General features: G+C 33.6%; 7 protein-coding genes across 9 annotated transcripts; 6 read left to right on the top strand and 1 right to left on the bottom strand.

The window, feature by feature from the left end:
- Positions 1 to 10,003: 10,003 nt before the first annotated feature.
- On the top strand, positions 10,004 to 11,394 carry LOC105171160 (NAC domain-containing protein 90). The gene is made up of 3 exons (XM_011092185.3): positions 10,004 to 10,320; positions 10,403 to 10,692; positions 10,838 to 11,394. The coding sequence occupies exons 1-3, from the start codon at positions 10,164 to 10,166 to the stop codon at positions 10,949 to 10,951; spliced, it is 561 nt and encodes a 186-aa protein (XP_011090487.1). The 5' UTR covers positions 10,004 to 10,163; the 3' UTR covers positions 10,952 to 11,394.
- Positions 11,395 to 13,738: 2,344 nt separating this feature from the next.
- LOC105171033 (mitochondrial fission protein ELM1) lies at positions 13,739 to 21,591 on the top strand. Its single transcript, XM_088885397.1, has 10 exons — positions 13,739 to 14,137; positions 14,644 to 14,882; positions 17,232 to 17,328; positions 18,450 to 18,599; positions 18,701 to 18,827; positions 19,615 to 19,727; positions 19,834 to 19,897; positions 19,978 to 20,071; positions 20,148 to 20,256; positions 21,140 to 21,591. The coding sequence occupies exons 1-10, from the start codon at positions 13,946 to 13,948 to the stop codon at positions 21,239 to 21,241; spliced, it is 1,287 nt and encodes a 428-aa protein (XP_088741523.1). The 5' UTR covers positions 13,739 to 13,945; the 3' UTR covers positions 21,242 to 21,591.
- Positions 21,592 to 22,003: 412 nt separating this feature from the next.
- On the top strand, positions 22,004 to 23,330 carry LOC105171159 (casparian strip membrane protein 3). Its single transcript, XM_020696919.2, has 3 exons — positions 22,004 to 22,402; positions 22,622 to 22,745; positions 22,932 to 23,330. Exons 1-3 carry the CDS (start codon positions 22,077 to 22,079, stop codon positions 23,145 to 23,147), a joined length of 666 nt encoding a protein of 221 aa, XP_020552578.2. The 5' UTR covers positions 22,004 to 22,076; the 3' UTR covers positions 23,148 to 23,330.
- A 1,873-nt stretch (positions 23,331 to 25,203) lies between these two features.
- Positions 25,204 to 31,862, top strand: LOC105171032 (mRNA-decapping enzyme-like protein). Its single transcript, XM_011092027.3, has 8 exons — positions 25,204 to 25,525; positions 25,672 to 25,712; positions 25,860 to 25,909; positions 26,494 to 26,638; positions 27,863 to 27,919; positions 28,616 to 28,742; positions 29,450 to 29,917; positions 31,511 to 31,862. Exons 1-8 carry the CDS (start codon positions 25,367 to 25,369, stop codon positions 31,565 to 31,567), a joined length of 1,104 nt encoding a protein of 367 aa, XP_011090329.1. The 5' UTR covers positions 25,204 to 25,366; the 3' UTR covers positions 31,568 to 31,862.
- Positions 31,863 to 32,853: 991 nt separating this feature from the next.
- LOC105171030 (uncharacterized) lies at positions 32,854 to 41,383 on the bottom strand. 2 transcript variants are annotated; one of them, XM_011092025.3, is made up of 14 exons: positions 40,967 to 41,380; positions 39,170 to 39,339; positions 38,704 to 38,807; positions 37,770 to 37,836; positions 37,460 to 37,552; positions 37,221 to 37,385; positions 36,985 to 37,125; positions 36,836 to 36,913; positions 35,504 to 35,616; positions 35,349 to 35,409; positions 35,079 to 35,246; positions 34,574 to 34,675; positions 33,985 to 34,074; positions 32,854 to 33,335 (listed from the first exon to the last, which is right to left on the bottom strand). In XM_011092025.3, the coding sequence occupies exons 1-14, from the start codon at positions 41,259 to 41,261 to the stop codon at positions 33,273 to 33,275; spliced, it is 1,710 nt and encodes a 569-aa protein (XP_011090327.1). In that variant the 5' UTR covers positions 41,262 to 41,380; the 3' UTR covers positions 32,854 to 33,272. The 2 variants fall into 2 exon arrangements, with proteins under 2 accessions (XP_011090327.1, XP_088740791.1); XM_088884665.1 differs by lacking the exons at positions 32,854 to 33,335; positions 33,985 to 34,074 and adding an exon at positions 34,082 to 34,231 and having other exon boundaries at positions 40,967 to 41,383.
- A 4,718-nt stretch (positions 41,384 to 46,101) lies between these two features.
- On the top strand, positions 46,102 to 50,308 carry LOC105171029 (uncharacterized). Of its 2 annotated transcripts, XM_011092024.3 has the most exons (10): positions 46,102 to 46,338; positions 46,445 to 46,516; positions 46,625 to 46,717; positions 47,461 to 47,542; positions 47,643 to 47,699; positions 48,304 to 48,368; positions 48,447 to 48,542; positions 48,691 to 48,777; positions 48,865 to 48,945; positions 49,052 to 50,308. In XM_011092024.3, the coding sequence occupies exons 1-10, from the start codon at positions 46,240 to 46,242 to the stop codon at positions 49,811 to 49,813; spliced, it is 1,494 nt and encodes a 497-aa protein (XP_011090326.1). In that variant the 5' UTR covers positions 46,102 to 46,239; the 3' UTR covers positions 49,814 to 50,308. The 2 variants fall into 2 exon arrangements, with proteins under 2 accessions (XP_011090326.1, XP_020552223.1); XM_020696564.2 differs by lacking the exons at positions 46,102 to 46,338; positions 46,445 to 46,516; positions 46,625 to 46,717 and adding an exon at positions 47,219 to 47,290.
- Positions 50,309 to 53,872: 3,564 nt separating this feature from the next.
- Positions 53,873 to 55,170, top strand: LOC110012617 (F-box protein At2g27310). The gene has a single exon (XM_020696983.2). It carries the CDS (start codon positions 53,997 to 53,999, stop codon positions 54,990 to 54,992), a length of 996 nt encoding a protein of 331 aa, XP_020552642.1. The 5' UTR covers positions 53,873 to 53,996; the 3' UTR covers positions 54,993 to 55,170.
- The last annotated feature ends 3,817 nt before the right edge of the window (positions 55,171 to 58,987 follow it).

Genomic DNA, 58,987 nt, shown 5'->3' with positions numbered 1-58,987 from the left:
CAGCCCAGACTGGAGTATAGTGCATAGTCCATACAATTCTTGAAGATTAGAGTAATTGCACCTACCACTTGTATGAATTAGTTTTAATTCTCATCAAATGAATGAGACTTACATGCTTATCTAGATTTAGAGCAACTGGATGTGCGCATATACGGTCAAAAATTCTCAAGAATTTGTAATTTTGATTTCTCATCAAGTGAGTGAAACCTCCTCCATTTTCTTGATTGCTTTTGCCAAAGGGTTCTGAAGATTTGTAACATAATCTCTCTTCTGGGAAGGGAGTTGGTGGGCTGGGGAGGCAGAGTGTCAGAATAACGATAATATATGCAACTGATGATTTGCAGTTAGTGTCTAGATAAATTTGTATATATGGGATAACGGATTAAAGGGGAAAAAAAAAGAGAAAAGAAAAACAAACATTTTGGTTCATGGTACACGAACAACACAATAGGTTGACTGTGACCGGATTATTGCTCTGGAATTTGACAAAGGGATGGGGAAACTCTGTTTAGGTTCTGGAAAAACTTCATACTGCAAGCATAGCGCACTTGCAGCTTGTTGCAAGAGTTTGTATTATTGGAGGAAATTGCTAAAGATCTGATGAAGTATCAGAAACTAAAATGAAATGTCTTGTTTTAAGTCATCTGCATTGGTTGGACAATAATTTGATTGTGTTGGAAGCCATATACAATGAGACTGCTCCGTGTGTTCATTGTTTGGACTTGAGAAATTACCAACGTCTGTCTTAGTATCATCAGGGGAGTAAGGATTGAATCTGTTTTCTGGCTCGTGATTGTATTCAGGTCTTTTCATTTCTTAGGCATTAATTTGATGATACGTTTTTTATAGTTGGAAGATTTGTTTTTCGATGCTGAATGATTTCATGCCACTCACTTGTGAGCAATCTTCTATTACACAATAGTTGCGCCATCATATATTTCATTTAATACGAGTGTATGTAGCACACTTGATGCGAATACGAAGAAAGATAGGGACTTACTTCATACTTATATAATGATATCATTTTTAGTTATATATATGTCGTATTATAATTATCTTTTTAAACCTAAATAAATGGATGTGAGAGTTATTATCAATCTTAATGCAAATGGAGATAAAAAGTACGAAATAATGGAGATGAAAGAGGACCGGAAGAAAATAAGGATGAGGGCAGGGAAAACAAATATGACGAAATGAGTTTGATTAAAATGATACTTTTTTTTGTTAATATATAATTGAAGGTGAGATAAAAGTGAATGTTGCTGGTTGGCGCGATATATAAAATGTGTTGTTCAAGAAAAAAAAATCACAATAATTATAAATGATGCAATACTTGTTCTTTTATTTATAATAGTAACATATGTTTGAAATATGATTTTTTTTTTTTTTAACGAAGAATCGCATATACAATAAAAAAGATATTTGACAGGATGAGATAGGAAAAAGATCCCATAAGCAAGCAAGCAATCATCCCTGCCACTCTGCCGCCTCAGGTAGTGAATGACTCATGGTTCTGTCAGTATTCAAAACAAACTATCAGGAACAAAAGTGTGTGTTGGAGAAAGTAGTTGTTAGCTAGTTGTTGCAATTTTCCTCCACTGCATTAATCTTAATATTCATCCAAAAATGGGAAATATTTGGCAAATTGCTTTCAAATATTAATTAGTTGGGTAGGATTTAATTTTCTGTTACATTTTATATGTACACATTACGGGTATCAAGGACACATTGGAAGAAGCAATATGAATTGTTAGTATGAAAACTGTCTGAATAATTTAGCTTTATACAGTTGTCAATTGGGAATTCAATTTTGTCCCACTAGTGTAGTAAGTACATTTCCCTTCTGGTAAATCCGCTTTTAACCTTTTTATAACATAAGTTGGGATCGAATTGATTCAAATGGTAACTTGATTAGAACAACACTAAACACAGTCAAAATGGATTGTAAGACAAGCCGTACTCACGCAATTGCCACGATATCAGATATTTCATAAAACGGACAACTCCAATTATCACATCTAAAGAGGGGTTGATACACTGATCACTCTTTATTCTTCCTTAGGCAAACGATTGCCTAAGTGTAGAGGTTTCACATTCATTAATATCGGCACCTCTATTTTAAGTAAAAAAAAATTTTAAAATGAAAATTGAAATGAATTGTGAGTATGATTTTTGGTTAATTCTGAGATACGGTGATTTATTGTGTAACTTGGAGCTTTCGCCCATAAATTGATCTTAGTAAATCAACTTGAACATATCTGGACCAGAAGGATATGAGGTGGGCTTTAATTATAACTCTTATGCCTAAGTCAGACTATTGGTACAACAAGGATTGAATAATAATAAATATAATAACAGAATCTATAAGACATTTAAGACCTTTTTGCAGAGATCGGGTGGGATACGACAGCAGCCAATTGTGGAAGTTCAGAATGAAGTTACGTAACCTACTTAGACCCCTGTTTAGAAAAGTAGGATAAGAGAAATAAAGAAACGGAATGAGGGTGGTTTGGATATCTCCGAATTCCTTGAGATGTCTTATTTAACAAAATATGATTGGTCTAATTGTACACTACATTACCTGTGTTCCACACGAGCAGAAACAGAATCTACCACATAAACATGAAAGTAGTCTGGTTAAGGAAAAGTAGTTATATGTTGGCTTTATCCAACAAGCTCCAGTTGGAAACCTTATCCTCGTTGACGTGCCTTTGTGGTGACACATCATTAAGATGTAGAATAGTGTTGACGTATGGTTGAGCTGGTTGGACCACTATCAAGCTAAATTGAGCTCGAAGTAGCTTTAGTTTCGCCAATTGGTTAGAGTAGGGGTGGCAGATGAGTCGAGCCTCGATTTTGAGCTCGATTCAAGCACGAAAAATTCGAGCTCGAGCTCAATTGTTTTTGTTCCTGGCTTGCAAGTTTTTTCTATTTTTTATTTATTTATATATATATTGAATTTTTTATATATTTAATTTTATATATAATATTTGATCAATTTTATAATCAAATTGACCATATATTATAATTATTAATCAATATCATACATTTTATTTTGAATAATAATATACTATGGTACTTTTATTTATACATTTAATCTTTATACAAAAATAAATTTAATCAACAACTTAGTAAATAATAATATTTTTTGTAATTAAAATTATTATTTAATATGACATATATAAATTTTATGTTATATTTTAATACATATTTGTATTACGTTATACTTTTTTTAAATTGACAAGTAATTCACTTATGATTTTTTATCTATTTTTGAGCTTTATATTTATATTAGGATACATACGATGCATTATGCAACCTATTTTATTATTTATAAATTTATGTCAAAATTTAGTGATTTCTATGAATTAATCTAAAAACAATGATAATGTTAATAATAGTGATGGCTGAATAATTTTATTTATTTTTAATTATTATTTTATTATATATATAATGAGATCAAAAATATTTAATCAACAATTATGATATCTTAAAATTTGGGCACCTGATTCACACCAAATTTAAATATATATAAGACCGTGTCCATTAGTCATATCGGACAGTTTGATTTAAAATCACATGGCCTAATTCTACGATACACCGACTTGAATGATTATTCTTATGATCCGAGTACGATATCTTAATATCCGTATATCCTACAAGTTTAAAACTTTACCAAGTGTATTTTTCTGTAAGTTTGATCATATCTAACAGTCTTATCTGAATTTTGATGGTCTGATTAACCTATGTTGTTCAACAATATAAGATGATAATTACATCAATGTAATACTAGCATTTATAAATATATAAATTTACTGCAGATTGTGAACTTATATAAATCTCAACTATAAAATATTTTTATGTATTTCAATTGCATTATTTTTTATAATTGATACTTTTCTATAACTCTAAACTGTTCAGTATGATTTTTTTTTTGTACATTATACTAATTATATTACTACTAAACTAAGCAGTAGCTTATATTTATAACAATAAATTAGAATTTCATATTATATTTTGGTATATTTATAATATAGTATACATTATACAATCTATTTTATTACTTATAAATTTATGTAAAAAATTGGTGATTCCCATTATTTAATTTAATAATAATATAGTATGCATTATACAATCTATTTTATTACTTATAAATTTATATAAAAATTGGTGATTCCCATAATTTAATATAATAATAATAATAAATAAATAAAACAAAAAATCAGATTGAGCTCGAGCTCGACTAGTTACCACCCCTAGGTTAGAGTGATCCTGGACTAGTTGGGGTTGGTGTTTTGCAGCCTACATATGTTGCCTTAATTGAGCCTAAATTTTTAGGCTGATCAGGCTAGACGATTCCAATGGACCTTAAAAGTCCTATATATATATATATATATATATATATTTGCAAAAGAAAGATATTCTTGTTTTGATTTAAACTATAATTTGCGGTCGAAATCTAAGTCCTATGACTTACTTTTAGGTCCTTCATCTCCATCTCAAATTGTGATGATAAACCCCAAATGTCTACCTCAACAAACCACTATTAAAATACATTGACTATGTGTTTTAGTTATAGTCCTTCAACATTTAAATTAATAAAAATCTGATGCAAAAAATAATAAATGGTCAAAACACTGTAAGTCTTCATATAATCTATTGATGAATGAGAGTCCAAATTACACAAGACCACCTTAATCATTTGAGGCTGTGCTTCCAAATCAAAATGATTGTTCAAGTACGCGGAATCAGACAAGTTCCATTCATGTTTTTCAGTGTTGAGTGTGTGTCTAAGCCGCGTGGACGTAGGGGGCTTTTCTTTGAGGTAGATATGTCTTTAATGCTAAATCTTTGGAGAGATATGTTTAATTAAACCGCGTGTGGACCATCTTTGAAATATTTTCTCAAACATATCTTATCAGAGATGAATAAAAAAAAAAAAAATTTCAGTGTGTAAAAGATCGAGTACAGTATCACCCCTATGGCTTAAACGTTATGATTACATGCATATGTAATTTTGATATCGTTTTATACAGTATATAGCTTTACAGGAAATTTTACACCCGAATTAGACTAATGAGGTTTGAACTCAACAAATATCAAGTATAATATACTCGTCATATGATTGCTTGCTCTTTACACATACTATGCGATTAGTTCTCACTCAAATCCGTAACAAAGATTGGGTCGGGTTAATTCTACTAGGGGGTACTTCAGTTAAAGGTATTCGACTGTTGTAAACTATTTCTCCCATCATAATTCGTTACATGATTAACTTTCAATTTTACCCTTCAATAATAGAATTAATATTCAGTTCAATTTATTTTAAATACTTTTAACTAAAATTAACGATAAGATACCGTAATAAAGTACGATTGAAACATAAAGAACTATCACAACATACTTTAGATATGATGGATCAAAAAATAAATGTGAAGAAGCAAGAAAAAAAATTGAGAATTTTTGAAATAAACTCTTTGATTTTCCTCCTTTCCTGACTTTGAATAACCCCAGTTAGCATTGACCATTATGGTCCACGTTCAATATGATGTTGTGCAATTAATAAATATAAATATAATACTTGCATGGTTGTCCGAAATTTCTTTGGCCGCTACCTATTGACTATTTAATTTTGACTAGTAAAATAAATTAGATAATTCATGGGGTTGGCCAGCATTATACCTATTAAATATTTTGAAAATAGACAAAATTTCCATTTCTTATTAAAAGAAATATGATTCTTTTTTTTTTTGTAGTTAATTATTATCGATAAAATTAAAATATCGTGATAAATACTATTAACAAACGATTGTGTCGTTGTTTTTGCAAACGTTATCAGAATATTTACTATAGTTAAAAATTATGTCAAATATTTTTATGCATTTGGGTGATTCCATAATAGAACAGATTTTAATCATTCAACTCTTACTTTGAATTGTATATGTTTTGTGAAAAATTGAAAGATTTTAAATTTTTTTCTGTTATTTTTATCGATGAATTTAGAGTTAAGAATTTTAAATCTATAATAATATATACATTTCATCAAAATAATAATAATAATACATTCACTATATCTATTTGAAAATTTACATTATCGAAAGATTTGAAATCGTTTCATTCTCATTTTCAATAACATTGAAATGGGTTTCTAAAATCATTAGAAATTATTTCTTCAAATTTTTTGCTTATATTCAAATCTGTTCATTTAAATAGAGTTTTTTTTTTTTTTTGGAGTAAATTGATAATTATAATTATTAATATCAAATATTTTATATGTAATAATTATTAATAATTGTAATATTTATATACTAATTATTAATTTTATATAATTAATAATTAAAATATAATTTATACATCATCCCTTGCATCATGTAGCTACGAACACCTCCTTCACTTACAGTCCCATCTGTCAACTTCACTTAGACGTCCGTATCATCATCCGACAAAAGCGGGCAACACACACCAACAAACACTCCCCACTTTTTTAACTCGAAACCAGAATATATATATATATATATATATATATATGTAGTCGTGACATATTATTATTTTGTGCATATAATAAATAATATTATATATTTTAAAATATATTATAAATAAAAATAAAATATATAAATCAGTATATTATATTAATAAAAAAAATTATAATTTATCAATTACTATAAATTTTAAAAAATTGAATAAGTTAATTATTTTATCATGAAGGGTATTTTTTACTTTATAAAAAATTAATGCAGCGCTGTCGTTAAGCACCATTTGTGATTGTGAGTGTGGAAGGACTCTTCCTTTTATATTAACATACTAGTCGTCATGACACGTCGTCCCTGCATACATATAATCAATAATATTTTACAGTTTACAATATATTATGAAGAAGAAAAATTATATATAAACCAACATATCGTATTTCTAAAAAAAAAAAGGAAAGAAACAAAACAACAAAGAAAAAAAAATCAACTTAGGGGTATTATTGACACAATAATAAAATTGATGTTGTGGGTATCATAAACGTCATTTATGAGATAAAAATATATTTTTTTATATAATACATATATATATATATATTTCACTATTTTCGTCTCATTAATTATAATTAATTAACCATCGCACTATGAGAATCAACCGTAACACACATCCACTAATAAAGAAAAAAGGACACACTACAGTAAAGTCTAAATTGTAATATGATTGGTTGCTCTTTACGCTTACTATACGACTAGCTCTCCCTCAAACCCAGAATAAAGATCGGGTCGAGTTAATTCTACTAGGGGGTACTTCAGTTAAAGGTATTTGGCTGTTGTAAAATATTTCTTCCATCATAATTCATTACATCATTACTTTTCAATTTTACCTTTCAATAATAGAATTAATATTCAGTTCAATTTATTTTAAATATTATTAATTAAAATTAATGATAAAGGACCGTAATAAGTTAGGATTGAAACATAAAGAACTATCACAACATACTTTAAATATGATGGATTAAAAAATGGATAAAAAAAAAATGTGAACAACTAAGAAAAATAATTTACAATTTTTGTTCCCAAATTATTCTCGAGACAAGTCAAAATATACTCAATATTTGTCATAATTCAAAAATATTTTATTTAGGCGTTTTTAACTGTTTTAGCATAAATACATATATATATATACACACACACACATATACATAAATATATATAAAAATGACATGATTTGACAATGAATAGTAATTTTTGTTTCCCATAACACAATATTAAACATATATTACTTATTTTAAATTATCTCCAATAACAAATCCAAACATACATATCATCTTCAACAGACACTTATTTATCTTTATTTTTTTTATTTATCTTCATAAAACACAATAAAATACTAAAAGAACGAATCCAAACATTCCGTTTGATTTTCCTCCTTTCCTGACTTGAGTAACCCTAGTTGGCATTGACCATTATGGTCCACGTTCAATATGATGTTGTGAAATTAATAAATATAATTATAATACTTGCATGGTTGTCCCCAAAGCAAACTTTCTTTGTCCGCTACCTATTGACTATTTAATTTTGACTAATAAAATAAATTAGATAATTCATGGGGTTGGCCAACATTATACCTATTAAATATTTTGAAAAACAGACAAAATTTCCATTTCTTATTAAAAGAAATATGATTTTTTTTCTGTGGTTAATTATTATCGATAAAATTAAAACATCATGATGGATACTATTAACAAATGGTTGTGCCCTTGTTTTTGCAAGTAAAGTCAAAATATTTACTATAGTTAAAAATTATGGCAAATATTTTGGTCATAGGTAAAATGATAGTGTATGTTGATTAACCGCAGCCAAGATCTAAATTTTTGCATCAATTTTATTTGACCATGGTAAGTAGTATTAATTTATTATAATTTTATAATTAAATCAGGAGTAGTTTATACATAATCAATTCTTTTGTAGTGTGTCTCGTCTCCAATTAGAGCATTGTATTGGGATTGATGGACAACAGAGATTTCAAATTCTTAATAACAAATTATTTCTGTCCATTTCGGTGATTCCATGATAGAAAAGATTTTAATGATTCAAGTACTCTCACTTTGAGCTGTATATGTTATGTGAAAAATTAAAAGATCTTAAGTTTCTTTTTGTTGTTTTTGATCGATAAATTTGGAGTTAAGAATTTCAAATCCATAATAATAGATGCATTCGACCACAATACAAGTAATAATACATTCACTATATCTATTTGGAAATTTATATTACCGAAAGATTTGAAATCGTTTCATTCTCATTTTCAGCTAATTTTCCGTAACATTGTGATGGGTTTCTAAAATTATTAGAAATTATTTCGACAAAATTTTTGCGTAAATTCAAATTCGTTCATTTAAATAGAGTTTTTTTTTTGGAGTAAATTGATAATTATAATTATTAATATCAAATATTTTATATGTAATAATTATAATATTTATATACTAATTATTAATTTTATATAATTAATAATTAAAATATAATTTAGACATCATCCCTTGCATCATGTAGCTACACGCACCTCCTTCACTTACAGTCACATCTGTCCCTAAACCTCCTTATCATCATTGGAGAAAAGTGGGCAACACACACCAACACACACTCCCCACTTTTTCAACTCGAAACCAGAATATATATATATATATATATATATATATGAATGGTCGTGGCATATTATTATTAAGTATGTATTATAAATAAAAATAAAATATATAAATTAATATATTATATTAATAAAAAAAATTATAATTCATCAATTATTATAAATTTTAAAAAATTGAGTAAGTTAATTATTTTATCATGAATGACATTTTTTTATTTTATAAAAAATTAGTGCAGCGGTGTCATTAAACACTCTTTGTGAGTGTGGAGGGACTCTTCTTTTTATATTAGCATATTAGTTATCATGACACGATGTCCCTGGGTACATATAATAAATAATATTTTACAGTTTAAAATATATTATGAATAAAAAAATTATATATAAATCAACACATCATATTTCTAAAAATAAAAAAAGGAAGAAAGAAAATCAACTTAGGGTATTATTGACACAATAATAAAATTGATATTGTGGGTGTCATAAACGTCGTTTATGAGATAAAAATATTTTGTCTTTTTATATAATATTGATATATATATATATTATTCTTTTCTTTTCTTCTCATTAATTATAATTAAGTAACCATCGCACTATGAGAAATGAATCGTACGCCAGATGTACGCACACACATCCACTAATAAAGAAAGAAAGGATACACTACAGTACAGTCTAAAGTGTAATATGATTAATGTATAATTTAAAAAGATATAATTATTATATTTATTTTATAATTAGTTTGACTCAATAAAATAATTTAAAAAGACACAACATACAAGTTTAAACCGCGTGGAAGTTTCGTAGAAAACTCTGTTACCATAACAAATTTTCTCATTTGACTCGGAAATTCCCACTTTGTTCCATCTCTATAAAACCACACACTCTTTTCCTACAACCTTAATAGACACACACACACTGACACTACAACTACTACTACGTCTACTTATCCATATTCCTACGTACATATATACGTATATTCTACATACAGTACTTTTAACTCACACAGAAAAACAAGAGGAAATTACAGCACGCACACACACACACGTACATACGTAGATATGGAAGAAATGCCACCAGGTTATCGTTTTTACCCTACAGAAGAAGAACTGATTTCCTTCTACCTCCACCACAAGCTTCAAGACACTAACATTGTAAATATCAATCGCGTTATCCCTCTCCTCGACGTTTACCGCTTCGAGCCATGCCGACTTCCCTGTATAATATATAACCACCTTTTCATGGCTATGGGTTTTCGATACTCAAGTCAGTATAATTATACACGTATGTGTGTGTGCAGGGCATTGTGGAGAGCTTTGCCATGGGGACCCGGAGCAGTGGTTTTTCTTCGTGCCGAGGCAGGAAAGAGAAGTGCGCGGGGGGAAGCCGAGTAGGATGACAGCGTCCGGCTACTGGAAGGCCACGGGCTCGCCGAGCTACGTTCACTCGTCGGACGGAAGAGTGATCGGGGTGAAGAAAAGCATGGTGTTCTACAAAGGGAGAGCTCCCGATGGTACAAAAACTAAATGGAAGATGAATGAGTATAGAGCCATATTGAGAGATGATGATATGCCCACTTCTATACCAAAGGTATGTACATAACACCAAAATGACATCGTCTCACTTCATCTCTATTTTCGTGTTATATATTACATTACACATGTTTTTTTTTTAAATTGTACATCAATTATATGATAAATTGTACGGTAAATAATAATTATGATTTATTTTGCAGCTTAGACATGAGGTGAGTCTATGCAGAGTTTACGTGGGGTCCGGGAGTTCTCGGGTGTTTGATCGACGGCCCACTGAAGACGTCCTAGTCCGGCTGCCGGATCATGAGGATTAATTAATTACTCAAGAAAACGATGATAAATTTGTTTTTATTTATTTCTTTTTTACTAATTATTTGAAAACACAACATAATCAGTAAATGGAGGAAGGAGAGGTATAGGAAACATCATTCCTATGATAGCTGTTGCGTAGTAGGTATAAGTTTGTGGGAAATTCTAATTTAAATCGAATTCAACTGGTTGACGGATAAGAAAAAGTGATTAATTATTTGTCAAGTGTTTCACATTTATTCTGTGAATGATTTGATTCAATCGAATTTAATTTGAGTAAGAATTCTTTCTTAAAATTTGTTAGGATAATTGTCTGTAAAATCAGTTGTCCACGTGTTGATGTAGGAATTTAGTTGTAAAGTGTAAAGTGAGATTGGCTTTGTTTTTCAAGTCATAAAAAGACTTGTTGCGCCTTCAATGTTTAAGTCAATTGTGAGATTATTGGTCATGATTCACATGTTGCTTCAATTGCTGTATATATCTATCCATTCATCTCTTAACGTATATCAGCAGTCAGCACACTCAATGTGTGTACAAAGCTAAAAAAAATAATAATAATAATAATAATAATATATGTTTGATTATTAATAATGTGTTTGTAATAGAAAAGGTATTAAGTGAAATATTTTTTATTATAATTGATTAATTAAGAAATAAGATTACTCAAACTAATATTTTTTTAAAAAAAAGATGAAAATTTGGTAGAATTGTTATTACCACCTTCTAACTGAAATTACGTTTATAGGCCTATGTGATATATTTGAGAAAAGAAAGAATATTAGGGTGTATTTATATCAATAGATTTAGATTTGAAGGGAGGAATTGAAAAAAAAAAGTCATTTAAAAAAAATTTAAAATCAATCAATATTTAATAAAACATATATAGTTCAAGTTTACACGGGAACAATCCAATGGTTCGAGAACAAGATTTTCTTATAAGAGGTTCCGTGTTCGAACCTTGAGTGTTTACATGTGTTTGGTGCTTGAGTGTTAAAAATAAAAAAATATAATATAGTTCAAAATTAGAATAGAAGAATTTGAAATCTTTTAAATTTAGAATAATCTAAAATTTTAAATCTTTCAATTCAAATGCAATATCAAGGTATTTCTGCACTTCTACTTAATGTGTGCCAAGTTAGTTTCTTCCGTAAACACACATCCCACTTAATTAGCACAAGCGGACTGAGGCACACTCGTTGCTTATGCAAGGGAGTGAGGAAAATATGTAATTTTATTCCAACTTTTTGTGGCGGTGACAATTTTGGTCCAGGATCATTCCAAAATAGAGAATTGAGACAATGATTATTAAAAAATAGTATTTTAAGGACTAGAAGCCCTAATTCTGGTGACTTGGCGCGTGACTCTCTAATTTTGGGGATTTCTCCAAATTTTAGTGATTTGGCATATGTGGATGAAAATTTTTAACTTGTGCTTATGTGGTAAGGGTGATGTGTTTAAAAAAACCATGCCACCCTTGCCAGTCGGAACAGAGGAGGACAATCGGCGAGTGGGAGGAGTCGAGGTAGGGGTGGAAGACGAAGACATTGATTATGGGAGAGGACTGGTCGGAGACAGAAATAAATCGTGGAAAAATGCTCATCATGAGGCGATGAAGTGGCGGTGGTGGTCCACCGGAATGGACAGGGTTTGACGATGGCAATTGGCAAAGAGGAAAGCGGGATAATAGCACGGAATCGCGAATGAGGAAATGAACTGGGAAAATAGAAATTTCGTAACCAAAATAGATGGGTATAGTGAAAGAATCGGCTATTATAACATATAGGCTCAAAATGGTCGTCGTGAGCTGGGGAGTATTTTGGTGGTGGTGTGATAGAAAACAAAGTTAAGATGGCGGCGAATTGATGGCGAGAAGAAAGAGGATCTAAGGATTAGGAGATCTTTTCTAAACATTAAATCATAAAAATAATGTTGGCTATAAAGTCCAAATTAGTTTGCCTTCTTCTCATTTGGCAAAAAAATTTACTTTAGGTCCTGTAATTATAGGACAATTATACTTTTCATCCTTTATTTTTTTTAAAGAATACATTTAGTCTTGTAATTTTAAAACTTTTGATAAATTTAATTCTTTTTGTATTTTAGTAAAACAGATTTAGTCCTTTATGTTCAACAAGTGTGACACTTTTAGTCCTATTATGCCAGCGAGTGAGATATGTAATCAGAGGAAATGAGCGTATTCACGCATTACTTAACAAAAACAATTAGATATTTCATTTTCCCCAAACCCCCCATTAAAGCCTCTCCTAATTTCCCCCCTTGCATTTTCCCAAAACCACGCCCTAATTTTCCAAATCCCTCAAACGAATATTGAAAAAAAATAGAAACACAAAATTTTCAAACCTATTGAAAAAGAAAGCTTGATGTTGGCAAAATATTGCGGAGTAGAGACAAAAATGCATGGCTTGGACCAGATGGATACTGTGAGTATTTTTAAATAAAAAGCTTTTTTGCAAAGTCTGAATAAAAAATGCAAAACTTCTAAATTTTTGAATAAAAGATATCGATTAATGTGTATTTATGTACTTTTTTCCATTATTTTGTGGGTCAATCAAAAATAAATATTTGATTTTCATTTAGTTTTTTTATCAACAAATTAAATAAACTTTGCCTAAAGAGTGGATTTATTTGTTAGAAGTGAGTAAACCTTAAGAGTGTTAGTTGTAATTATTTAAATTATAGGAGGTTTAAATGTAATTTCACCAAATTTTAGGAGGGGATGGAATTATTTAAAAAAAAAAAAGGAAAACAAAAAAGGAGTTGATGAGGGGTTTGAAGTTGAAGTGCGACACAAGGAAATTCAAGTCGGAACCGCTTTTGGCAGCACAGCACAGCACACCATCGCATTCCATGTTACGTTTTTTTTTTCACCACTTAGTTTTTCTTTCTCCCAACTGAATCGAGTTGCAAACCCAATCTAAAACCTCACTAGGGTTTTTGATTTACTTCCCTCGGAGTTGTAGTCTGTTAAATCTTATGCGTAGATGAAGCCAATTAGGCTTCCGGAACCCCCAGGCAGCCCGCCATCCATGGGCGGAGTGCCCGATATTTTTGAGGGCGGGGTTTACGGTGTCATCCGGCGAGCGGTCGTAATCGGCAACGGTTTTCCAGCCTCGGAGAACCAGAGCATCGGATTGGTTCGCGCCCTTGGTTTATCTGAAAAACAGACTCTCTATGTGAGTCTACACTTTTGTTTCTGCAGTTTTTCGTGTTTTCCTATTGTTTCTGTGGTGGGTTTAGTTATCAAGTGGTGAAAGTTGGGAAAAAAATCGGTTTGCAGTCATAATTCATCGTTTTTAGGCCCTAGTTATGCCCTAATGTACGCATGAATCTGATTGGATTTGTTTGTCGTATTTCTTTTGGTTGACTTTCGTGATAATACAGTTTCCAGGGTAAAACTAAACTATTTTCGAATTGTTGTATGGTTAGTTGTTCCTTCTTTCTTGATGGGAGAAATAGAATAGAATAGTATGGCTTCAACCCCTTCTCCGCTCTCTGGCATGAAATCTGTGATCTATGAGCTACTAACATACAAACTATTGTTTCAAAAGCATGTCTCAAACTGTGTCAATTGAAGTGGTCACTATCTGATATAGGGCGTTTCATGCCTAATTTTCTGGAAGCTTAATGAGAATTCAGTAATTTGATTTTGTCCCATCTGTCTGCTTCTTATGTTGTTCAGCGGGTCACAAGGCCAACAGGAGGAATCAATGAGTGGCTACACTGGCTCCCAGTTTCTATCCATAAGAAGTTGTACTATATTATTAGCCAAATTTATGGTTATTCACAAATTTTGATTGCTGGAAGAGGAAAGAAACTGGTTCCTTTGCCTAGGGAAAATGGTACCAGCATAGGCTTGTCATCAGTTTTGGAAGCTGATGTCAAGAATATTGTCAGAGTGGCTAAAGAAACTTTCGAGAAGTAAGTTTCTCCCTCTATCTCTTTTATGCATGCAGCCATGCACAAAATAAATACAACTCCTACTTAGACTCTTGACTGATATTGTCTGCCAAGTTGGTTTTATGTCAAGAATTGCCTTTTGCTCGTGAGGATAGGGTGAAATGTCTGTCTTTGATATTCGATGAATCTAATTTACTAGGCTTGTGATCTAATGTTTTGAAGAACTGTGACATGAATTACTTAAATACTTATATGCCTGCTGTTCATACTAATTATTTGGAAAACTAATGGTTCTGCAACCAGCATATTATTTAAGTAGATTGCAGTAATAAGAATTTAAGGCCCTAGGGATTTATGCTACAAACAGGAATAACCTGAAGTCTGATTGCACTTGCTTTTTAGCTTATTGGATGAAGATCCAAATATTTAAAATGTCATGTAGCACCTATAAAATTGCTCAATTATATTGAAGTAGATACTGCTGCTTTTTGTGAAACTTCCCCATGTATGAGGATGGATGCTTTACATAAGTGGTTTCTTCTTTTGAATACACTGTGAAAAAGTATTATTTATGATTGGCATACCCTGAAGCAATATTTATGGATCAGTCAAGATGACGGAGAATTTGGTGGAAACTCCTGTTGCTCTTCAAATTCGAAAACAAAGTAGGATTCAGCTGTGCATACATACGTGGGCTCTTTTGAACTTAGAATTAAATTTAGTATTTTTCAAGTACCATGGACTAGGAACTGTCTTTAGTGAAAATACAATCACTACAATGGCTTAGTAGTAGGGGAGGATGAGGGAATCCATAGTAGTTAATGGCGCGTGCCTTGTAACGATTATATAAGGAATCTTCACTAGAAGATCCATTATTCATAGAACTAGAATTGCGATAACTAGAAAAAGAACTTTCTAGTTCACTCAGAAAAGAATGATCGTTGTCAATCTCAAAAATATGATTTTCAAAATCAAAATAGATAGAATAATAGTCTCCATTACTATCCCTAACTAAAAAAGTATCATCAGAGCTGAAATTCCGAATGTCTTTGACGCCAAATAAATGATCGACATTACTGTAACTAGAATTGTCACGACCCCTCCAACTATGAATGTTTTTAGCCCCCTACCTTTTCTATTCGAGATTGCCAGGCGCGCCTTTATGAAGACAGGTCTGGGCAGCCTGGCTGCTTGCTGGGCGGCCTCGGCCCATCAATAATGAAAAAAAATAAATAAATAAGGGAATTGCAGCAGAAATAAATATTCTGCATGCATGAGTAACCTGTTCATTCCTGTCTCTTCTTTCTTCGGTTCTCTTCTTAATATTAGACTGATACTGTTTTTCTTTAATTATGTAATTGTTTGTAGACTAGTAGTCTATGATTGTGTTATTTACTTCTTTAATTAAACATAAATATGAATTAAAATTACCTGTTTTTCATATGTTTTAATGATCTAAGTATGCTATGAAATTTCAGTTTCAGACTTTCAGTAATTCAACTATAAGGTTGTATGTATTGTTTAGTTTATGAAGTTTTGTTATGTTGAATTTGTTGTTTTATACGTCTTATTTAACTCCTTATACATTAATCTAGTCAAAATAATACTAATTATATAAATATATAGATTATGTCTTATATTTGCGCCATCCTTCGAAAAGGTGCGCGCCGTGCCGTGCGCCATGCGCACATGGCTCCAGGAGCCCTTGATGCCATTGTGCGCCGTGCGCCACTGACTACTATGGGGAATCTTTTGAATGAAATAAAGTGGAAAGCCACCATGGTGCGCCACTGACTACTATGGGGAATCTTTTGAATGAAATAAAGTGGAAAGCCACCATGAAAATGAAGTGAACTTTGAGTGTTAACTTTAGATGGCAATGACAATTTATTTTTCTATGCTGTTAAACTTCTTATGTTTTCTGCTTCGATCAAGTGAATGGTCACATTCTCCCCTTGACTGCAATAGTAGTGATTACGGGAATTGATATTTATCATGTACAAAAATGTCGATGTTGAAGGGAAAGTGAACGCATTATTTTGTTTAGAAGATTCCATCGAACCATTACATTTGGAACATACTCCGTTATCATAAAGACTGAGATTGTTTGAACATATATACATACATATATATAAATCCATCGAACCATTACATTTGGAACATACTCCATTATCATAAAGAGTGAGATTGTTTGAACATATATACATACATATATATATATAATTTTTGGGTGTGTGGGTGGGGGGAGGGGGGAGGCCAACTGTTTCTTATCTTATGTGTCAGTGTGTTCTTGGGAATGGAATGTTTGTCTTGTATGTGTATGTCTTGATCATTTTGATACATGAGAATAACATTTTCCCCTCTTTACAGGGATGGTCCACTACTTGTGGTTGCATCTGGCAGAGATACCATTTCAATTGCGAGCTCTATAAAGAGACTGGCGTCTGAAAATGTGTTCGTTGTCCAGGTTTGTGTATTACCATTTTACTCACAAGCTAAAGTAAAGAATATTTGATCTAGTCTAATGCTACTTATTTTTGAAAGACTAAAGGAAATTCTCATCTCAATGCTGATGTAGGATTAACAAGATTGTTGCATTTGGAAGTTTACATTTACTACAATGTCGTCAAGTGCAGCTTGTGATTTTCTATTTATAGCATTAAAGCCTTAGGTAGTAATAATGCAGTCATCAAATACTTTATAAACCTCTCCTTTGAGTTGTCTCTCTAATATATTGGCTTAAACTTAGATGCTTGATATAGGAGTCAAGTAGAAGTTAATAACGATAACTATCATCTGGAATATCATTTCTTGCTATTCTGTAGTTCTACAGCGTGCCACTTGATCATAATTTCTCAGTTTTTGTTTTGTGTGACTTCAACTTTAATTGGGTCATGAATTAATTTGTCCCTTTTTATTGATGTCCTCGTGCAACTTAGTTTGTTGAGCTCTATTATCTGTTCATTGGCTTATAAAATAATTGAATTCTTTAATGCATTTAGGATAGCATATTTTTCGCCTGTACAGGTTATGATGGCCGTTATAGCATTCTAGGTCTTTGTCGAATATTCCTGAGTTCAATATGCATGATTTTCATCAAGTGACATAGATAGTTATCAATTATAAATTGTGAATATGTTACACTTGAAATTTGTATTACCTCAATTATTACATTTATGACTTAAACTATATGTTTAATGGAGATGCTAGCCAGTATTAGCTTACACCCACTTACTCGCTGTATTTAGTTGTATAACTGATGTATGTTTTGATCATGAAAATGTTACATTTATGGGCTTAGGAAAAGACTGTCTTAAAGTAGATGCTGAGTATTGATAGTTAACTTTTGTGATGCTACATACTTTTGCCTTGATTTCTGCAGCTGCTGGTTTTTAGTTTTCCCTCTTTCTTATAATAGAATTTATTTTAAGAAAAACCAGTATCGCACAGCTATTGCAGACTGTACATCTAGTGTGCTCTTTAGAGGTTTCCTAATCAGGAGAGAACTATTTGCAGCTATGCATTATTCAAATTATCTTTTATTTTATGCAAAAAGGATTCCTGACACTATCATGCCTTCTCTTTCAGATTCAGCATCCAAGGTCTCATTTGGACAGGTTTGATATGGTAATAGCCCCACAGCATGATTATTACCCATTGACCCCTCATGCACAGGAGCAGGTTCCTCGCATTCTGCGTAAATGGATTACACCACATGAACCTCCTAATGAGCGCGTTGTATGTACCTTAACCATACATTATTCTACTTTTCAAGCTTAGGATTCTTGTTGCTAACTCCTTTCTGCGCATTGCCTTGGATGCTTGTTGCCACTGCGCAGGTCCTTACAGTAGGAGCACTTCATCAAGTAGATTCTGCTTCACTTCGTAGTGCTGCTAATGCCTGGCATGATGAGTTTGCACCATTACCAAAGCCTCTGCTTGTAGTCAACATTGGAGGGCCTACAAGTAATTTCTCCTTTTAATCTTTGATAAATGATTGTATTTGAATTTGGTTCAAATAAAATTCTGGATTATCAATTTGTAAACTATTTCCATTTGATATCTTTTGTGGAATTCTATTGCAAGTTCACTTGAAAATTTACTATGTCTATTATTTAACGTTGTTAGTCTTTGTTTAACTAATGGCATATTTAATACATAGGATATGTAAATGGGGCACGCTATGGTGTCACAAGTGATTTCTGGCCTAGAGGAAAAAGTTGGAGTGAACGAATATAGATTGTGCACTCTGTTCACTAACAATAAAAGGCCAAACACCAATGCTCTTTAGCCACTCTATTGATTCATGCAAAGTGTCACAAAATTTTGGTGTTATGCTTTTTCCCTTGTGCTTTTGAGAATGAAGTTTGAGATCATGTATTCAAAATAGATTCAGAGTTTCGATGCACACTAGGACCGATGCGCAATATGCAACCTTTTCCATCCCCTTTTCACACAATTGTATGTGGGAAATATAATGGGTTCCCTGTGTATGTGGATGGATTCGCCATTATTTCAGTTCGTTGCAAATTTGGATGACCCATGCCATACTTTCTTTACATACTTATTAAGTCATGATGACATGAAGTGAGGGTGCTCAAACTAAACAAGCATTTGCTTCTCTTGAGGACTTGCTCTCTTGCTTCTATCTATTTTTTTGAGGAAAAAGTTCATTGTCTAGGTTTTATTTTCTGCCAGAAGGGAAATGTTGGTATATGGCTTTTCATATTCTTACTGTCCTATACACTGATAGGGTACTGCAGATATGGCACAGACCTCGCAAAACAGCTAAGCACTTCTCTGCACAATGTTCTCACAAGCTGTGGAAGTGTGAGGATATCTTTCTCAAGGAGGACACCTGAAAAGGTAAGAAAAACCCCTGGTTCAAACTTTTAGCTTATTTGAGTTCAGCTGATATAGTTTGTTTAACCTTGCTATTCTGTTTATTTTCCCCTGGGATTTTGGTTGACAGGTGTCTAATATAATACTAAAAGAACTTGGAACTCATCCCAAAATATACATATGGGATGGTGAAGGTACTTCATATGCACTGAATATGATGGAAGATTCTTCACTAAATCTTGAGACATACTAATTCTTACATTGTCGTTATCAGAACCGAATCCACATATGGGACATCTAGCTTGGGCAGATGCTTTTGTAGTCACTGCCGATTCAGTTAGTATGTTGAGTGAGGCTTGCAGCACAGGGTATGCTTGATGTCAGTTGTTAATGATTTCAGAGGCACACATGCAGAATGTCTTACTGACTCTTTGGCGATTGCAGGAAACCTGTTTATGTTGTTGGAGCCGAAAGGTGTACGTGGAAGTTTATGGAGTTCCACAAGAAGCTAAGGGAAAGAGGCCTGGTTCGACCATTTACTGGGCTTGAGGATGTAAGTGAAATAGATCAAATAGTCAGTCAGTTGATACAGTTGCTGCTTCTATGGGATGTTATTTTTATGTACATGACAAACCCCAGGACCCAACAACAACCAACAGGGGAAAACACACACACGCAATAACAACAAGACATGCCAAACAAGAAACCAGAAAATATAGTGGAAGCAAGTGAAAATAGTATTTTGTCCTGGAAGCTAATTAAATGTGAGAGTCAAGTTGGCATCACAGAGAGGTGCTTATGCCAGAGGGAATATCAAAATTGAGAAAGAGTATAATTTTCTGCTTATATGCAGGCAGAATGATATTGAAGCTTTCTCTCATTAGTGCTTGATTTTCACTGGAATTCATTAATCTTATTTTCGTTTGCATAACCTGTGTGTCTTCTACCACGCATAGTAAGAAACTTAACTATTAACTTTATCAAATGCACAAGTTAAAATAGCTGTGGTTCTTGAGGAGATCTGAACCACTCAATATTGTTAGTGTTGGTTTAGATTTTCCATGTTTCTTTATTGTTCAACGAATGAACAATTGTAGGAATATGGTAAAACATTGAAAAGGCCAGTGATTTTCTGATTAGGGTATAAAATACTATGATTACTGCACCTGTTTATATTTCTGATTAGGATCTGTAATACTCTTATTGCTGCACCTGTGTAAAAGTCTCAAATTGACCATCATTTCTTGGATGTCACTTGTCAAATTATTAGTAGTTTTATGTAGTTCATCTTGTCAGTGTGAAATGGAATGGCAAGTAAAATGAAGTTGCACATTGTTTATGTTTTAGTCTTTGTCTTCCTGCACCTGTTGCTTCAGGCAATCTAACTTATATTCTGGTTATCTGCTGATTTTCCCTTCCATTTTTCTTGAATCCAGATGTCAGAAAGTTGGAGTTATCCTCCCCTAAATGATACTGCAGAGGCAGCAAGCCGGGTGCATAAAGCCCTTGCCGAGCGTGGATGGAGATTAAGACCATAGGACCATCAATTTGTACTGTTGTGACGACATAAGTCTTCTCATCAACTTTGTGTCTAGTCAACATATGTTTTTTCCAAGTTACAGCACGCCCTTTCCTATTTTCTATCAAATAGCAAAAGAATCACAGATACAAATACACAAACATGCTTGTCAAGCCCGAGCAGCTGCTGCAATTCTTTACTCCTTTGGGGTTCTGATACTTGTAAAATAAATGTCGCCTTTGTTATCCCGGTCTGTAAATTATCAAGATGAGTGATACCTTGAGAGAATTATGAGTTGGCTTTGAAAATGAATAATGTAAAATCAAATTAATTCAATGGTCACCAAGCATTGCCCTTGATTTTGTCAAATATTGGTGCATTTGAAGAAAGTTGCTACTTATCAGTCGACAAAATCTTGCCTATATTTCTGAGAATGCTCAATACACCCTTGATTGAATACAGTGGCTTTAATTGCCTAAACTTGTACATATCTCCTCTTTTCTCATCAATAACAGACGGGCAACATTCGGATTAGAACAACTAAAGAAATTTACAGAGCAATTTCTCCAATTAACAACTACGTTCTTGCATAAGATCAGCTAGAGGACCTCTATTTGATGGAAATTTGGATACATCACGTTGTAATAAAGTATGAAATCCCATGTAATCAAGATGGAGCAAGTTAGCAACTACTCCTCCACTCATCTAACAAAATCCATCATCAAAACTAATCCATCAACTGCCCCTCAGCTCCTCTATAAATTCCAATCCACCATTCTTGTTCTTCATCACAACATTCAAATACTTTCTCCCTCCAAATTAAGGAAAGAAAGAAAAAAGAACTCAAAATCCATATGGATTCAACAAAGAGCAGTGGTGAAACAGCCATCAACGTCCCTGAAGAGCCCAGTTCAACGAAAGCCAAAAGCGAAGAGCCCAGTTCAACGAAAGCCAAAAGCGGCCGCGTGGCTTATACCGCCACCACTAAGGCAACTCCACTCCCTCAGCCTCAGGGGAGGTGGAAGAGAGGCGTATCCATCTTCGACTTTATTCTTAGAATCTGCGCTCTTGTTGCTGCTTTGGCTGCCACAGCCACCATGGGAACCACTGATCAAACTCTTCCTTTCTTCACTCAATTCTTCCAGTTTCAAGCCAGCTACGATGACCTCCCTACTTTCACGTACCACTCTCTCTACATACTTTTATTCTTGTTGTCGATTCCCTGCGCACACACACATTGAATGATGCATGGATAGTGCAACTTACATGATAGAAATAGACATATATACATCATATTATTAATCTCAAGTTCAAAATTCCATGCTATGAATTAGTTCCCATCTCAAAAACAAATTAAACATTGATCTATACCATTTTTCATGGCTGAAAAAACTTGCAGATTCTTTGTGGTGGCCAATGCTATTGCCAGTGGCTACTTAGTCCTATCACTACCTTTCTCCATCGTCGCCATTGTCCGCCCACATGCCGTCGGACTCAAGCTTCTCCTCCTCATCCTCGACGCAGTAAGCCCTCGACCAACATACTACTAACTGCCATATCAAATCACATTTGATACATGTACATAAGTCATCTTTTATTATTATTTAATTGATTGAATTGAAATATTGACATAATCATGTAATTACTATCTCCAATAAAAAAAAAAAACTTATCATCCAATTACCCATCTATCCTTTCGGCTGACGCAGGTAATGATGGCTTTCACAACGGCGGCAGCAGCGGCAGCAGCCGCCATTGTATACTTAGCACACAACGGGAATTCTAACACCAACTGGCTGGCCATTTGCCAGCAGTTCACCGACTTCTGCCAGCGGGTCAGCGGCGCAGTCGTGGCTTCCTTCATTGCGGCGGCCATCTTCATATTCTTGATTGTGCTCTCCGCCGTGGCCCTTCGCCGGAATTAGTCATGCACTTCATAAATTTGCATTTATATATAAAGAAAATGTGGTTATGAATTTACTATAAAGAGTGTGGTTGCAGTTTGACGTTTTAGTGCTACATTTTCAACTTTTGGTGGAAGGTTTATGATGTAATTTGGATTGTTTTCATGGTTTGAATTAAATTTTCAGTATATGGATCTTTGTGTATGTTGTCTATTTAGTACGGACGGTCGAAGCATACTCAATGACATGCATATTTTAGATTTTTATTATATTTTATTTAATTAAATGAAAAAAAAAAGATAATTGTATAAACAATAGGATTAAAATCAATGTTTTCTTGCACTTGTAAAATAGTAGGATTGATAATATTATTGGATGTTTTTATCTCAAACAATTTGATAAACTATTATTTTGAATACAAGTAATCTAATTTAAAGTATGATGTCAAAATATTATTAAAAAAATAACATGATATGTTTCAATAAAATTTTATAATTTTATTTTGGGATAATTATACTCTTATCTCCTAAAATTTAGTGTAATTACACGTAAGTTTTTTATACTTTAAAAAATTATATATAGTACCCCTTAGATTTATTTCCATCTCACAAAAATTGAGGTATCAAATAATACACTGTGGGTCGACTCAAATCTTTTGTTACTAAATTACTATTATAACAGTGAATATAACCCCTTAACATATATTATCATGTGAAGATGTATAATGTAATTTGACCGTAAAAAGGTAATTAACATGGATTTTTATCGTCTTTTTGTTAATATTAATAAATTCGATAAATTTTGACTGACGGAGACTTAGTTGTTAGACGAATGTAAATCTTAGAAGTATTAGATGTAATTTTTTAAATTATAAAAAATCTATATATAATTATACCAAATTTCAAGGGAGAAGACTGTGATTATACTTTTTTGTTTTTGTATCTTAGCCAGTTGAATAATGAGATATGCTTGTTTCTTGGATATAACATCATCCATTTGCCTTAGTATATATATATATATATATGTAATTTACTTTTATGTGATATTGTAAATTAACTATTTATCCTTAAAAAAAAAAACAGCAATGTGTTCCTCTTTTTTAAAACAATGAAGCAAAAATACATCTCATGCGATTCCGTATGTTTTATGTGTTTTTATTTTTTGTTTAATTTAGTTATAAAATAATATTTATAATTTTATTTACAAATTATTAAATCTGATTTGAATTTAAAGTTGAATTACTTTGACTAGCATATCAGCAGCCTGGACTTTAGTTAATTCATAGATTTAAGATGAATATTTATATAATATATTTGTGTAAATTTTAAATAAAAATATATATGTAATATATTTATAAAATACATAATAAAAAATATTATACATTATATATAGTATTATATATTTATCTAGAAAATAATATTTTATTTTTAAAAATAATGCACAATTATAGGAAGAGTGATTATAAAGGTATAATTTACTTCATTTTGAAATGATGAAAGGTATTTAATAGGGATACACTTATCTCCCATAATATTTGGTGTAATTACATGTAAATTATATATAGTTTGAAAAATTATTTTTAAAACACTCGAGATTTGCTTCTATCTAATAAATAAGTTTTTCGTTAGTCAAAGTCCACCAAATTTATTGATATTAACAAAAAAAGAATCAGATAAAAAGTCACATTTACCTCCAATTGATTTATTGCTTATTTATAACAGGTCAAATAAATAATTTTATCAAATTACTTATATATTTTTATACGTTAATGCCTGTGAGCAGGTATATTTTTGTCGTTATAAGGATAATTTAGTTTGAAAAAAAATATTTGACAGGCAACAAATCAATAATAAGTCAATTAATGATCAATATAATTTTTTATTTAATTTTTTGTTAATATAATAAATTTAATAAATTTTGACTAACGTATAAATTTATTTATTAGACGAATTCAAATTTGATCCGAGTATACCAAAATTATTACTTTAAAACTTATTAAAAGAAAAAGAGAAGTACTGCTACCCACCCGCCTACCCTCAACCCCATCCGCTGGTATATATGTGTACATATATATATATATGTATGTTCACACACACACACACACATAGATGAACTTGGACTATTGAAATCAGAGGCAGGAGCGACTGTTTTTTCTTCTACTCAAAATTCGTAGGTGTTTCTCTCTCCCCATACACACACTACTTGGTGAGGAAGTGAGAGGGAGAAAGTGCCTTAAAACGATGTCGCACAACGGGAAATTGATGCCCAATCTGGATGAGAAGAGCACCAAGTTACTCAATTTGACGGTGCTACAGAGAATCGATCCCTTTGTTGAGGAAATTCTCATCACCGCCGCACACGTCACCTTCTACGAATTTAACATCGATACTAGCCAATGGGTATGTTCTCAAATATACATAAGACGTGTATGTATATGTATGTAAGTATATGAGAGTATTTGTGTGTGTCTTTACTCTAGCAGAAATGGATTGATGGGATTTGATTCATTTCTCCCGGATTGAGATTCGTTAAATTTTGGTTGCAGAGTCGGAAGGATGTGGAGGGCTCTCTTTTTGTCGTGAAAAGGTGGGGTTTTGCGAACTTCTGCTTTTTCCCTATTTTCTATTGAGATTGGATTTTAGTGTTGTTTTGTAGTCGGGGGTGGAGGATATTTGTCTGATTTCTGCGATTTCTTTCACTCTGGTTTAAAGAATCTGGGTCTTGCTGTTTCAGGAATACTCAACCGCGGTTTCAGTTTATAGTAATGAATCGTCGGAATACTGGTTAGTCACTCAATTTTGTTGCACTTTCGGCCAATGGGGTGGGGATCAGGGCATTGCTGAGATATGCTCGCTTCTGGTTTGGGAAAAGAATCGATGTGTTACTGAGTAATGATGCTTTGGTGAAGTTATGCTTGAACACTTACAGTTGAAGTAGGATGACAAAGTGGAAGTGAATTTATTGGCCTTATCCAATTATCTTATCTGTAATACTATTGTCCTCTAAGTTCTTGTTCAGAGAGTGCAAGCAATGGTCTGAATCTTCTGTACCAATCATCTTTGCTAAGGGAATTTTGGTGGTAAAATTTTGTTTCTAAACCATGAAAAAGTGACTTACTGGATTATGTTGATAGAAAAATGAAATGATGCAAAAGTCTTAACTTATTGTTTCCAGATTAGTGCGGCTTTCAAATAAAGAATCTTGTGGGTGTGATCTAAATTTATTGAACTACCCTCTTTTCCTTATAAATTCCCAGTTTATGATTCCAAAGACCATATGTAGTTCAGATGAGTAATCTTGTAGGTATATAGTTGATTTGCACTACGCTCCATCTATATTAAAAGGTTTTGATCCTTTCTGTAAGCAGATAATCTAGTGGAGAATCTCTTGGGAGATTTTGAGTATGAAGTGCAGGTTCCATATTTATTATACCGAAATGCTTCTCAAGAGGTGAATGGAATATGGTTCTACAATCCACGTGAGTGCGAAGAGGTTGCAAATCTATTTAGTAGGTTAGTGTATTATAGTTAAAGGCTTGATAATCTTCTTCTTTTGATGATTTAATGTGTTTTCATATGAAGCAAGCCTGTTTAAGAAGCAAAACACAAATGAATGAGGGTAAGGCGACGCATGAATGATCTTGTCAGCCTAGATTTGTCATAAGCTATATCGATGACAAGGAATGTCTAATGGAAGTCATTGTGGCTGATTAATCTGTCCAGTGACTGTTTATTATTTTTAATGTAATTTAAATGATTGTTAAGCATTGCATGTGGCCATTGACAGTCACTATTTGATAGTGATTCAGATGGCATTTGAAAATTTTGGATGTTGAAAGTACAATACCATTACAGGTGATGGGGATCAGAAAAGTTAATGACCTGGGTGGAATAATGCAGTATATAAAATGAGAGTTAGGCTCAGAATGCTGGTCTATTGTTTGTTTTGTTTTCATTCTGAATTTTCATTTCAGTATTTTCAAGTGAGTTTTTTGTTTTTTTATTGGTTTTTCTGAGAAATGAAACTATATTTGGGTTAGTGTGTTTTGTGATAGCTTTTCTTACGAAAAGACGTAATAAAATGACAATGTATTTGAACTAGGATGTTTTGTGATATATTTTGTACGAAAAGATGTGACAGAATTAAAATATTTTTGGATTGTGGTGTCTTATGATAGTTCCTTGTGTACAGAAGGACATGATACAAAGAAAACATATTCGTATCAGAATGTTTTTTCGATAGTTTTTTCCGAGAAGACGTGATATTTTGTAATAGTATTTTTGTATGAAAAGGCATAGTAGAATGGATTTTTTTGGAATTTATGGTCAAATCCCACTGAGAATGGCCCAACCAAACATGATCTCACAATTACAAATAGTACAGAAATGAAAATGAGCCTTTGAAAATGAAACCAAACAAGGCCATGAGATGTGTTTGCATGAACATGTTTCCGATGCCCCGTGAAACTTTGTGTTGGGAAAAAGAACTTTGCCAGAGATTCCGACCATTTTGTCCCTTGAACTGGGAAGAGTGCCCTAGATTGAAATGCTAAGATAGCAAAAGGCTAGGGAGAATAAATGAACAATCTCTTCAGTTTAATGTGGTTTGTCTTTAATGGAGTTTCATACAGTGTTTCTCGTCTTCTCACACGAGTCTATATTCTTTGGTATGTGCGTTGTAGTTTAAAACCGCCTATCTTTTTCATTGCTCTAATGCTGTGGTTTTGTTTGTTCTAGGATACTTAATGCATATTCCAAGGTGCCAACAAAGTCAAAAGTATCTCCAACAAAAAGGTAGTTGTTGTGACTCCCATGGGTGCTGGCTCAACAATTAGGGAAAATTCATGTGGGGTAGCCATCATACTCAACTAGGCATTAATGTTCAGACATAAATTGCATGCATCATCTGTGCCTTTATTTATGTGTACCTGGTGCTGATTATGTATGTTCTCTAGAGTTTCAAAAAGAAGTTTACATGTTGAATCCATCATGATTTCTGGAACTCGAACAATATAAAGATCTGAACGGGTCATGCATACAACTCACTGGAGCTTCTAGTTTTTTGTTGTGATATTTGTTTTTATGAAATTGAGAAGTTCTCACATGTAATTAACTTTTGATTTTGCAATTTTAGGAGTAGAAAAGGATTAGAATATTAACCTCTTGGTGAACTATACTTGTTGGTACTGGTTACTCCCAATAATGACCCCTCTTGCAACTTCATCAGTGCTCTCATTGGTCATACACCACAACCCCATGTCTGTTGTGGAAACATATGGCTATTGCAAAGGATATGGTTTTCTCGTAATAATGTTAGTCTTGACACATGGAGATAATCTTCCGCCAACTCTATCCTTACCTCTTTTACTCTTTGTACACACTTTTTGTAGCGAGAGATGGGTTTGATTCATTGTTGTTTCAAGTTCTTTCTTTTAAGAGATAATATGAGTTGCTCCTATCCAACAACACTTTTTTATTATTTTGTTTCAGTGACTTTGAAGAACTGGAAGCAGTTCCAACACTGGCAGTAATGGATGGTCCGCTAGAGCCATCATCTTCTACTACCTCCAGTATAGCGGATGTACCGGATGATCGATCTTTTGTGAACTTCTTCAGTGTATGCTTTCTTTCCTGTTCCACATTTTCTGCTTTGGTCGACTTCTTAACAATAGCGCGTATGAGATTGTTGCAGTGCTGGTTGTCAAGGAAGAAACTTAGGCCGTTAAGGTTATCATTTGGTATTCATTCTTTTGTCAGGCATCTCCCCACGTTAGTTATTAGATTGTCTGATGATACTGGAGATCTTACAAATGTTGCCTATAAAAGATGCAAGATGCAATTTACATGTTTTTGTGCTTACTGGATTAACTGAGCAGTTAAGAGTTGAGTGCCTAGGGTGACAAATATTAATATTTTAATTGTCTAGATACCCTTGCAAATTGAGAAAGTTTGTTAGTCACCATAAGAGATGGATGATTGGAAATGGTTAAAAAGATTTGATTTTCACCATTTTTCCATTTTTCCCCCTTATGAATAGTTTCAGATGACCTCAAAGGGGTAGATTTTGGTTTTCTTGGATCGGTGGTGGCATGTAAAGAGTCAAGAATACCGGAAAAGCTTCTGTATTTTTTGTATATCAAGTAGAAATTCTTAAAGAATGGAAGCCCATTGGAAATAAATTTCTTGTTAGCATCTTTGGTTTTGCAAATTTAACTTCCATCTCTCTTTGATTTCCAACACGTTTCCTTCTGAGCACAGCAGAAATGTCTATATCACTTGTAATTGCTTCTATGATGAACTTGATTATAGAAAATTAAAATGCAGACTGCCATGAATATTGGAAGTGCTCCGAATGTAGCGATTGCTGGGCAGCCATACCATTCATCTGCAACTGCGGTTTCTGCTCATCCACAGAGTGCGCTGCCCACTTTACCATCTGCCCAAGCACCAGCCACTTTATCTACTTCTACCCCTATCATGTCTATTCTCGACAACCCTGAAGCTAATGCTGCTACAAAGCGCTCAACGGATCTGGTAAAGCCGTCATCCTTTTTTGGTCCACACCCTTCCTCTTCCCCGCTGATTATACCTGCTATAACTTCATCCGTTCCCACTGCCCCTCCGCTGAATCCTCCTGGGAATGTACAACGACCATATGGTGCACCTTTGCTTCAGCCGTTTCCACCACCAACACCCCCACCATCACTGACTCCAACTTCTGTTCCTACACCAAATTATGGGCCTGTTATAAGCAGAGAAAAAGTCAGGGAAGCGCTTCAAATGCTTGTTCAGGTATGCACTTTGCCTGCCTGTCCTTTTGTTTACTTTCCAGGTTTTCAGATATGACTTGCGAATCTTCAGGACAGTTAATGAGTACCTCATTTCTTTCACGCGATATCTTTTGTTATTATTGCTGTTGGGTGGTTAAAAGTCTTGTTTATCACGCCATCTATTATTATGGCATGCCTGTATGACATGCTCTTCTGGCATGGTATCTGCTCAAGAATTCAGAGGTATCCTCTTCTATCTGTTTCAAAATTCCTATCAAGATATTAGAGTCTCAAGAAAAGGCCTGAAAATAAGTCAAATTAAGTTCTGAGGTAATGAAACTGTTCAAGTCACAGAACAATGAAAGTGATCATAGTATGAGGTCATGCATGCAATTTTTTACCGCTTGAAGGCCTGAAAAGAGTAAGAAACCACAACTTCCTGATGTACTCTTACCTTAGGGACATTGTTATTAGCATTTCAAGAGAAACCTTGATTGGGTATTGAAAGTTTTAATCTATCTTCATTTCAGAAGAAGGTACAGTCTCTTCAAAAGCTTCTATTATCATAATTAAGTCAGATTAGCTATGAGCCTTGCATACATACCTACCTGCACCTTAATTGGTTTTCTGCCACTAATCATAGAGTTATCAGAAGCATATAACTAGTTGGAAACTTTTTAATTATCTCATCTACAGCATTTCAGGTGTAAACCATGTATCGAGTTGGGTTCGTTACCTTCAGATATGATAGTTAACATATGATAAACCTATATAAGGGTGACTACAAATGTTTTATTTGTATCTAGATATGGAGATCTATATAAATATTTACATATTGGCTTCAGGTGTTTCCCTTCTTACATAAGTAATTCATAGTAATGTTTGCAGATGTTGTATCTCCAAGTATGTCTTTTTTTTGTTTGCTCAAGTTGATGGAGAGACCTCTTTCATATGTATCTCACTCGTCCATTGTAGCTATATTTGGATATTCTTTTTCCTGAAAACAGACTGTTGGTATGAGCATGAACAGAGCTGTAGACTAAGAGATGGTTGAGAAAGGAATATAAGTGTTAGTTGCTGGAATTTTAAATAAGTTAGATAATAGATATATTGTGTGAAAATCAGTTGGAAGCTCAGCTACCAAGACTTGTGGACATACTCTCAAAATTGTTAGAACACAAGAGATGGTTGATTTTGAAGGAAGTTCTGGATTGCCTGCTTCATGAGGATTTTTAGCTTACTGGCCACTTTTTGAAGAATTTTCACTTCCTTTTGGAAAAGCAATGATTCACCCATCTGACTGATATATTACTTAGGGTTTAACAAATTCTCCCAATGGTTGAGAATTGTCATGTATACTCCTGACAAGGTCTTATCTTTATTATCATTGTTCGTTTAAATCTATGATTAAATTTTGAATTTCGTGAGGGGTATAACCTATATGTGACAAATAGATTTTGAATTTCGTGAAGGGGTATAACCTATATGTGACAAATTAAATTTTGTTATATACTTACGTTCCATTATGTTATTATTCGAAATCTTTCTATGTAATATCTTTATTTCTCTAATTGAGTGTCATCTTAATCTTGTGCATGTAAATTTGTGTTGATAGGATAATCAATTCATTGACATGGTTTACCAAGCAGTGCTGAATGCGCACCAGTCATGATGATTCTGGAAACGCTGGTGGTGTTCGATCTCCTGTCTCTACCCATTAGAGAGAAACTTTATTAGTTGCCTTAAGTTGTGTAGGTTTCTCTCAAAACTAACATGTGCTAGACAGTTTTTGTATAGAGTTCAATGTAATCTTGTAGTTGATAAAAGCTGTGATATGGTGTTGTTTTGCCCGTCTCCATCTTTAGTGGACATCATGGTTAAATGGCTTGTTCGTAATCGAGGTTGTCAGTGTACTTTGAGCTGCTTGTGAAAAGGAACTTCAGTTTAACTTGGAGTTATTTGTACAATTTTTGCACAAACATTTCTTCCTGCTTAGTTGCAACAGTTTGCATACTGCATCTGCCTTTAGAACTATCCCCAACTTCTTGCAACTCTTCCAAATTTATTAACGTGTAGTTGAAATGACACTATGACACATGGATCTAATATTTGGGTTTGAACAATAGGTTTTCCTTTTCTTTTTTTAACATTAAATTTGAAGACTAGGTCGGCTGTGGATCGGAGTGGATGCCTTGGTTAAGACCAAACTCAGAGGGTGTTGAGGAGATTTGTTCGTACTATCTGAAGCAGATTATGCAAAATAAGGAAATGAGAGGCGCTGAAAAAAATGAATCCCCCATGGTTGGATACTGGTAAAGTATGCACTTTTTTCTCCTTTGCTGCTGAAGTGAAACAGCAGCTCAAAGACTAACATCAGGATCTCATCTGGCACTAATGATTGCAAGCATACACACTGGGTACGAAAAATACTAAGTTTGGTAAAGGACTAAAGACCTTGACCCACTTAAATTTGTATGGTTATCTAGGATGAATGTTTAAACGGTTTTTGTTAAGGTTGAATACAAGTCTGCTCAAGTTCGTAGCTTCTGGCCTTTCTATTGTACTTCGGACTGTAGTTAATGAGAGGTTGTGCAGGGCCCAGTTTGTTAAGGAAGGTAAAAATAAACTTAGCGAAGGAAATAGTTCAGGCAGCGAGAGGTGCCAGCATATGATTGCTACGGAAAGAGTAGGTGATGCATCTTAGTTGCCTCCCACAACTTCAAAACCCTAGACCAACGTATTAGTTCTGATAACAGAAAAATGTCTCTCACAAGCATGAATTGATTGATATCAAGCATGTCTCCAAGTATAATGATTAAGACAACTCAGGCAGAATTGCGAACTAAGATCATAAAGGTTCAAACAGGAGATTTCAAGGTAAACACTAGAATACTACACTTTTCATGGAAAGTGTGAGAAATCTAGCAGTCTAGTCCATTCCCGTATATATGCAACATGTGTTTCTAGATTTTGCTGATCACTTCATTTCAAACATGGAGAGACTGAACTCAGTTCACTGGAGTTATTTCAAACAACCATCACCAAACTTGGATAGTGCAAGTATCCAACTACAGCATAGCTCTGTGTCATAAGTTTGCCTTCAGTCAAACAGCCATGCAGGCTCCACTTCACATAACGGAAAATAAGATTACAACTAGTCTAAGCAAAACTTTTTGCTAGCAGCTAATCTCTCTCCTAATGCAATGAATGAGGGATGAAAAAGATAGGTGTGAAGTGCCTCATGAGAATGCCAAAGACTTTGCTCGACAACATTAGATCAGCCTACCCATTTATGGCCCGTTACAGATGCATCCAAGATCTATGTTTGGTATTAAGCTACAAAAATAAATCCGCCGAGACTGACTCAAGCTCCACAATCAAGCTGCTTTTACCTTGCGGGAAGTGGGCCGACGAAATAGACTGATTAGATCATCAAGACCCTGTTGAAAGACATAAGCAGCAAGCTTAGATCTATGCTAATGTTGTTTACTAGTATCGAGATATACAAATGAAGCTCTACTATCTCCCCCAATAGGGCTATGAAATGAGTTGAGCCAGCTCACTAGCCTGAGGCTTGATTCGAGCTCAAGGTCAGCAAGAGCTTAGTTCAAGTCTTCCAAAGCTACGAGTTGGGTCAGGAGCTTATCTTTTTCATCTTTTATATTTTAATTATACTATAATTGAATTAGTAATAGCATTTTTATTCTTAATGACAATAACAAATGTGATAATCATAAATTTTATATTATCTTTAATTCTGTATTATTATATTAGCTACTTTAATATTTCAACTTTATAGGTCAGATTATTATAACAACAGATAATAAATAATAATATTTTACTCATATTTTAAAAAGGCAATCAATATAACTCGTATTAACCAAATATCAGAATTACTTTTATAGTAGGTTAGCTGGAGTTCATATTAAAATAGATTTGACTGTAAATGACTCGGGCTAGAACCGGAGGTGAAATTTACAAGCTCGAGCTCAGATCTTTGAATGAGCTTGAGACTAAAAATTTTTAAGGCCTCAACCCAAATAGTGGAAAGAGTACTTAAAATGGATGGAGAAAATTTTGTTTCCATACCCTAGTAATGATAACCAAAAAGCTGAACAGCGTGATTAAGTACGATCCCAACACCAGCAGCAAGAGCAGGTCAAAGGTCACGCTTGCAACCTGCAGCAAGAGATCATAACCATCAGTCCAGGTAGCGACCTCGATATTTCATGCAGATGCCATGCTCACAAGGAAGAGAGAATGGCTTCTTGAGATACAGAATTGGAAATGACGCCATTCCGACGAGGTACAGCATAATGCGGTAATTTACTGGTCTCTGAGAAGCAAGTAAATAAGAATTCATCACTAGTCTTCAACATTTTTATGGCTAACTGGTCACCAGAGCCCAAGTTGCTCTATTGTAAACTAAGCAACTTAAAGCTTTGCAATCCCCCAGAACCAGAAATAGACATTTCTTAACCTAAGAAAAGAATCAATTTAAGTGGCAAAGGACTTGAAAAAAACAAATTTGGAATATGAGAATAGGAGTAGGAACTTCCAAAAGTAGCAATGTTGATTGCAACAACTTTATTGCTGTTTAAATGCATTTTAGTATGTGCAATTTTTTCTTGCTGTGGGTGGGGGTGAGGAGTGGGGGGAGGTTAAGTTGAATATACACCTGATAGATATGTAGCCTGCCGCTTGTTGAATCGTAGAAAGTAAACATCCCATCAAGTACTTCCTGTTGTATATTCACCTCAACAGTGTGGTCTGCTAATTCCTTCAGATTAATAAGTTCAACAATCAATGAGAAGGACAAATGCAGCAAAAATGGTTCACAGAGTGGGAGTTCATTTACAGATAATCTTATAAATGGAAGGACACAATAGCAAGGCCATTCAACCATAAGGGTATTACAAGAAAATCGAACCAAAAACCCACCTATGAGTTTGACCTCTAAAAAACCAGAGCATCTAGTCTCTAGTGATATACTTCACAGTTGAAGTTAATTTTAGTGTGCTTCAAGAAATTAGGTTCTCTACTTAGCAGCAAAATTCTCAGTGGTATGAAACCGGTGATGATCTTTTTTTAAGTAAAATATGCAAAAATTGAATGGTTCCGAAAGGAAAAACCTTTTCGGCAAGTATTACAAACCAACAGATAACAAGTATAGCAGGTCATACCTGTTTAAGAGCCATGATAAGAGGATCATTTTTCGAAAGAAATGGGGCCATTCGAGGAGTTGTTGACAAAAATGCTAACCATGAACGTATATAAGAAGGATTTAAGGATAAACTACTATCATCTGCAAATATATCAATATCTTTCTCCTGTTGGCCATAAATATGTCTCTGTAATACAAGAGACAAAATATTAGTAAATTGAGAATCGTTCCTAGTTACATCCATACCAAAAACAGAATCTGTTTAGGAAATATGAAAAAGGGATCTTACTGCAAGACTTTCAGCAACTAGTTTGACACCTCGCCGTATCGAAGCTTCATTAACAAAATTTCTGTAAAGAACTAGAGTTTGAGCAAGTGATACTTCACACAAGAAAGGAAAGGGATTTTGATAACAAAGTAGTGCTTCGCATTCTGAATTACAACCTGTTATCTGATAGGCCTCCAGTAGCTTCCAGAAAATTAGGTGCAACAGAAAGCTCCGATAGTGTTGCAGCTGTGACTCTCAGCCTAGAAAATTGCTCATGTTCCCATGCCACCTAGAACACTTTAACCATGTAAGCAATATAACCAAGAAAGTTTCTCAAGATTATGGAGAAAATACAAAAACCAAGCTAAGAACCACATATGATATCTTCATTCTGCAGGCAAAGAGATGCTTCGTATGTGAGAATACTTAGCAGGACAAAATAGTTTCAGGAACTCAATAAAAGCACTTATCACTAAGATTACAAACCACTAAACGGAACCTAAGCTTCTACTATCACAGAAACAACCATGATATTTTGCTTCTATTCTCAAGACTTCAGATCCAGTTGATGGAATTTGTGATTAAAATGTTATTGTTGCCGTCAAGGCACTTAGAAGAACACTGTGGCTAGTCAGTTAAGACTGCAAGCAATCAGAGTTATACTCTTGGCAGACAAATAAAAAGGTAAACGCATTCAATCACTTTTACTAACTTTCACATCATATTGCGATTAGCAGGGTTCAGATATCCTCGAAGGGTTCCAGCATCATGCAACCTCTTTCACCCAACATAAAATGAAATAAAGATTCATCTCATTCACACTAAAGTGAAAATGCTAGTAAAGGAGTAAATAGTCTCCAAGTCCCAGAAGCTCTTTTTTCTTGATGACCCTTGCAAGAAACATCAGATGACATACAAAAGGCAGTTAGAAACATCATCTAACAGAATTATTGGCGTTGTTCTTCACTGCCAACAAGTGTCTTATTATGAAAGAATAGTTCATAAATATAGCAATTAGAAGAGCCACAAAACATCCAAATTTCTCAAATGAAATAACTTAAGGCTCTTGACGAGCATCTTTTCGTTAGTGGCTGTGTCAACAAAATTTAGTGGACCCCCAAATGATACACAATGGAGCATTACCTGTTCTTGATGCAAAGCATAATAAAAGAAGATTACTAGAGACTCCTAGAGAAGGTGCGCAGGAGATATACTGTAACGTATTGGGCACAAACCCTCATGTGGCTAATATGAAAAGAGAAAGGAAATTCTGTCAAGTACCATGCAGGCTTGCACTGGTTATCATCTAGAAATGAAAGTTAAACATTTTCAATCACTGATCAAAAGACCCAGTGACCAACAAGAAAGACATCTTAAATAGCTCTATTTCATGATGCCAATTCCTGTAGATTTTTTTAAGAACCAAGCAGTTCTAAGTTTCAACAAAAAGATTATGCGTAGAGAATGCAGATTTAGGTTTCCAAGTTTAAGAGTAAAATGCTACTTACCCGAGGATTAGAGATGTTAATCTTCTTGTGCTTCAAACCAACTTTTAGCCCCAATTCTTCCGACACGCTGGAGAAACCCTGAATAGAATTTAATAAATAAGCCACAAAGCATTGCGATCAACGAATTCAGTGCATGGGAGGCAGCTAACCTCAAAAATTTGCTTGATGTAGGTATTCTCCGGAGGCTTGGACACATGAATCCATAACTCATTGCTAGATGAGCCAATGCTATTTAGACAAATAGCATAATCAATAGTCTCACGCAAACGCTGATCCAAACTATGAAGCCACTACAAAGAGAAGGAAATAAATTATAATGATATGTAACATCCTTGGCATATGCTTATTAAAAGAAAGGGAATAATCATTTTGGGGAAATTAGCACCTTATGAGTTCCATTGTAATTATAAGGCCCTCCAGATGTCAGTGCAAAGAGTAAATTATAGCTTCCTCTTGTCTTAGGATTTGAATATAAAATTGAGAACAATCGAGCTATTTCAAGTAGTGCCACAACACCACTTCCATTGCTATCACTTCCCACAGATAATGCCTGTCAGCATTAAGATAGCATAAGACTGTCTACTGTCAATAGAGCAAAAAAATTCAAAGCAAATAGTTACTAACTGGTGCAGCCCCAAATGTGTCGTATGATGCCACTACAGCTATAGTTGGAAGTTGATTTGAATCTCCATCAGCTTTCTGTCCCGGTAGCCACCCCTGACATATCAAAAGATTTGAAAAACACATAAATAATGTTTAAGCATAGTCAGAAGAATATCATCCATTGAACTTGCAATGATAGCTCAGAAATCATTGAAACTAATGCCAACTTGAACAGATATTGAGGTCTTCAAATCCTATACTGCAGCTTACTGAAGCTCAATGACACTGACTTCACCCACACCAATAGAAAGTGAAAAGGCAAAACTAGAACCTGAATATTTGCAATGGTGGGAGAGGCAATTTTCCTGGGCTCTGGTGCAGCAACCACAAGCTTGTATCTGAAACATGTTGGATGAGGCGTCAACTATAATAGAGCTTGTGCAAAGTTGGCATCTCATATTAATCTGATCTAAAGAAGCACAAGTCTAATGCATCAAGAAATACTGGAACAATCATGAGTATTCATGATAATTTCATGCATCTTATGAGCCATCAACAACTGAGAAAAATAGAACATAATGACCCACAAAATGGGCCAAAATATTCAGAAACGTGTTGACATATTACTAGCAAACTAAATAAAAGTATATTTGGTAAAATAATATTGTCAGCAATAGCATGTAAAGAATCATAAATTTGTTTTGCAAGTCAAAGAACGGAGTTAATCTTCCAAAATGTGGAGTCAATTAGCAGTTACAAACCAGTAAGATATGCTTCTTCACCCTTTTACTATTGCTGGAAAAGGAGATTAAATTATGGCGATCATTGCATAAGCCTATTGGAGATGGCATAAGAGGGTTGCTGCAACCATGGCCCTATGATTTATTATTTGTATAGACAGCAAGTATTGCCACAAAAGCATTCAGTTTACAGTCACATAGGGACAGAAAAGTGTGGCTGCATGAGCGTGTGTAACAATGTAAACTTGACGTAATACACACAACAAACTATCCAACAATAATTCACTGCTAAACTCCAATAATATAGCGACATCAACTCAAAAGACCTGGAAAGATTATTTTAGTCTCAACTTTGAATTTCTATCCACCAATAACAGAAGGCCATAAATTGTGTATGCTGTGAAGGGGAGTGGAGGGAGTGTGAACCACTTCCTCATCAGTTAAAATATGCTTAGAGCAGAATATAACGTGCTTTTTTAGATATTAATAACCTCTGACATTATTGCTTTGGAATAATCAACTAACCCGCCAGTTGTGGCAGTTGCTGGCTGACCAGTAGCATCATTCTTCTTGATATCAGCTAACATAGCATTAACATGCTCATCCTCAAAACCAAAGTACACAGGATACTGAAACATGAGAAGACATTATCAGATAGGAAACTAGATATATGATTTGCTGGAACAAAACAAGACAAGTAAAATACTTTTTGAGTGTCAATTCAAATACCAGTAAGCCCGGCATTTGCCAAAAGCTACGGATAAAACACTTAACCATCCTTGTACGGTTGTACCAATGGAAGCATATATTTGAATTCAAGAACCAAACTTTATATTCTCTCTCTTCTCTTTGATAGAGAATTTGGGAGCAAATACAATAACTTCGATGAAGCGAACAAAAGAAGTCCATCAAACAATTTGCAGGCATTCAATGTACAACAGCAGCAGGATTGACTGCACTCACAAAAGAGAAAGCAATCTTTTCCACTCACAGGGATGTTTGTATGTATAAGCAACCGTTCCACTTCAATTAAAACTTCCTTCACAAGTTCTTTTGCAGAATCATGATCAGCTCCACCCCCAATGTCTGTGTGTTGTGGACTAGACACTGGGGGAAGGAGAAGCAATAAACCACCTAACGGCTTCCTTTGTCCAATATATTCTGTCATAAGATGCCAAAGGAAAAGTTGGTCCCAAGGTTGTGATAGAAAGGATGAACACATACAATAAATCCAAATTATACTATTTAAGAATTGAACAGAACTAATAGTAAAGCTAACTCTATTTGAGACTTTGAAACTGGTCGCCACATACGAAATTCAAAAGTTTGAAGGTGGTTTGGAAAAGCGGAAAACATGACCAGTAACTCAAATGAATTGAACTGATTTGACTTTTTCACAAATCCAGGGTAATCTCGATGATAACAGAAGTAGAGCCAGAAAAACTTTGACTTTAGTGGTCCAAAGTTGAGAGAATAATCGCTTTCCTATGACCTAAAGCAAAGAAGTAAACTGAAAGACATGGAAGTGGAATTGAAATGATAATCACAAAAGTATGGCAGAAAGTACTCAAATATCATGATAAATTGTATGTCGATCTTGATCCATGAAGAAAGAAACATGACATTTTGGAGTACAAATTATCCGAGACAACAATCAAAAAAGAATATAGATATGGCATCAGACTCACATACGTAATTACGATAGTTAATCAAATTTATCCCCACCAACTGGAGCTAACATCAGCATTTTTGCAACTTGCAAGTTACAACTTTTTCCAAATTTTCCTTTATTTTTCTTCTTCAATTACACAACATGAAAATGCTAATTATACAAGCATTCCAAAAAAAGACTGCGTGTATGTGTTTGTGCATGTAAACAGCCATCTACATCATCAAGAAAACATAAGTTCCAAAAATGTGTGGAAGTTTCAGAGCAAACCATGAAAAGAGGCAAAAAGAACATAATCTCCTGCAGGATTGCCGTTTCATTATCACGTTCTGCTGATTTTGGGTAAAGTATGGTATATCAATCAATTATAGTTCCAAGACAAAGTAGACCAACTCGAACAAAATGTAGTTGTAGCATTTTAGGCATTTAGCCAGTTGACTCCAAGTTCTCAGAGTAACAGAACTCCAGTTTAGATTCAGAATTATATAATAATTGTCTACAAGAATATGATTACATGCTGAAACTCAAGCTCACATTAAAAAGATAGCCAAAGTCGGAAACTGTCAACTGAACAGACTCAAAAACAACTTCCAAACCTAGTGTACAGCATTGACCAGAAACAGCCCTCACTAAATTCTGGTAACAACCTACAAAAAATTATAATAGATGAAACCTGTCTCAACACCACCTAACCTCAGCATTTCCACTGCGGAACTGCAATCCAAATTTCCTATACTGACATCCTAACAACTGTAGTTCCTCTTGGCTCAACAAGTTTGCCAGGCTGACCTTTGTTCTTTTCTCATTGTATGTCGTCAATCTTTGTGAAGTAATCAGAGAAGCAGTATTACCACTTTCGGAACCCACATCAATAACAGAATAAGTCAAGAACTCAGAAAATGCTCGAGTCCTAAAAACCATTTCTACGAGCAATTAAAACTTCATATGTCATCTTAAACAATCCAAAATCACAAAAACGGCCGACTCTACTCGATAGAGTAGTTCTAAAGGAACCACTTTATCTCTATAAACATCTTGTGAGCTTATTGAAAACCTAGTTCCGGAACACAATGCAGAAGTAAAGAAAGGAGTTCGAAGAAAGGAAGGAAAGCAAGGGACCTCTAATAAAGGTGATATTCAATTCGCGGACGGGGAGGATAAGAACAGTGCGGGAGAGATCAGCTGCGGCACCGGAGGAGGAAAACAGAGAGGAGCCGGCGTGGTGGTTGAGAGCGGCAAAACGGGACCCAAAAGGCACGCCGCCAAGATCGTACTGCACTAGGCGGTACACATCAACAACCGTGACGGCATCGCAGAGCTCGACGCAGGCCATGACTACGATGAGCAGCGTAATCACAGAGGAGTAGACCGGCTCCACCAGCAGTGACGGCTGCGATTTCTGTATCTTCGCCATTGGAGGGCGGGTGTGGAAGAAGTGTGGAGCTTTGAGTTTGATCTGAAAGAGTAATAAAGAATGTGATGTCTGGGGCCGGGGAGTGTTTGGAATTCGGATTCCGCCGACTCCGGGACTGCTTCCTCATTTCTATTATCTAATTTAACTTAGGTAAAAAGTAAAAACAAGTATAAGAATTTATATTTTTAAAATAAATTTATTAATTTTAAAATACTATTGATAAAAAAAAATTAGAGGATGATCATTTTGTATCAATAAGTATGTTAAGGGTATTTTGATCGATAAATATTTTTTTAATAAAAACAATTACTTTAACACTCCGCACTTAATAAGATATTACATATATCTCCCTTGATTTATTATTGAGATTAATTAACTTTTTGTTATAATTCTTTGGACAAAATGCATAAAATCTCCCTGTATTTTAAAAAATCTGCAAAAAAAGACCCTCTTGTTATGAAAATAGGTTAAAAGCCTCTTGTGTTTTGTAGAACTTAGCTCAACCACCCATCTCCGTTAAATCCAAATAACAATGGTAATTTTTTAAAAAATAACCGTTATACCCTTATTTATTATATATTATTTCTTATATTAATGGTCGTTGAATCTTTTTTTATCAAATACTAATCGTTAGATCTAATCAATTAATCTCGACTGTTAGATTTTAAAAAATAAAAGGTCTAAATAATAAATTATTTAACTTATATTATATATAAATAATTTAAAATTTTAAAAATACACTATTATTATATATTTTAAAAAAAAAAACTAACTACCCACCCTACTCCCTTAGCACCCCCACCCCCACCATCCCCCACACCCCCGCCCCCAACCATTCTCGTCAACGACGGCTAATATTTACTAAAATCATTATATCTTCGTAAATTCTTTATCAGATTGAATGAGGCCGATTTCGTTAGAATCGTCTTGAAGAGACGAGTCTGATGGTAGTGGTTTGAGATCGAGATTCGACCGGACGGAGACAAATTGATGGCAAACATGTTCGGAGGTTGTGACTTGAGCTCACTCTCTATGATTTACGAAAACTCAAATTGAATATATGGAAATATTCGTATTGAAGAGAGTATTTGAATAGTACCATTGGCTGTTGAAAATTCGTCCGAACAACTATTCGGCTAAAAAGGGCGTAAAATTGTCGTTTTACTTTTTTTTTAATTTTTAATTAATTTAAAATTAATTAAAAATTATTTTAGTTAATTAAGAATATTTTAAATAATTCTAATAATTAAATATTTTGGCTAATTAATAATAATAATTAGTATTATTATTATAATTAAATATATATTTTAATTAATTAAAAATAATAGTTAGATTTAATAATTAACAATTATAAAATTATTTTAATTTAAATATAATTTAATTTAATATTTCAATTTAAATTTAATATGGAAAAATTTAATTTATTTTTTAAGGTGAGAAATAGCAAAAGGAAAACACAAAACAACTAAAAAGCCATTTGTATTTTATATAGACCCATAGATGGGTATTTTAGTCCAAAGTGTCATTAAATATGAACCTAAAACCGCAGAAAATGACTACTAAATACAGTAGATGCGCGTCTCCTCCACTTCCCGTTAGTTGCTAACAGAATGGGGGTTTTTTGCTGACTAAAACAAAATAGGAGAGGGGTTTTAGCCTATTCTGAAAACAGGAAGGTATTTTTTGCATACTTTCTAAAACACAGGGGGAATTTATGCATTTTGTCCTAAGTCTTTCTTAATCTTTACTGTAAAATTTGACAATCTCAACTTGACTTTTGGAATTTAAGTTAGAACTAGAGGTGCTTGCAAATGCTTATTTTAAGCATTTATTAATTTATTACTAAAAATAATATTTTTATTTTATATCTCCTATTTTAAACAAGTTAATTTAAGTCAAAAGTTATAAACAACTCTTTCGGCTGCTTATTAATAAAATTATAAGTATTAACTTATTTTTTCAAACACCCATAACTTTTTCTACTAATTTAACTCACAATTTTTTTCTTTGACAATTTATTTCTATTACGAAAATAAATATTATTGCAAACATAAATTATTAGGTGTTCAAATATAATAAGTAGATAATATGATAAAAAAAAAAAAAAGTATGATTAATGGTGGAGTATGATTGTGCTTATTTGATTACATAAGTTTGATATGTAACATGTATTATTTATTTAGTCGGGTAAGATTACAAAATTTATCTTTACGCATACCAATTCCCCCCCCCCCCCCCCCTCATCAGCTTATATATATTAGCATATTATTTTTTTATTTGCTGAATAATTTATAGGTATAATATCAATTTAACTAATTTGTAACAATATAAACTAGCAATATTATATTATACTAAGGCCGAATGTTAAGGCTTGTGTACCTTATAAGCTAACAACATTGTACTACTCTAATGTTAACTTGAGGGAAAATTAATTAAAAAAATGCCAAAAAAATAAGAAAGAAAATTTAAGAAGTTTAAAAAAAATAGGAAGCACTGTTGCAAAGTTTAGCAGTGCTGCCAAAATATATATATATATATATATATGCATGTGGAAAGCATCCTGCTAATTAACAACACTGTTATAAAAACTCGCGGTGCTTTTTTTAATTAAAAAAAAAAAACAACAACATCCTGCTAAAAGTAGGCTGTTGTTGCTGTTAGAGCCGTTAGCTTTGCCAACGGCTGTGACAAAAAAAAATTTTAAAAAAATAAATGATTTGTTGCATGGGTCAAATCAAAATAATGCAAGCTACGCTCATTCTCATTTAAAGGTGAGTTGAATTCACTTTGACAACATTAAGTTGTATTTGAAGTGAAAAAATCATTTTCGAATGATTTTCTTTTTTAAAAAAATTTGAGTGAAATTATGGCGAATTTTGGTTCAATTGCTACAAATGTGTTGTATGGGCAGGCTAATAAGCGATTCGAAGATGTGCTAGAAGCTCCGAATACAACTTTATATGTATAATGTGGTAATATATCTTTCGTATCCTTCAACTTGTCCCACATCACGTTCGTTTTCTACAGGTGTTACAAAATATAGGTTTTTTAAGAATTTTACAGTGTGGTCACATTGAAATTGAAGCACACCTAAATACTGTATTAGTTGAGAAATGGCGTCCCGAGACGCGTACTTTTCATTTTTCGATTGGTGAAGTACCGATAATATTACAGAACATCGCCATCATCTGGGTTCTTCTAATTGAAAGTAATCTTATTACTGGAGTACATACAAAATGGACTATTCAACAGTGGCAAAAGTATTGCCATCAATGGTTGGGGTTTCGACCAGATGAGAATTTTTTTAAACATTCCAGAATAAAACTCACAGCTTTACATGACTAGTTGCTTAATAAACGTGTGACGATGATAGCCCGTTCAAGGATGTATTACAAGAGACACGTATATGTGCTATCGGCATTATTGGCGGGATATTGTGTCCCGATACTATGGGTAACCGTTATTATATCTACAACATATGGAGGACATTCATGAGAAAGGTACCTCAAATTGGGGTACAACAATGTTGGCTTATTTGTATCAAGAGTTGTGTATGGCATCACAGCATAGGAAAACTAATTTCGACCGTCCTATGCAGTTATTACAAATATAAGCATGGTCACGTGTCATAACACTTGCACCAATACCCTCAAATAATGTGATGGATCTTATGCCAATAGTGATTGACCCTGAAAAAATATCCTATCTATCCTTTTATATATTGCACGGTATGTACACTTTTATTTATAATTATAAATATCTCGTGATGAATAATATTGATTTAAGTTGTATTAATGTAAATTTTGCTTTTAGGTGGTTGTATCATATATCTCGAATGCATACGGATCACATCCATTCACTGGATCGAAAAAAAGTTTGCATATCTCGTTCCTTCTTAATTGGCAATATCTTCTTCTTCCTTTATCCAAAATTAAATGTTATGTATTTAAAATATATATGTAGCTTAAAATCATTCCTACCAAATCCAAGCTTTTCATATAAAATTAATTCTAGCTCAGAAAATGTAGTACTACGAGATATGTTTATAAATCCGATCAAATGACGATCATAACCAATACAACTATTTGAATTAATTTGTTGACCTCCAAATGTATAACAATATTAACAGTGTTCTGCTCTGCCATATATTCACAATACATATCAACATTTCAATTTTTAACAATATTATAATAAGAATATTCAAATGCATAAATAACAGAAAACTTTAATAAAAAAAACTTACTATATGCCTTTTTAATTGTAAATTCTCAACTTGTTACAATATCAACAGAAAGAATTTTTCTTTTTATTGGAGAAGAAAACATAATTGTAAGCATACAAAATTAATAAGAATGAAACTTGGATGTTTTTGTACACAAAAAAACCCCAATTATATCTCGATTTTATTCAAACGAAACGCATGCGCATGCTTGCATGTGTCCTATCCGGAATGACCCATCTACAATTTATTTACACAGTGAAAATAATGTAACAATAAACATAATTTGGTAATATTAGGGAGAAAAAATATTTTGGAATTGCACAAAATTAATGAATTGTGTGTATTTGATTGCTAACTACATAACCATAATCCTTAAAATTCATCCGTAACCATCACTTACGTGGTTAGGTGACTGATTGAATGTCTGGTCAGCAAAATTATAATTTTATTCACATCAATAATACTCGACAAGTTTAAAAATTTCAATAACCAAAATTATAAAATTGTACAATATCTAACTGACAACCATATAACTACAATACTTAAAATGTGGCTCCTAATAACATGACAATTTAGACAATAGAAAAGGGTAAAATTGTGAGTTTGGGTGACTGTCGCTGGATATTAGAAAAGTTGTTCGGGCGCTATCAAGTAATACCATAAGCACCATGAACCCTAAATCCCTATTTAACCGTCACTGCCAACATTAGGGTTTTAGCAAAGTAGAGAAAACCCTAATCAAATTTCTATGAGACCATGACAGTGCTGAGCTCGAAGAAAATCTTGCAAGAGAAAAATGCGAGCGACGCCGACTCCATAACCTCTCTAACCCTTACCCACAAAGCCCTCTCTGATGTAATGCATTTGTCTGTATTTTTCTTTATAAAAATCCAATATAAGTTCTATTCTTTTTGGTGCATTTGCTGAAATTTTGGTTTTTTTATGGGGTTTAATTTAATAGGTTTCATGCTTGAGCGAATTCAAGAATTTGGAAAGGCTGGACCTGGGCTTCAATAATTTGACTTCACTTGAGGTAGTAAGATACACTAGCAGTTGTTGTACTCCAAAATTGTGTAAAGATGCTCTTTTTTTTTTTCGGGAAGGTTGCTCTTTTGATGTGTATTTTTCTGGAATTCTTTAGGGTTTGAAGTCATGTATGAATTTGAAGTGGCTATCAGTTGTGCAGAACAAGCTTCAGAGCTTGAAAGGCATCGAAGGCCTCACTAAACTCACTGTAAGTAGAAAAATGATGCCGCCATCATACTGCTTCCATCCTTGTTACTTTCCATTGTAGGTCATTGAAACTGAATTTGCACTTTCTTTGGACAGTCTGTTACAAAAATCTGAACTTTTCACTTTTTTCTGACATTTCTTCTTACTGGGGCTAGTAGCCTTTCCAGTCATTATTCGAAGGTATGAAGTTCCTTGATCATAATTAAATTGACCTTATTGAACTTGCGGAGGAATAAAATATTTCACTAGTGGTTTCTGCTGCAAGTGGCCTTAAAAATTGGAATTTCATATTTCTGATTTTGTAGTCGTATTTGTTTCTACAGTGCTTCAATGGCGTATTCCTTTGCAATCTGCTGTAGCCTCTTTTTGTCATCTCGAAGTTGTGTATTATTAATTATATCCTTCACTGTAGGCAGTAATGTTATTTCCAACTATCCTAAAATTCATTAAATACTCTCTTAACTTATGATATCACAATTCAGGTTATTTGTATGGATCACCCTGTATAGACCTGTGAGGTTCTGAGCAAGGGATATTTGAAACAATTGCTTGCTCACACTCAATGAGCAGGAAGGTTGATTTGACTTGAATCCTGGACCTGTTCTTTAAGCCTACCAGATTGATTTCATCATATCTCTTATGATTTGACTTCGTTAGCTTTATTGGCAAATTGGGTTTTAACTATGGTTTTGTACTGAAATATGATCTGAAGTATTCTAATGTTCTAGTTATGTTCTGGTTCAGGTATTAAATGCTGGAAAAAACAAGCTTAAATCAATGGATGAGGTCAAATCTCTTGCAAGCTTGCGTGCATTGATTTTGAATGGTAGGTCCTTGGAGTAGCAAGTGCATGCCTCGGGTAAGTAGCATTGCTTTAAGGGTGTCCACCATACTCTTACTGATCTTTGTTTCTCTTCCTCTTGCAGACAATGACATTAGTTCAGTTTGCAAGCTTGATCAGATGAAAGAGTTGAACACTCTAGGTACATGTCCCTGAATAGCAAATGAAACTTTGAGACTTAATGTAATGTTTATGCTTAAGTATAAAGTGAGGCCCATTTGGTAATCCAGTTTGTTACTTGTAAGATAAAACACTGAGAAATTTGCATAAAAACCAACAAAAATATTTATCAAACCTGTTTTTCAGTTTTTATTTGTGTTATGACAACAGAAAAACACGAAATAATCTGGTTACTAACATGGGCCTACTTTTTACCATGTCTTTGTGGATATGCCTATCTTTGTATGTATTCAGTGTATGCCAAACTCTCTTATCATTGAATAAGGTTTTCTCACAAGCTTGGAGTCCTTTTCTCTTTCCTGTTGGGTATACAAAGGATAAGTTATATTGATATTTGAAAGGCATAAGATGATTGCTTGAAAAGAACAAGTTGCCTGTTTGAAGAATCCTATTCTTCAAAAGCCTTTGAAGGGAATTTTATTTCCTGGTAATTCAACAAGTACCACAAAGGCCAATGAATTGTTTAGTTTTCATACGTATATATTAGAGTTTACTGGTTATAGTCTAAATCAGCTTATGATATTTGAGTTTAAATACAGTTTCTCCTACTAATCATAATTATGCAGTTCTTTCCAGGAATCCTATCAGTTCACTTGGTGACTCTTTGGTCAAACTGAAATCAATCACCAAAGTAGGCTCTTGATTTAATTTTTACACTTTCAAATCAGTTTGATGATATGAGGGATCTTATTGCCACTCACTGTCACAGCTCTCCCTTTCTAACTGCCAACTGCAAACGGTTGATTCATCCCTGAAATCCTGCCTAGAGTTAAAAGAGCTTCGCTTAGCACATAATGAGATCATGGTATGATGTAATACCTATTTATGAAGTATTTTGACTGTAGGCATTCTAGAACGTGTTTCTCAGCCCTTTGTCATTCTTTTGGTCTTCAAATGTGCTTCCTTTTCCTTCTTTTCCTCATTGATGCTACTAATTCTTGATCCTCCTTCAGATTATTCCTAGTGAGTTTGGACGTCTAGTGAAACTTCAGAATCTAGACATGGGAAACAACTTGATTACCAACAGGTCCAATATCAAGGTAACAGATTTTTATCGGTAATCTTATTTACCTCTGTTTTAAAATGATATGCCCTTCACTGGTCTTGGTTCCCTTATTGCATGTCAGGTGCTCTCTTCATTAGTTAATTTGAGGAATTTGAATCTACAAGGGAACCCCATTGCTGAAAAGGAAAATTTACTGAAGAAAGTAAGTCTATTGCGGTAATACTGTTTCTCCATATATAAGGGAACTACCGAACTTTTGAAATGACAACATAAAACAACGCTTACAATCTAGAACAATGCTTCTGCAGGTGAAAAAACTATTGCCAAATTTGCACGTGTTTAATGCCAGACCAATTGACAAAATTGTTGGAAAAGAAATGCATGAAAAAGTTGATGACTTCTCTTTTGAGGCAGATAATAAGTTAGCTCTTCGGAGTGAGACCAACATAGATCAGTCGTCGAGAAACAAGAATCCAAGCAAAACTCCTCCTTTGAGTGAAAGCATGGATAATAATCTTAATAGTGCTGGGGATCTGGGCTCTCGAAAGAAGAGGAAAGAACTACTGGTTGAAAAAGGTGTAGATTCTGTAGAGAATACCAACTTCACAGAAAAGAAAAAGAAGACAAAAGTGAAGTTGCAACAGAATGAAAACAATAATGCAGAAAGTCTGAATTTGACTCCTGAAGAAGCAAAGAAATCAAAGCATAAGAAACAAAAATCAAACCAAGTTGCTGAGGAGCTTGATGTTGGGTTGGACAGGATTGCAACAGGTAAAGAACCTGATAAGAAATCACACAAAAAGACCAAAGGAGATACGGTGAATATCATTGACAGTGCAGAAACTCCATTTACGGATCTTTTTGTGACTGATGCTCCTGAGGATCTCCACGAGATAGCTGACAAGAAGTTAGATCTTAAAACTAGTCATGATGTCCATGTAACCACTGGATTGGTTACTCTTCCAGCCAAGAAAAAGAAGAAGAGGAAGCGAGTTGATCCGGCGGCTCTTGAGTTGTCACAGGTTGATGAAATTGGATTGGGTGGGCCATCAGCTTGGGATGATATTTAACTGGTCATGCGATATTGGGCTGCAATTGGATGACCATTGCTTCCCAGAAAAACATATGCTGGATAATTCTCTCTGAGGCTCATGTTTTTTTCGCAGTCTCTAAAACCTTATTTCTCACTTGAACCCTAAAGATTCTCCGGAATTTTGAAGAACTCATCTGTTCTCGCGTAGTCGTGCTTGTTCTGATTAGTACAGCAACAATTTTAGCGTCTCCATTCTGAGTGTAAGGTTGCAAGCTGAGCTGATGATGGCAGGAAATGCAGAAGCGTATATCTTTTGTCCTGCTTAGGAATATATTGAGTAAGATTTGGAATCATTTAAGCGAAACTCGATTTCTTCAGTATATGTTTCTATCATAATGGAATTCATGTTTGTACCAGGTAATGGTAAACTCTTAAATTGAGTGCTGGAAACCATGCAGCAATGCTATTGTTATTACAGAACAGAAAATTTGGTCAAAATTTTTTATGGTATCTAGGGGTTGAGTATTAACTATTCTTGTGTTCGTCTGAAGAATCAAATGGAATTCGCTTGAGCATCCAAAAACCAATGTGGTCTTTTTGGTAACGTAGTTAACTAATATTAAGAATTTACTTCACTGCTCATTCAGTCTTGAGCAGTCATGTCTAAGTTTTTGGGTTTTGTGCCCTTATCCCGTCAGCAATTTCTACACTGATTTACTTGTTGATTTTGCTTGATTATATAGTGCTTCATCCGGTTTCAGAATTAATGGAAACATACTTGAGATTCATCACTCATCCCCTGAAATTTGCGGCGGACTCATCTCGCGTATTCATTCGAAATATTTCAAGATTAATATATTTTCCAAATCCTTTTTCGCATGTTTATTTATGAAACACTTTTTGGTTGGATATGCGGTTATCTTAACAATTATCATTACATTTTTATCTCACACCTAAGTAAACTTTACTTTAATCGATATAGGTATGCATTCCACATTAGTTTTAAATGATAAATTTTACTAGCTTATAAGTCTTTAAGTGCACTTTCTCCTAGTGGGACGTCTATTTAAAACCAACCCGTAAAGCTCATAAAATTAGAGCAGACAATATGGGTATGAAATTCTGGGCACATTCCAAGTTCCTTATTCGGCGGCTGATAATATATGTCCATGAAAATGGCAGACTAAGAGGATGAGTAGTTAATAAGTTCCAAAACACTCAAAGACAACCCCATAAAATATATACGTATGTACAGATCACATTGCAAATTGCATTATTATTAATCGAACTTATTTATATTATTTTTCTCATTGAAATAAAAATAAAAAAAAAGATAAGATGAAATGAAAGAGCAATCACAATCGCGATTACTCAATGAATGTCAGTCAGATTTATGAACACACGTAGAACTATGTTTTCCACATTTTGGTTTTCATAATCAAGAAAGAAGAAAGAAAGCTTCCGACATTTAATAGGATGCTACATTTCCAAGCCCCAAAAATCTATGAATTGGAGGAGCATATCCACACAACACACACGTTCCCTCATTTTCGCATACACTCCACGTGCTTGTTTTCAAAACTAAAAATTAGAAAGAAAACGTCAGTGGTTTGGAGCGAGTTTGGGTCTTATCAAAAATCCACTTCAAATCTTTTCCGAATAATATTTATAAATATATTTAATTTATTAAAAGTTAAAATTTTTATCTCATACATGTATTTGCGAATAACTATAGACGCAATGAGTTAGATCTAGAGCGGTACAATTGAACTAGGAGATATATGATTCTTTTTAGCGGCAATTTGTTATTACATTGTAGAATATCACTCGCATAATATTTAAAGCAAAAAAAAAAAAAGTAAAATTACCATTATTTAGTATAGTAAACATTAATTTAATTTTGATGAAATTCATAATTTTAATTAGATTGAAGTTGGTTTGATGGTGATCCAAGTCCAATTGCTAGTCTAGAAAGCGGACAACCAATTTTGGATTACAGTTAATTAATTAGCAATATCTATAGTTGACTTCAATAATATTTGCATTTTAATCATATTAATTATGTGATTGTTCAAGTTCATAATGGGCTGGCCACATTGTACGTGTGATAGTTCACTTTGTCCCCCAGGCCGGTACCTAAGCTTACTAATTCAAACTATATTAATTAGCTTTTCTCACTATTATTTTCATTTTTCTTTTTAATTAACTAGCATTAATATCTGGGTATTGGGATCTGGATGTGGGCTGTGACTAGCTAATGATTCTTGTTTTTAGGTTAAGCTGCTTCTGTTTGACCTAAAGTTCTTGATTTTTTCTGTATGTTTATGTTCATATTATACATCTTTGACAACTTTTATTACCTATTCACGTCGTAACAATATAATTTTTTCTTTAAAATTGGGGAAACGTAGCACAATCAAAATTTAAATTTTTTTTTCACGATTCGATTTAAAGAACTCAAATTGACAAGGATTGATTCCAAAATCAAGAAATTCGATGATTTAGATCAACCTGGTACTTTTGAGCAAAAAGTCACCGTGGACCCCATCTCCAATTGTAAACCTCCTAACTGGGCAGGAGCGAAGGGGCCGCTCACGGTGTTGGTCCGAATCACATAGTATAATTGTGAATGTTCAATTATGTACTTAACTTTTGTATTAGATAATTTCGAGTCTGCATGAAAATAAAAAGATGAATGAACGAGTTAAATACCAACAATTAAGAAGCCCCAATTCTATATATAAATTAATCAATATTTAAAATTATTTGTAGACTTATACATATAGATATAAGATATCCTACCTATATCACAGACAATTTTCTAAAATGAAACTTATCATATTTCATATTTCTATCATCAATATAAAGTCAAAAATCCCACTAAGATGAGCATTAATTTATTATTTTATAATTTCAAATTAAAACTAAAAAAAAATCTGGCCACGTCAGCATCAAGCGGAACATGGCTAAGAACTTTCCTAGTACAAATAATCCGACGTCAGGAGGGGGGGGGGGGGGGGGCGGGCGCACGGGACTCACAACTTTCTTATACGCAGTTGCCCAAATTTGACTCATACCCTTTTATGTAATTTACAGAGAGCCCAGGCCACTTGAGTTCAACGCTGAATTAGGGAAAAGACGGATATGGAGTCCGAGTCTTCAATTATTATTGATTTATATCCACAATATATATATTTTTTAAAAAGTTAGAATTACACACAAAAGTAAAGTCCTATTTTAATAGTAAAAATTGAAATATATAAAAAAAATGGTGTGATTTGACATCCAGTAAATGTGACTTGCAAGGTAAGAAATTATAAAAACCATATAAGGTATATCTTAATTATAGCCCTTTTGATATGTAAGTCAATAGTGTTTGTAAAATGAGAAAGCACAAAGTTTGTAAGGGAGCATGAGGTAGCAAAGCTGTAGCTGGGACAAGATGGGTTAGTATTTATAAATATCTCGATGATTTTAAATGAATTATTTGATCGAGAAATAATCTAATGCTTCTGTTCACAATCAGGTTTAAGTTGGATTGAGAACGAGTTAGTACAACTCACATTTAAAAAGGGACGAATCTTGATATACTTTGTAAGTAATAAAAATACTAAGGACAGTTATATAAATTGGCATGATGTAGCTCCAGACTTAAGGTTCAAAAATCCATTAAGAGCACATACGAAGTGATGTGTGTTTGAGTTAATAAATATATGTAAAAATGTTGACAGGGAATTTCCAATTTCTATTTGGTTTTTTCTGAAAAATGAATATTAACTAAAATTGGTAATTACAAGTTACATAGTTAAATTTTATTTGTTGTAAATATAAGAAAAGATGGGAGGTGGGGGATTATAATAGTAAAACGGGAAAAGACAGTGAAGTTTAGGATGGAGGAGGATAGGTGTGGGATGCAATGGAGCAAGAGCAGGTTAGTACTCAGTCTTCACTCTTGACCAACACTTACTTCATTATTTTTGCTATCAATATCCAATATACACATAATCCTTTGGAAATGCCATTTTGGGTTTGCAAGTCAAACTCTCATATCTGGATCCCAAACCCAAACACTTTCTTCTTCACTTTCCTTAAAACTCTATTCTTGACCCGGACCCCTCTATAAATATCCCATTCCCATTCCCTTTCCTCATTCAAACGCTGTATATATCATCATATTTGATCATATCCTCCCTACTCCAACAAACATAACACAAACCTCCATGGCTTCAACCACTACGCCTCCCTCCATCACCTCCCTCCATCCAGACATCATCAAATCCCACATCCTCAACAGACTCGACGGCCCCGCTCTTGCCTCCACCAGCTGCGCCTCCCCCCAGTTCCTCTCTCTCTGCTCCGAAGATCATTTGTGGAGGTCCATTTGCAACTCCTCCTGGCCCTCCACCACCCACCCCACCGTCCGCCGTGCCATCGCTGCTTTCCCTTCCGGCCACCGCTCCTTCTACTCCGATTCTTTTCCCTCCGTCCGCTGCCGCGGCCCTGCTTACCAGTCTGAGAAAGCCCGTCAAGTACGTGTGCCGGAGACGTCGGAATTTATCTCCGCTGTGGATATTTATTGCGACGAGAAACTAGTGTACTCCAAAGTCTTGGTAACGGAGACGCTTTCCGGCTGGTTCCTGAGCTCGCCTTTCAGAATCGACCTCTTGGAGCCCAAAGAAACGGTCCCGACGCCGCTGAAGTACGACGGCGAGGACGGCGCGTGCATGGAACTCGCAGAGGACCGCATAACAGTAAGCTGGATCCTGATCGACCCCACCAAGAAACGGGCGGTAAACGTCGCCAGCCTCAAGGCGGTGGAGGCGCGGCGGCACTGGCTGACGGAGGACATACAGCTGCGCTACGCCACAGTGATGGCCGGCCAGGGCGGGGAGCTAGTGCAGTGCGGCGTGGTAATGACCTGCGGCGGGAAGGAAGGGGGGGAACTGCAAGTGAGGGAGGTGAGCATGCAGGTGGAGGACATGGAGGGCAGAACCCTGACGGGGATAGACAGTTTGGTAATTTTGGATGAGGCCATGGAAGGACAGAGGCGGAAGAGCGACAGCAAGAGTGAGAAAGCCATATATGAAAGCTTCTTGAGCATGAAAGTGGAGTGTAGAGAGAGAAAGCAGAGGAGAGAGAGAGGGGTGGACATGGTCTGCATAGCCGCCGGAGTTTCCATTTTCTTGGCGATTTGGATGATTTTTTTCTGGAGATGAAAATCGAAATTAGGTTAGGTAAAAAAAGTATGATTAAATTAGAGTTAGCATATTAAAATTGTATGATTATTTAATTCGTTTAGATTTGGTAGATAAGCTTGAAAAGGACCCATTAACTAAAGTTGGGTTATATGTAGAAATTAATTATACATTGGAATAAATCTTGTTAAATAATGTATTTGAGTCCCATTGAATCTTCTTTTCAAATTTTAATTGGATGTGGGGACGTGTTATGTGTTACGCGTTTACAAGTTTTTTTTTTTTTTTTTAAGTTTAACTTATTTTTAAAATTTATCCAACATTTTATAAATTATATAATTTTATTTTATTCAAATACATTAAAATATTATTTTAAGATTATATATAATAACTCTAAAAAATTTTGTGAAGTACATGAATTGTTACGATACTAAATAAATTTTGCCAAAAGCTGTCTCAAAGTATTAGAGTCCGTTAATAAAACGTGATAAAGGTTGATTGGATGGCCGATCCGTCCATCAAGATTAAGTTTGGAGACGTTATGTTATAATCCAATCGTATTCCATCAATAAATAACTATTAATTTATTTTATTATATATTTTACTCAAAATAAACCTATTAATCATTTATTTCACAAAAGAAAATGGTTGATTATCTCCTACGAAGATAAGTATGAAGTTAAAGGCCCCACAAACTTTTCAAAAATGGATCAAGTTGCTTTGAGCTGACTTGACTTAATGCCAGAAACCAATGTCAATTTATCTTTTTTCCCTCTTCAATTTGATCGATGATTTTGGTACCACTAATCAAGCGTGAAGTGCAATGACGCAAGCATATCATTGGATGACCAATCTGATTTAGAATTCCTCAATCAAATGTTTCAATAAATTGGATCTTCTATCTCGAGTTTTATTGTATTTTTTTTATTATAAATTAGGGGTGTAAATGTAATTATTCCTAAATTATATTTGTGTGGAGAAAGTCTTAAATTGGGAAACTTGGGTAGTATAAAATTTGGGGAAACCCAGCTATAGACACACATATAGGTTTGGGGCCAAACTAGCGTTAGTCCGTTCCACATCTCTCTTTTTTACTTCGTTTTATGCAACCTTATGCTACCCAGCCCATTAAAAATGGAGGGTCAATTACATTTAGATTTTTTTTTTAAAAAATGCAAAATATATTTTTTCTTTAAAAAATTTTGAAAATTAAATTTATACCACTTTTAAAAATTCATCATTTACACCTGATTTTTTTATTTTACGATTTAAACGAAAAATACTGACATTTGCAAAAAAAATTACATAAAATATTTCAAGTTTACCCCGTATTTAACATTTCTATATATATTTTTATACTTATAAAAGGTATAATATAATATATATATATATATATAAAGTGAAGTTAATATCATTAGATTTATCGTAAGTTCAAAATTATTACATAAGAATGATGAATGAGGGGTAACATTGAAAATTTATATCATTTTTTTTCTAACGTCGGCATTTTTCATCTAGACCATAACAAATGAGGGATAGGTATAAATAATGAATTTTAAGAAGGGCCGTAGGTGTAATTACAAAAAAAGTTTAGAAAAAATTATAATTTCATATTTTTAAAGGGAATCTAGATACCCAAAAATGGATTTTAAGGGGCTATTTGGCTAAGTTAATTTATAAAATCTTAGAAATTCATGCATTATATTTTTTTTTAGTGTTTATAACAATTTTTTTTATAAAAAAAAGGTATTAATGTGTTTTAATAAAATAATATCATAAAATTTATAATATATTACTAATGATAAATTTATTAATTAATTTTAAACTAACTTGTTAAGATTTTGAAAGGTTGGAAACTTCTTATTTTTCTTAAATGAGCTCATAAGTTCTTTTTTTCAAAAAAACTATCAGATACTTTGCAATATTTTTTAAATTTTAAATATTTTATAAGATACTTTTAAAATGTTTATAAATTCACAAAATATGCTCTAAGTATTATAAGCAGGATTTATAGTTACTAGAAAAAGGAAGAGTTTTTGTTATTCATAGAAAAGTAATATAATTTTGTAATACATAATTACGATGTCGATTTCAGATTTTTTTTTTCTTATTAAATATATACACATTACGTGTATAATTTTTTTTTCTATTAAGTATCTTTTATACTATTGATAAAACACAACCTCAAAGTGAATGGTAGCAAGGAAGATGGTGAGCCCTTGCTTTTAAATCGACTCCTTTATTTTAAATCGATATGAGACGACAGTCACACTCATAAGGATTTTTTATTCTCTTTATATTGAAGGATCATTTCGTGATGTTTTTTAGTAATTTAATTTTTAAGGAATTGTGTGGACGGTGGACCCCTATGATAATAAGTGGTCTCAACGAAAATTTTATATATATTTAAACGTGAGATTCTATGTAGTGGCAAAAAAAATAAATTATATTGCATGAGAGCGTATATGGATTGATATGAATGAATAGAGTACGTTAAACCCTTACCATATACATCCCGACTGTTCTTTTGTTATTGGGAGATTTGTCAAATTGCAGACACGTCGGCTCGTGTGGCATCAGACATAGATATAAGCCATTTTGAATTTAATACTTGCCCCCTATTTTTGGTCTCGATTTTGCACTCAATTGTAAATGATAAATATGTACGACAAATTGAAACTCTATGTCTAATATATTTTTTTGCTTAGGTAAAAAAGGTTAATTTGTTTTTTGTTACAGAAAAAAATAATAAATAATAATTTGCCATCTTTGTGATCGTCTTTCACAACCTCTCTTTCTCTCTCTCCCCTCTAATCATTTAATTTTTTTTTTCGTTCCTCTGGAATTAGATTATTTTTTAAAGTGATATATATTTTAATAATTGAATATTAAATATAAAAATTGGGAAGGCACCCCAATTAATCCCCTCTTGCCAAAATTAAACATGTTCCTTGCCCACTCCACATCTATGCCCACCCACAAAAATTTTATTATCTCAAATAAAAAATTATTAATTAATAGAAAAATAATGGATCGAGCTGGATTTGGGCCTTTGGGTGGCGGATCATGTGGATGGGCCCCCAGAATACATTCACTATGATTCCCCTTTAATTTTTATTCCGAAATCCAGAAATGAAAATTCCTCCAGAAATTATTATTTATTTTTGTAGCCGTTAGTGGGGCCCAGAGTTTGATTGATCATTTGGCACTCATCAATTTATTACACACTTGTACAATTTTGCAGTGTGAATGTAATGTGCAATTATTGAAAATCCACGTACCTTAAATGTACTATTTGCTAATAACCCCCTTCATTCTTTTAGTTTTATCATTTAGCCTCTATCTCTTTCTATTTCTTTTTTATCCCCCTCCACCTAAACAAGGTTAATTTCTTAATTTCCAACAGTTTGTAAATTTCAAGAATTGAGCATCACAACAATAACTTGAGTCGCAGTAAATGTAGTCAAAAGAATATACCTAACATTTAGTAACTATGCATTTACAACAATGGCCCGATTAAAAGACTCAATATAATTGGTTCATCGAAAGATGATTAGATAAACGTTGAGATTAATGATACTAACGAGTTGTGTTCGGGTTGAAACGATTGAAGTAAAAATTGCAGGGATTCTTAGATTGTGTGATTAGTTTTACCAAATGCCGATAAGGCCTTTTTTAATTAATAAGGTTTAAACCTCACAGCTAAAAGGTTGTGGGTTCCTGAACGTATTTGTTGATTTAAATAAATATATATTTAACCAGTTTTGAATTTGAATGTATTGAATGCTGTAATGAACTACATGCTATTAAAAATAATAATAATAAAAGATAATTACACTATCTTTCCCTAAGATTTTGGTATAATTACACGTAAACCCCATATGGTTTGAAAAATTACATCTAGCACCACTGAGATTTATTTTCATCTAACAAATAAGTCCTACTTTTATAACAGTGAATATATACCTTTTCACATGCATTAATGCGTAAAGATGTATGAGCGCAATTTTATCATA

The sequence above is a fragment of the Sesamum indicum genome, linkage group LG9, assembly GCF_026168435.1.
Source record: "Sesamum indicum cultivar Baizhima isolate 11 linkage group LG9, ASM2616843v1, whole genome shotgun sequence".
Taxonomy (NCBI): Eukaryota; Viridiplantae; Streptophyta; class Magnoliopsida; order Lamiales; family Pedaliaceae; genus Sesamum; species Sesamum indicum.
This window is presented reverse-complemented; position numbering and strand designations above follow the sequence as displayed.

Coding starts and splice junctions, on each gene's coding strand:
- LOC105171030 (XM_011092025.3), bottom strand. CDS start 41,261: ATGGCGAAGATACAGAAATCGCAGCCGTCACTGCTGGTGGAGCCGGTC. Junction 34,676..35,078: donor TTATCATGGCTCTTAAACAG/GTATGACCTGCT, acceptor ATTAATCTGAAG/GAATTAGCAGACCACACTGT. Junction 34,075..34,573: donor GCAGGCTACATATCTATCAG/GTGTATATTCAA, acceptor CTCTTGCTGCAG/GTTGCAAGCGTGACCTTTGA.
- LOC110012617 (XM_020696983.2), top strand. CDS start 53,997: ATGGCTTCAACCACTACGCCTCCCTCCATCACCTCCCTCCATCCAGAC.
- LOC105171160 (XM_011092185.3), top strand. CDS start 10,164: ATGGAAGAAATGCCACCAGGTTATCGTTTTTACCCTACAGAAGAAGAA. Junction 10,321..10,402: donor CGAGCCATGCCGACTTCCCT/GTATAATATATA, acceptor GTGTGTGTGCAG/GGCATTGTGGAGAGCTTTGC. Junction 10,693..10,837: donor TGCCCACTTCTATACCAAAG/GTATGTACATAA, acceptor TTTATTTTGCAG/CTTAGACATGAGGTGAGTCT.
- LOC105171033 (XM_088885397.1), top strand. CDS start 13,946: ATGAAGCCAATTAGGCTTCCGGAACCCCCAGGCAGCCCGCCATCCATG. Junction 14,883..17,231: donor GCTAAAGAAACTTTCGAGAA/GTAAGTTTCTCC, acceptor CCCTCTTTACAG/GGATGGTCCACTACTTGTGG. Junction 20,257..21,139: donor CATTTACTGGGCTTGAGGAT/GTAAGTGAAATA, acceptor TCTTGAATCCAG/ATGTCAGAAAGTTGGAGTTA.
- LOC105171029 (XM_011092024.3), top strand. CDS start 46,240: ATGACAGTGCTGAGCTCGAAGAAAATCTTGCAAGAGAAAAATGCGAGC. Junction 46,718..47,460: donor AAGGCCTCACTAAACTCACT/GTAAGTAGAAAA, acceptor GTTCTGGTTCAG/GTATTAAATGCTGGAAAAAA. Junction 48,369..48,446: donor AACTGAAATCAATCACCAAA/GTAGGCTCTTGA, acceptor TCACTGTCACAG/CTCTCCCTTTCTAACTGCCA.
- LOC105171032 (XM_011092027.3), top strand. CDS start 25,367: ATGTCGCACAACGGGAAATTGATGCCCAATCTGGATGAGAAGAGCACC. Junction 25,910..26,493: donor AATGAATCGTCGGAATACTG/GTTAGTCACTCA, acceptor TTCTGTAAGCAG/ATAATCTAGTGGAGAATCTC. Junction 27,920..28,615: donor AAAGTATCTCCAACAAAAAG/GTAGTTGTTGTG, acceptor ATTTTGTTTCAG/TGACTTTGAAGAACTGGAAG.
- LOC105171159 (XM_020696919.2), top strand. CDS start 22,077: ATGGATTCAACAAAGAGCAGTGGTGAAACAGCCATCAACGTCCCTGAA. Junction 22,403..22,621: donor GATGACCTCCCTACTTTCAC/GTACCACTCTCT, acceptor AAAAACTTGCAG/ATTCTTTGTGGTGGCCAATG. Junction 22,746..22,931: donor TCCTCCTCATCCTCGACGCA/GTAAGCCCTCGA, acceptor CGGCTGACGCAG/GTAATGATGGCTTTCACAAC.